We start from the raw sequence: 67,758 nt of genomic DNA, 5'->3' as shown, positions 1-67,758 counted from the left end.
TCAAGTGTAAGGCTCTGAAGGACGTTCGACCATACCTCAGCAGGGAGACCAAGCTTCCCAGGCCTAGTAGGGTCAGGCAAGGGGGCTTGGCCGGAGTTCGAGTGTAAGGCTCGGCAGGACTTTCGACCTTACCTCGACAGGGAGAGCAAACTTCCCAGGCCTAGTAGGAGAGTCAGGCAAGGGGGCTTGGCCGGAGTTCGAGTGTAAAGCTCGGCAGGACGTTCGACCTTACCTCGGCAGGGAGACCAAGCTTCCCAAGCCTAGTAGGAGAGACAAGAAAGGGAGTTTGTCCGGAGATCGAGTGTAAGGCTCGGAAGGACGTTCGACCTTACCTCGGCAGGGAGACCAAGCTTCCCAAGTTTAGTAGGGTCAGGCAAGGGGGCTTGGCCGGAGTTCGAGTGTAAGGCTCGGCAGGACGTTCGACCTTACCTCGACAGGGAGACCAAGCTTCCCAGGCCTAGTAGGAGAGTCAGGCAAGGGGGCTTGGCCGGAGTTCGAGTGTAAAGCTCGGCAGGACGTTCGACCTTACCTCCGCAGGGAGACCAATCTTCCCAAGCCTAGTAGGAGAGTCAGGCAAGGGGGCTTGGCCGGAGTTCGAGTGTAAAGCTCGGCAGGACGTTCGACCTTACCTCGGCAGGGAGACCAATCTTCCCAAGCCTACTAGAAGAGTCAGGCAAGGGAGCTAGGCCGGAGTTCGAGTGTAAGGTTCGGCAGGACGTTCGGCCTTCGCTCGGCAGGGAGACCAATTTTCCCAAGCCTAGTAGGAGAGTCAGTCAAGGGGGCTTGGCCGGAGTTCGAGTGTAAGGCTCGGCAGGACGTTCGACCTTACCTCGGCAGGGAGACCAAGCTTCCCAAGCCAAGTAGGACAGTCAGGCAAGGGAGCTAGGCCGGAGTTCGAGTGTAAGGCTCGGCAGGACGTTCGACCTTACCTCGGCAGGGAGACCAAGCTTCCCAAGCCTAGTAGGAGACTCAGGCAAGGGGGCTTTGCCGGAGTTCGAGTGTAAGGCTCGGCAGGACGTTCGACCTTACCTCGGCAGGGAGACCAAGCTTCCCAACTCTAATAGGGTCAGGCAAGGGGGCTTGGCCGGCGTTCGAGTGTAAGGCACGGCAGGACGTTCGACTTCTACCTCGGCAGGGAGACCAAGCTTCCCAAGCCTAGTAGGAGAGTCAGGCAAGGGGGCTTGGCCGGATTTCGAGTGCAAGGCTCGGCAGGACAGTCGACCTTACCTCAGCAGGGAGACCAAGCTTCCCAACTCTAATAGGGTCAGGCAAGGGGGCTTGGCCGGCGTTCAAGTGTAAGGCTCGGAAGGACGTTCGACCTTACCTCGGCAGGGAGACCAAGCTTCCCAAGCCTAGTAGGAGAGTCAGGCAAGGGGGCTTGGCCGGAGTTCGAGTGTAAGGCTCGGCAGGACGTTCGACCTTACCTCAGCAGGGAGACCAAGCTTCCCAAGCGGAGTAGGAGAGTCAGGCAAGGGAGCTAGGCTGGAGTTCGAGTGTAAGGCTCGGCAGGACGTTCGACCATACCTCGGCAGGGAGACCAAGACTCCCAAGCCTAGTTGGAGAGTCAGGCAAGGGGGCTTGGCCGGAGTTCGAGTGTACGGCTCGGCAGGACGTTCGACCTTACCTCAGCAGGGAGACCACGCTTCCCAAGTCTAATAGGGTCAGGCAAGGGGGCTTGACCGGAGTTCGAGTGTAAGGCTCGGCAGGACGTTCGACCTTACCTCGGCAGGGAGACCAAGCTTCCCAAGCCTAGCACTAGAGTCAAGCATGGGGGCATGGCCGGAGTTCGAGTGTAAAGCTCAGCAGGACGTTCGACCTTACCTCGGCAGGGAGACCAAGCTTCCCAAGCCTAGTAGGGCCAGGCAAGGGGGCTTGGCCGGAGTTCGAGTGTAAGTCTCGGCAGGACGTTCGACCTGAGCTCGGCATGGAGACCAAGCTTCCCAAGCCTAGTAGGAGAGTCAGGCAAGGGGGCTTGGCCGGAGTTCGAGTGTCAGGCTCGGCAGGACGTTCGACCTTACCTCGGCAGGGAGACCAAGCTTCCCAAGCCTAGTAGGAGAGTCAGGCAAGGGAGTTGGGCCGGAGTTCGAGTGTAAGGCTCGGCAGGACGTTCGACCTTACCTCGGCAGTGAGACCAAGCTTCCCAAACCAAGTAGGAGAGTCAGGCAAGGGAGCTAGGCCGGAGTTCGAGTGTAAGGCTCGGCAGGACGTTCGACCTTACCTCGGCAGGGAGACCAAGCTTCCCAAGCCTAGTAGGGTCAGGCAAGGGGGCTTGGCCGGCGTTCGAGTGTAAGGCTCGGCAGGACGTTCGACCATACCTCGGCAGGGAGACCAAGACTCCCAAGCCTAGTTGGAGAGTCAGGCAAGGGGGCTTGGCCGGAGTTCGAGTGTACGGCTCGGCAGGACGTTCGACCTTACCTCGGCAGGGAGACCAAGCTTCCCAAGCCTAGCACTAGAGTCAAGCATGGGGGCATGGCCGGAGTTCGAGTGTAAAGCTCAGCAGGACGTTCGACCTTACCTCGGCAGGGAGACCAAGCTTCCCAAGCCTAGTAGGGCCAGGCAAGGGGGCTTGGCCGGAGTTCGAGTGTAAGTCTCGGCAGGACGTTCGACCTGAGCTCGGCATGGAGACCAAGCTTCCCAAGCCTAGTAGGAGAGTCAGGCAAGGGGGCTTGGCCGGAGTTCGAGTGTCAGGCTCGGCAGGACGTTCGACCTTACCTCGGCAGGGAGACCAAGCTTCCCAAGCCTAGTAGGAGAGTCAGGCAAGGGAGTTTGGCCGGAGTTCGAGTGTAAGGCTCGGCAGGACGTTCGACCTTACCTCGGCAGTGAGACCAAGCTTCCCAAACCAAGTAGGAGAGTCAGGCAAGGGAGCTAGGCCGGAGTTCGAGTGTAAGGCTCGGCAGGACGTTCGACCTTACCTCGGCAGGGAGACCAAGCTTCCCAAGCCTAGTAGGGTCAGGCAAGGGGGCTTGGCCGGCGTTCGAGTGTAAGGCTCGGCAGGACGTTTGACCATACCTCGGCAGGGAGACCAAGACTCCCAAGCCTAGTTGGAGAGTCAGGCAAGGGGGCTTGGCCGGAGTTCGAGTGTACGGCTCGGCAGGACGTTCGACCTTACCTCAGCAGGGAGACCACGCTTCCCAAGTCTAATAGGGTCAGGCAAGGGGGCTTGACCGGAGTTCGAGTGTAAGGCTCGGAAGGACCTTCGACCTTACCTCGGCAGGGAGACCAAGCTTCCCAAGCCTAGTAGGAGAGTCAGGCAAGGGCGCTCGGCCGGAGTTCGAGTGTAAGGCTCAGCAGGACGTTCGACCTTACCTCGGCAGGGAGACCAAGCTTTCCAAGCCTAGTAGGAGAGTCAGGCAAGGGGGCCTGGCCGGAGTTCGAGTGTAAGGCTCGGCAGGACGTTCGACCTTACCTCGGCAGGGAGACCAAGTTTCCCAAGCCGAGTAGGACAGTCAGGCAAGGGGACTTGGCCGGAGTTCGAGTGTAAGGCTCGGCAGGACGTTCGACCTCACCTCGGCAGGGAGACCAAGCTTCCCAAGGCTAGTAGGAGAGTCAGGCAAGGGGGCTTGGCAGGAGTTCGAGTGCAAGGCTCGGCAGGACAGTCGACCTTACCTCAGCAGGGAGACCAAGCTTCCCGACTCTAATAGGGTCAGGCAAGGGAGTTTGTCCGGAGATCAAGTGTAAGGCTCGGAAGGACGTTCGACCATACATCAGCAGGGAGACCAAGCTTCCCAAGCCTAGTAGGGTCAGGCAAGGGGGCTTGGCCGGAGTTCGAGTGTAAGGCTCGGCAGGACTTTCGACCTTACCTCGACAGGGAGACCAAGCTTCCCAGGCCTAGTAGGAGAGTCAGGCAAGGGGGCTTGGCCGGAGTTCGAGTGTAAAGCTCGGCAGGACGTTCGACCTTACCTCGGCAGGGAGACCAAGCTTCCCAAGCCTAGTAGGAGAGACAGGAAAGGGAGTTTGTCCGGAGATCGAGTGTAAGGCTCGGCAGGACGTTCGACCTTACCTCAGCAGGGAGACCAAGCTTCCCAAGCCTAGTAGGGTCAGGCAAGGGGGCTTGGCCGGAGTGCGAGTGTAAGGCTCGGCAGGATGTTCGACCTTACCTCAGCAGGGAGACCAAGCTTCCCAAGTTTAGTAGAGTCAGGCAAGGGCGCTCGGCCGGAGTTCGAGTGTACGGCTCGGCAGGATGTTCGACATTACCTCGGCAGGGAGACCAAGCTTCCCAAGCCTAGTAGGAGACTCAGGCAAGGGGGCTTGGCTGGAGTTCGAGTGTAACGCACGGCAGGACGTTCGACCTTACCTCAGCAGGGAGACCAATCTTCCCAAGGCTAGTAGGAGAGTCAGGCAAGGGGGCTTGGGCTGAGTTCGAGTGCAAGGCTCGGCAGGATGTTCGACGTTACCTCGGCAGGGAGACCAAGTTTCCCAAGCCTAGTAAAAGAGTCAGGGAAGGGGGCTTGGCCAGAGTTCGAGTTTAAGGCTCGGCAGGACGTTCGACCTTACCTCGGCAGGGAGATCAAGCTTCCCAAGCCTAGTAGGAGAGTCAGGCAAGGGGGCTTGGCCGGAGTTCGAATGTAAGGCTGAGCAGGACGATCGACCTTACCACAGCAGGGAGACCAAGCTTCCCAAGCCTAGAAGGAGAGTCAGGCAAGGGGGCTTGGCCGGAGTTCGAGTGTAAGGCTTGGCAGGACGTTCGACCTTACATCGACAGGGAGACCAAGCTTCCCAAGCCTAGTAGGAGAGTCCGGCAAGGGCGCTAGGCTGGAGTTCGAGTGTAATGCTCGGCAGGACGTTCGACCTTACCTCGGCAGGGAGACCAAGCTTTCCAAGGCTAGTAGGAGGGTCAGGCAAGGGAGTTTGTCCGGAGATCAAGTGTAAGGCTCGGAAGGACGTTCGACCTTACCTCGGCAGGGAGACCAAGCTTCCCAACTCTAATAGGGTCAGGCAAGGGGGCTTGGCCGGCGTTCGAGTGTAAGGCACGGCAGGACGTTCGACCGTACCTCGGCAGGGAGACCAAGCTTCCCAAGCCTAGTAGGAGAGTCAGGCAAGGGAGTTTGGCCGGAGTTCGAGTGTAAGGCTCGGCAGGACGTTCGACCTTACCTCGGCAGGGAGACCAAGCTTCCCAAACCAAGTGGGAGAGTCAGGCAAGGGAGCTAGGCCGGAGTTCGAGTGTAAGGCTCGGCAGGACGTTCGACCTTACCTCGGCAGGGAGACCAAGCTTCCCAACTCTAATAGGGTCAGGCAAGGGGGCTTGGCCGGCGTTCGAGTGTAAGGCTCGGCAGGACGTTCGACCATACATCAGCAGGGAGACCAAGCTTCCCAAGCCTAGTAGGGTCAGGCAAGGGGGCTTGGCCGGAGTGCGAGTGTAAGGCTCGGCAGGATGTTCGACCTTACCTCAGCAGGGAGACCAAGCTTCCCAAGGTTAGTAGAGTCAGGCAAGTGCGCTCGGCCGGAGTTCGAGTGTACGGCTCGGCAGGATGTTCGACATTACCTCGGCAGGGAGACCAAGCTTCCCAAGCCTAGTAGGAGACTCAGGCAAGGGGGCTTGGCTGGAGTTCGAGTGTAACGCACGGCAGGACGTTCGACCTTACCTCAGCAGGGAGACCAATCTTCCCAAGGCTAGTAGGAGAGTCAGGCAAGGGGGCTTGGGCTGAGTTCGAGTGCAAGGCTCGGCAGGATGTTCGACCTTACCTCGGCAGGGAGACCAAGTTTCCCAAGCCTAGTAAAAGAGTCAGGGAAGGGGGCTTGGCCAGAGTTCGAGTTTAAGGCTCGGCAGGACGTTCGACCTTACCTCGGCAGGGAGATCAAGCTTCCCAAGCCTAGTAGGAGAGTCAGGCAAGGGGGCTTGGCCGGAGTTCGAATGTAAGGCTGAGCAGGACGATCGACCTTACCACAGCAGGGAGACCAAGCTTCCCAAGCCTAGAAGGAGAGTCAGGCAAGGGGGCTTGGCCGGAGTTCGAGTGTAAGGCTCGGCAGGACGTTCGACCTTACATCGGCAGGGAGACCAAGCTTCCCAAGCCTAGTAGGAGAGTCCGGCAAGGGCGCTAGGCTGGAGTTCGAGTGTAAGGCTCGGCAGGACGTTCGACATTACCTCGGCAGGGAGACCAAGCTTTCCAAGCCTAGTAGGAGAGTCAGGCAAGGGAGTTTGTCCGGAGATCAAGTGTAAGGCTCGGAAGGACGTTCGACCTTACCTCGGCAGGAAGACCAAGCTTCCCAAGCCTAGTAGGGTCAGGCAAGGGGGCTTGGCCGGAGTTCGAGTGTAAGTCTCGGCAGGACGTTTGACCTTACCTCAGCAGGGAGACCAAGCTTCCCAAGCCTAGTAGGAGAGTCAGGCAAGGGAGTTTGTCCGGAGTTCGAGTGTAAAGCTCGGCAGGACGTTCGACCTTACCTCGGCAGGGAGACCAATCTTCCCAAGCCTAGTAGGAGAGTCAGGCAAGGGGGCTTGGCCAGAGTTCAAGTGTAAGGCTTGGCAGGACGTTCGACCTCACCTCGGCAGGGAGACCAAGCTTCCCAAGGCTAGTAGGAGAGTCAGGCAAGGGGGCTTGGCAGGAGTTCGAGTGCAAGGCTCGGCAGGACGTTCGACCTTACCTCAGCAGGGAGACCAAGCTTCCCGACTCTAATAGGGTCAGGCAAGGGAGTTTGTCCGGAGATCAAGTGTAAGGCTCGGAAGGACGTTCGACCATACATCAGCAGGGAGACCAAGCTTCCCAAGCCTAGTAGGGTCAGGCAAGGGGGCTTGGCCGGAGTTCGAGTGTAAGGCTCGGCAGGACGTTCGACCTTACCTCGGCAGTGAGACCAAGCTTCCCAAACCAAGTAGGAGAGTCAGGCAAGGGAGCTAGGCCGGAGTTCGAGTGTAAGGCTCGGCAGGACGTTCGACCTTACCTCGGCAGGGAGACCAAGCTTCCCAAGCCTAGTAGGGTCAGGCAAGGGGGCTTGGCCGGCGTTCGAGTGTAAGGCTCGGCAGGACGTTTGACCATACCTCGGCAGGGAGACCAAGACTCCCAAGCCTAGTTGGAGAGTCAGGCAAGGGGGCTTGGCCGGAGTTCGAGTGTACGGCTCGGCAGGACGTTCGACCTTACCTCAGCAGGGAGACCACGCTTCCCAAGTCTAATAGGGTCAGGCAAGGGGGCTTGACCGGAGTTCGAGTGTAAGGCTCGGAAGGACCTTCGACCTTACCTCGGCAGGGAGACCAAGCTTCCCAAGCCTAGTAGGAGAGTCAGGCAAGGGCGCTCGGCCGGAGTTCGAGTGTAAGGCTCAGCAGGACGTTCGACCTTACCTCGGCAGGGAGACCAAGCTTTCCAAGCCTAGTAGGAGAGTCAGGCAAGGGGGCCTGGCCGGAGTTCGAGTGTAAGGCTCGGCAGGACGTTCGACCTTACCTCGGCAGGGAGACCAAGTTTCCCAAGCCGAGTAGGACAGTCAGGCAAGGGGACTTGGCCGGAGTTCGAGTGTAAGGCTCGGCAGGACGTTCGACCTTACCTCGCCAGGGAGACCAAGCTTCCCAAGCCTAGTAGGAGAGTCAGGCAAGGGGGCTTGGCCGGAGTTCAAGTGTAAGGCTCGGCAGGACGATCGACCTTACCTTAGCAGGGAGACCAAGCTTCCCAAGCCTAGTAGGGTCAGGCAAGGGGGCTTGGCCGGAGTTCAAGTGTAGGGCCCGGCAGGACGTTCGACCTTACCTCGCCAGGGAGACCAAGCTTCCCAAGCCTAGTAGGAGAGTCAGGCAAGGGGGCTTGGCCGGAGTGCGAGTGTAAGGCTCGGCAGGACGTTCGACCTTACCTCAGCAGGGAGACCAAGCTTCCCAAGGTTAGTAGAGTCAGGCAAGGGCGCTTGGCCGGAGTTCGAGTGTACGGCTCGGCAGGACCTTCGACCTTACATCGGCAGGGAGACCAAGCTTCCCAAGCCTAGTAGGAGAGTCCGGCAAGGGCGCTAGGCTGGAGTTCGAGTGTAATGCTCGGCAGGACGTTCGACCTTACCTCGGCAGGGAGACCAAGCTTTCCAAGGCTAGTAGGAGAGTCAGGCAAGGGAGTTTGTCCGGAGATCAAGTGTAAGGCTCGGAAGGACGTTCGACCTTACCTCGGCAGGGAGACCAAGCTTCCCAACTCTAATAGGGTCAGGCAAGGGGGCTTGGCCGGCGTTCGAGTGTAAGGCACGGCAGGACGTTCGACCGTACCTCGGCAGGGAGACCAAGCTTCCCAAGCCTAGTAGGAGAGTCAGGCAAGGGAGTTTGGCCGGAGTTCGAGTGTAAGGCTCGGCAGGACGTTCGACCTTACCTCGGCAGGGAGACCAAGCTTCCCAAACCAAGTCGGAGAGTCAGGCAAGGGAGCTAGGCCGGAGTTCGAGTGTAAGGCTCGGCAGGACGTTCGACCTTACCTCGGCAGGGAGACCAAGCTTCCCAACTCTAATAGGGTCAGGCAAGGGGGCTTGGCCGGCGTTCGAGTGTAAGGCTCGGCAGGACGTTCGACCATACATCAGCAGGGAGACCAAGCTTCCCAAGCCTAGTAGGGTCAGGCAAGGGGGCTTGGCCGGAGTTCGAGTGTAAGGCTCGGCAGGACTTTCGACCTTACCTCGACAGGGAGACCAAGCTTCCCAGGCCTAGTAGGAGAGTCAGGCAAGGGGGCTTGGCCGGAGCGCGAGTGTAAGGCTCGGCAGGACGTTCGACCTTACCTCGGCAGGGAGACCAAGTTTCCCAAGCCGAGTAGGACAGTCAGGCAAGGGGACTTGGCCGGAGTTCGAGTGTAAGGCTCGGCAGGACGATCGACCTTACCTCAGCAGGGAGACCAAGCTTCCCAAGCCTAGTAGGGTCAGGCAAGGGGGCTTGGCCGGAGTTCAAGTGTAGGGCCCGGCAGGACGTTCGACCTTACCTCGGCAGGGAGACCAAGCTTCCCAAGCCTAGTAGGAGAGTCAGGCAAGGGGGCTTGGCCGGAGTGCGAGTGTAAGGCTCGGCAGGATGTTCGACCTTACCTCAGCAGGGAGACCAAGCTTCCCAAGGTTAGTAGAGTCAGGCAAGGGCGCTTGGCCGGAGTTCGAGTGTACGGCTCGGCAGGTTGTTCGACATTACCTCGGCAGGGAGACCAAGCTTCCCAAGCCTAGTAGGAGACTCAGGCAAGGGGGCTTGGCTGGAGTTCGAGTGTAACGCACGGCAGGACTTTCGACCTTACCTCGACAGGGAGACCAAGCTTCCCAGGCCTAGTAGGAGAGTCAGGCAAGGGGGCTTGGGCTGAGTTCGAGTGCAAGGCTCGGCAGGATGTTCGACCTTACCTCGGCAGGGAGACCAAGTTTCCCAAGCCTAGTAAAAGAGTCAGGGAAGGGGGCTTGGCCAGAGTTCGAGTTTAAGGCTCGGCAGGACGTTCGACCTTACCTCGGCAGGGAGATCAAGCTTCCCAAGCCTAGTAGGAGAGTCAGGCAAGGGGGCTTGGCCGGAGTTCGAATGTAAGGCTGAGCAGGATGATCGACCTTACCACAGCAGGGAGACCAAGCTTCCCAAGCCTAGAAGGAGAGTCAGGCAAGGGGGCTTGGCCGGAGTTCGAGTGTAAGGCTCGGCAGGACGTTCGACCTTACATCGGCAGGGAGACCAAGCTTCCCAAGCCTAGTAGGAGAGTCCGGCAAGGGCCCTAGGCTGGAGTTCGAGTGTAATGCTCGGCAGGACGTTCGACCTTACCTCGGCAGGGAGACCAAGCTTTCCAAGCCTAGTAGGAGAGTCAGGCAAGGGAGTTTGTCCGGAGATCAAGTGTAAGGCTCGGAAGGACGTTCGACCATACATCAGCAGGGAGACCAAGCTTCCCAAGCCTAGTAGGGTCAGGCAAGGGGGCTTGGCCGGAGTTCGAGTGTAAGGCTCGGCAGGACGTTCGACCTTACCTCAGCAGGGAGACCAAGCTTCCCAAGCCTAGTAGGAGAGTCAGGCAAGGGAGTTTGTCCGGAGTTCGAGTGTAAAGCTCGGCAGGACGTTCGACCTTACCTCGGCAGGGAGACCAATCTTCCCAAGCCTAGTAGGAGAGTCAGGCAAGGGGGCTTGGCCAGAGTTCTAGTGTAAGGCTTGGCAGGACGTTCGACCTCACCTCGGCAGGGAGACCAAGCTTCCCAAGGCTAGTAGGAGAGTCAGGCAAGGGGGCTTGGCAGGAGTTCGAGTGCAAGGCTCGGCAGGACAGTCGACCTTACCTCAGCAGGGAGACCAAGCTTCCCGACTCTAATAGGGTCAGGCAAGGGAGTTTGTCCGGAGATCAAGTGTAAGGCTCGGAAGGACGTTCGACCATACATCAGCAGGGAGACCAAGCTTCCCAAGCCTAGTAGGGTCAGGCAAGGGGGCTTGGCCGGAGTTCGAGTGTAAGGCTCGGCAGGACTTTCGACCTTACCTCGACAGGGAGACCAAGCTTCCCAGGCCTAGTAGGAGAGTCAGGCAAGGGGGCTTGGCCGGAGTTCGAGTGTAAAGCTCGGCAGGACGTTCGACCTTACCTCGGCAGGGAGACCAAGCTTCCCAAGCCTAGTAGGAGAGACAGGAAAGGGAGTTTGTCCGGAGATCGAGTGTAAGGCTCGGCAGGACGTTCGACCTTACCTCAGCAGGGAGACCAAGCTTCCCAAGCCTAGTAGGGTCAGGCAAGGGGGCTTGGCCGGAGTGCGAGTGTAAGGCTCGGCAGGATGTTCGACCTTACCTCAGCAGGGAGACCAAGCTTCCCAAGGTTAGTAGAGTCAGGCAAGGGCGCTCGGCCGGAGTTCGAGCGTACGGCTCGGCAGGATGTTCGACATTACCTCGGCAGGGAGACCAAGCTTCCCAAGCCTAGTAGGAGACTCAGGCAAGGGGGCTTGGCTGGAGTTCGAGTGTAACGCACGGCAGGACGTTCGACCTTACCTCAGCAGGGAGACCAATCTTCCCAAGGCTAGTAGGAGAGTCAGGCAAGGGGGCTTGGGCTGAGTTCGAGTGCAAGGCTCGGCAGGATGTTCGACCTTACCTCGGCAGGGAGACCAAGTTTCCCAAGCCTAGTAAAAGAGTCAGGGAAAGGGGCTTGGCCAGAGTTCGAGTTTAAGGCTCGGCAGGACGTTCGACCTTACCTCGGCAGGGAGATCAAGCTTCCCAAGCCTAGTAGGAGAGTCAGGCAAGGGGGCTTGGCCGGAGTTCGAATGTAAGGCTGAGCAGGACGATCGACCTTACCACAGCAGGGAGACCAAGCTTCCCAAGCCTAGAAGGAGAGTCAGGCAAGGGGGCTTGGCCGGAGTTCGAGTGTAAGGCTCGGCAGGACGTTCGACCTTACCTCGGCAGGGAGACCAAGGTTCCCAAGCCTAGTAGGAGAGTCCGGCAAGGGCGCTAGGCTGGAGTTCGAGTGTAAGGCTCGGCAGGACATTCGACATTACCTCGGCAGGGAGACCAAGCTTTCCAAGCCTAGTAGGAGAGTCAGGCAAGGGAGTTTGTCCGGAGATCAAGTGTAAGGCTCGGAAGGACGTTCGACCTTACCTCGGCAGGAAGACCAAGCTTCCCAAGCCTAGTAGGGTCAGGCAAGAGGGCTTGGCCGGAGTTCGAGTGTAAGTCTCGGCAGGACGTTTGACCTTACCTCAGCAGGGAGACCAAGCTTCCCAAGCCTAGTACGAGAGTCAGGCAAGGGAGTTTGTCCGGAGTTCGAGTGTAAAGCTCGGCAGGACGTTCGACCTTACCTCGGCAGGGAGACCAATCTTCCCAAGCCTAGTAGGAGAGTCAGGCAAGGGGGCTTGGCCAGAGTTCAAGTGTAAGGCTTGGCAGGACGTTCGACCTCACCTCGGCAGGGAGACCAAGCTTCCCAAGGCTAGTAGGAGAGTCAGGCAAGGGGGCTTGGCAGGAGTTCGAGTGCAAGGCTCGGCAGGACGTTCGACCTTACCTCAGCAGGGAGACCAAGCTTCCCGACTCTAATAGGGTCAGGCAAGGGAGTTTGTCCGGAGATCAAGTGTAAGGCTCGGAAGGACGTTCGACCATACATCAGCAGGGAGACCAAGCTTCCCAAGCCTAGTAGGGTCAGGCAAGGGGGCTTGGCCGGAGTTCGAGTGTAAGGCTCGGCAGGACTTTCGACCTTGCCTCGACAGGGAGACCAAGCTTCCCAGGCCTAGTAGGAGAGTCAGGCAAGGGGGCTTGGCCGGAGTTCGAGTGTAAAGCTCGGCAGGACGTTCGACCTTACCTCGGCAGGGAGACCAAGCTTCCCAAGCCTAGTAGGAGAGACAGGAAAGGGAGTTTGTCCGGAGATCGAGTGTAAGGCTCGGCAGGACGTTCGACCTTACCTCGGCAGGGAGACCAAGCTTCCCAAGCCTAGTAGGGTCAGGCAAGGGGGCTTGGCCGGAGTTCGAGTGTAAGGCTCGGCAGGACGTTCGACCTTACCTCGACAGGGAGACCAAGCTTCCCAGGCCTAGTAGGAGAGTCAGGCAAGGGGGCTTGGCCGGAGTTCTAGTGTAAAGCTCGGCAGGACGTTCGACCTTACCTCGGCAGGGAGACCAAGCTTCCCAAGCCTAGTAGGAGAGTCAGGCAAGGGAGTTTGGCCGGAGTTCGAGTGTAAGGCTCGGCAGGACGTTCGACCTTACCTCGGCAGGGAGACCAAGCTTTCCAAACCAAGTAGGAGAGTCAGGCAAGGGAGCTAGGCCGGAGTTCGAGTGTAATGCTCGGCAGGACAGTCGACCTTACCTCAGCAGGGAGACCAAGCTTCCCAACTCTAATAGGGTCAGGCAAGGGGGCTTGGCCGGCGTTCAAGTGTAAGGCTCGGTAGGACGTTCGACCTTACCTCGGCAGGGAGACCAAGCTTCCCAAGCCTAGTAGGAGAGTCAGGCAAGGGGGCTTGGCCGGAGTTCGAGTGTAAGGCTTGGCAGGACGTTCGACCTTACCTCGGCAGGGAGACCAAGCTTCCCAAGCCGAGTAGGAGAGTCAGGCAAGGGAGCTAGGCCGGAGTTCGAGTGTAAGGCTCGGCAGGACGTTCGACCATACCTCGGCAGGGAGACCGCGCTTCCCAAGTCTAATAGGGTCAGGCAAGGGGGCTTGACCGGAGTTCGAGTGTAAGGCTCGGCAGGACGTTCGACCTTACCTCGGCAGGGAGACCAAGCTTCCCAAGCCTAGCACGAGAGTCAAGCATGGGGGCTTGGCCGGAGTTCGAGTGTAAAGCTCAGCAGGACGTTCGACCTTACCTCGGCAGGGAGACCAAGCTTCTCAAGCCGAGTAGGGTCAGGCAAGGGGGCTTGGCCGGAGTTCGAGTGTAAGGCTCGGCAGGACGTTCGTCCTTACCTCGACAGGGAGACCAAGCTTCCCAAGCCTAGTAGGAGAGTCAGGCAAGGGGGCTTGGCCGGAGTTCGAGTGTAATGCTCGGCAGGACGTTCGACCTTACCTCGGCAGGGAGACCAAGCTTCCCAAGCCTAGTAGGAGAGTCAGGCAAGGGAGTATGTCCGGAGATCGAGTGTAAGGCTCGGCAGGACGTTCGACCTGAGCTCGGCATGGAGACCAAGCTTCCCAAGCCTAGTAGGGTCAGGCAAGGGGGCTTGGCCGGAGTTCGAGTGTAAGGCTCGGCAGGACATTCGACCTTACCTCGACAGGGAGACCAAGCTTCCCAGGCCTAGTAGGAGAGTCAGGCAAGGGGGCTTGGCCGGAGTTCGAGTGTAAAGCTCGGCAGGACGTTCGACCTTACCTCGGCAGGGAGACCAAGCTTCCCAAGCCTAGTAGGAGAGTCAGGCAAGGGGGCTTGGCCGGAGTTCGAGTGTAAAGCTCGGCAGGACGTTCGACCTTACCTCGGCAGGGAGACCAAGCTTCCCAAGCCTAGTAGGAGAGTCAGGAAAGGGAGTTTGGCCGGAGTTCGAGTGTAAGGCTCGGCAGGACGTTCGACCTTACCTCGGCAGAGAGACCAAGCTTCCCAAACCAAGTAGGAGAGTCAGGCAAGGGGGCTAGGCCGGAGTTCGAGTGTAAGGCTCAGCAGGACGTTCGACCTTACCTCGGCCGGGAGACCAATTTTCCCAAGGCTAGTAGGAGAGTCAGGCAAGGGGGCTTGGCCGGAGTTCAAGTGTAAAGCTCGGCAGGACGTTCGACCTTACCTCGGCAGGGAGACCAAGCTTCCCAAGCCTAGTAGGAGAGTCAGGAAAGGGAGTTTGGCCGGAGTTCGAGTGTAAGGCTCGGCAGGACGTTCGACCTTACCTCGGCAGGGAGACCAAGCTTCCCAAACCAAGTAGGAGAGTCAGGCAAGGGGGCTAGGCCGGAGTTCGAGTGTAAGCCTTGGCAGGACGTTCGACCTTACCTCGGCAGGGAGACCAAGCTTCCCAAACCAAGTAGGAGAGTCAGGCAAGGGGGCATGGCCGGAGTTCAAGTGTAAGGCTTAGCAGGACGTTCGACCTCACCTTGGCAGGGAGACCAATCTTCCCAAGCCTAGTAGGAGAGTCAGGCAAGGGGGCTTGGCCAGAGTTCGAGTGTAAGCCTTGGCAGGACGTTCGACTTCTACCTCGGCAGGGAGACCAAGCTTCCCAAGCCTAGTAGGAGAGTCAGGCAAGGGAGCTAGGCCGGAGTTCGAGTGTGAGGCTCGGCAGGACGTTCGACCTTAGCTCGGCAGGGAGACCAATTTTCCCAAGCCTAGTAGGAGAGTCAGGCAAGGGGACTTGGCCGGAGTTCGAGTGTAAGGCTCGGCAGGACGTTCGACCTTACCTCGGCAGGGAGACCAAGCTTCCCAACTCTAATAGGGTCAGGCAAGGGGGCTTGGCCGGCGTTCGAGTGTAAGGCTCGGCAGGACGTTCGACCTTACCTTGGCAGGGAGACCAAGCTTCCCAAACCAAGTAGGAGAGTCAGGCAAGGGGGCTAGGCCGGAGTTCGAGTGTAAGGCTCGGCAGGACGTTCGACCTTACCTCGGCAGGGAGACCAAGCTTCCCAACTCTAATAGGGTCAGGCAAGGGGGCTTGGCCGGCGTTCGAGTGTAAGGCTCGGCAGGACGTTCGACCGTACCTCGGCAGGGAGACCAAGCTTCCCAAGCCTAGTAGGAGAGTCAGGCAAGGGGGCTTGGCCGGATTTCGAGTGCAAGGCTCGGCAGGACGGTCGACCTTACCTCAGCAGGGAGACCAAGCTTCCCAACTCTAATAGGGTCACGCAAGGGGGCTTGGCCGGAGTTCGAGTGTAAGGCTCGGCAGGACGTTCGACCTTACCTCGGCAGGGAGACCAAGCTTCCCAAGTCTAATAGGGTCAGGCAAGGGGACTTGGCCGGAGTTAGAGTGTAAGGCTCGGCAGGACGTTCGACCTTACCTCGGCCGGGAGACCAAGCTTCCCAAGCCTAGTAGGAGAGTCAGGCAAGGGAGTTTGGCCGGAGTTCGAGTGTAAGGCTCGGCAGGACGTTCGACCTTACCTCAGCAGGGAGACCAAGCTTCCCAAGCCTCGTAGGGTCAGGCAAGGGGGCTTGGCCGGAGTTCGAGTGTAAGGCTCGGCAGGACGTTCGACCTTACCTCGACAGGGAGACCAAGCTTCCCAGGCCTAGTAGGAGAGTCAGGCAAGGGAGTTTGGCCGGAGTTCGAGTGTAAGGCTCGGCAGGACGTTCGACCTTACCTCAGCAGGAAGACCAAGCTTCCCAAGCCTCGTAGGGTCAGGCAAGGGGGCTTGGCCGGAGTTCGAGTGTAAGGCTCGGCAGGACGTTCGACCTTACCTCGGCAGGGAGACCAAGCTTCCCAAGCCTAGTAGGGTCAGGCAAGGGGGCTTGGCCGGAGTTCGAGTGTAAAGCTCAGCAGGACGTTCGACCTTACCTCGGCAGGGAGACCAAGCTTTCCAAGCCTAGTAGGAGAGTCAGGCAAGGGAATTTGTCCGGAGATCAAGTGTAAGGCTCGGAAGGACGTTCGACCTTACCTCGGCAGGGAGACCAAGCTTCCCAAGCCTAGTAGAGTCAGGCAAGGGGGCTTGGCCGGAGTTCGAGTGTAAGGCTCGGCAGGACGTTCGACCTTACCTCGACAGGGAGACCAAGCTTCCCAGGCCTAGTAGGAGAGTCAGGCAAGGGGGCTTGGCCGGAGTTCGAGTGTAAGGCTCAATCGGACGTTCGACCTCACCTCGGCAGGGAGACCAAGCTTCCCAAGCCTAGTAGGAGAGTCAGGCAAGGGGGCTTGGCCGGAGTTCGAGTGTAAGGCTCGGCAGGACGTTCGACCTTACCTCGGCAGGGAGACCAAGCTTCCGAGGCCTAGTAGGAGAGTCAGGCAAGGGGACTTGGCCTGAGTTCGAGTGTAAGGCTTGGCAGGACGTTCGACCTTACCTCGGCAGGGAGACCAAGCTTCCCAAGCCTAGTAGGGTCAGGCAAAGGGGCTTGGCCGGAGTTCGTGTGTAAGGCTCGGCTGGACGTTCGACCTTAGCTCGGCAGGGAGACCAAGTTTCCCAAGCCTAGTGGGGTCAGGCAAGGGGGCTCGGCCGGAGTTCGAGTGTAAGCCTTGGCAGGACGTTCGACTTCTACCTCGGCAGGGAGACCAAGCTTCCCAAGCCTAGTAGGAGAGTCAGGCAAGTGGGCTTGGGCGGAGTTCGAGTGAAAGGCTCGGCAGGACGTTCGACCTTACGTCGGCAGGGAGACCAAGCTTCCCAAGCCTCGTAGGGTCAGGCAAGGGGGCTTGGCCGGAGTTCGAGTGTAAGGCTCGGCAGGACGTTCGACCTTACCTCGACAGGGAGACCAAGCTTCCCAGGCCTAGTAGGAGAGTCAGGCAAGGGAGTTTGGCCGGAATTCGAGTGTAAGGCTCGGCAGGACGTTCGACCTTACCTCAGCAGGGAGACCAAGCTTCCCAAGTCTAATAGGGTCAGGAAAGGGGGCTTGGCCGGAGTTCGAGTGTAAGGCTCGGCAGGACGTTCGACCTTACCTCGGCAGGGAGACCAAGCTTCCCAAGCCTAGTAGGGTCAGGCAAGTGGGGTTGGCCGGAGTTCGAGTGTAAGGCTCGGCAGGACGTTCGACCTTACCTCGGCAGGGAGACCAAGCTTCCCAAGCCTAGCACGAGAGTCAAGCATGGGGGCTTGGCCGGAGTTCGAGTGTAAAGCTCAGCAGGACGTTCGACCTTACCTCGGCAGGGAGACCAAGCTTTCCAAGCCTAGTAGGAGAGTCAGGCAAGGGGGCTTGGCCGGAGTTCGAGTGTAAGGCTCGGCAGGACGTTCGACCTTACCTCGGCAGGGAGACCAAGCTTCCCAAGCCTAGTAGGGTCAGGCAAGGGGGGTTGGCCGGAGTTCGAGTGTAAGGCTCGGCAGGACGTTCGACGTTACCTCGGCAGGGAGACCAAGCTTCCCAGGCCTAGTAGGAGAGTCAGGCAAGGGGGCTTGGCCGGAGTTCGAGTGTAAAGCTCGGCAGGACGTTCGACCTTACCTCGGCAGGGAGACCAAGCTTCCCAAGCCTAGTAGGAGAGACAGGAAAGGGAGTTTGTCCGGAGATCGAGTGTAAGGCTCGGAAGGACGTTCGACCTTACCTCGGCAGGGAGACCAAGCTTCCCAAGCCTAGTAGGGTCAGGCAAGGGGGCTTGGCCGGAGTTCGAGTGTAAGGCTCGGCAGGACGTTCGACCTTACCTCGACAGGGAGACCAAGCTTCCCAGGCCTAGTAGGAGAGTCAGGCAAGGGGGCTTGGCCGGAGTTCGAGTGTAAGGCTCGGCAGGACGTTCGACCTTACCTCAGCAGGGAGACCAAGCTTCCCAAGCCTCGTAGGGTCAGGCAAGGGGGCTTGGCCGCAGTTCGAGTGTAAGGCTCGGCAGGACGTTCGACCTTACCTCGGCAGGGAGACCAAGCTTCCCAAGCCTAGTAGGGTCAGGCAAGGGGGGTTGGCCGGAGTTCGAGTGTAAGGCTCGGCAGGACGTTCGACCTTACCTCGGCAGGGAGACCAAGCTTCCCAGGCCTAGTAGGAGAGTCAGGCAAGGGGGCTTGGCCGGAGTTCGAGTGTAAAGCTCGGCAGGACGTTCGACCTTACCTCGGCAGGGAGACCAAGCTTCCCAAGCCTAGTAGGAGAGACAGGAAAGGGAGTTTGTCCGGAGATCGAGTGTAAGGCTCGGAAGGACGTTCGACCTTACCTCGGCAGGGAGACCAAGCTTCCCAAGCCTAGTAGGGTCAGGCAAGGGGGCTTGGCCGGAGTTCGAGTGTAAGGCTCGGCAGGACGTTCGACCTTACCTCGGCAGGGAGACCAAGCTTCCCAAGCCTAGTAGGGTCAGGCAAAGGGGCTTGGCCGGAGTTCGTGTGTAAGGCTCGGCTGGACGTTCGACCTTAGCTCGGCAGGGAGACCAAGTTTCCCAAGCCTAGTGGGGTCAGGCAAGGGGGCTCGGCCGGAGTTCGAGTGTAAGCCTTGGCAGGACGTTCGACTTCTACCTCGGCAGGGAGACCAAGCTTCCCAAGCCTAGTAGGAGAGTCAGGCAAGTGGGCTTGGGCGGAGTTCGAGTGAAAGGCTCGGCAGGACGTTCGACCTTACGTCGGCAGGGAGACCAAGCTTCCCAAGCCTCGTAGGGTCAGGCAAGGGGGCTTGGCCGGAGTTCGAGTGTAAGGCTCGGCAGGACGTTCGACCTTACCTCGACAGGGAGACCAAGCTTCCCAGGCCTAGTAGGAGAGTCAGGCAAGGGAGTTTGGCCGGAATTCGAGTGTAAGGCTCGGCAGGACGTTCGACCTTACCTCAGCAGGGAGACCAAGCTTCCCAAGTCTAATAGGGTCAGGAAAGGGGGCTTGGCCGGAGTTCGAGTGTAAGGCTCGGCAGGACGTTCGACCTTACCTCGGCAGGGAGACCAAGCTTCCCAAGCCTAGTAGGGTCAGGCAAGTGGGGTTGGCCGGAGTTCGAGTGTAAGGCTCGGCAGGACGTTCGACCTTACCTCGGCAGGGAGACCAAGCTTCCCAAGCCTAGCACGAGAGTCAAGCATGGGGGCTTGGCCGGAGTTCGAGTGTAAAGCTCAGCAGGACGTTCGACCTTACCTCGGCAGGGAGACCAAGCTTTCCAAGCCTAGTAGGAGAGTCAGGCAAGGGGGCTTGGCCGGAGTTCGAGTGTAAGGCTCGGCAGGACGTTCGACCTTACCTCGGCAGGGAGACCAAGCTTCCCAAGCCTAGTAGGGTCAGGCAAGGGGGGTTGGCCGGAGTTCGAGTGTAAGGCTCGGCAGGACGTTCGACGTTACCTCGGCAGGGAGACCAAGCTTCCCAGGCCTAGTAGGAGAGTCAGGCAAGGGGGCTTGGCCGGAGTTCGAGTGTAAAGCTCGGCAGGACGTTCGACCTTACCTCGGCAGGGAGACCAAGCTTCCCAAGCCTAGTAGGAGAGACAGGAAAGGGAGTTTGTCCGGAGATCGAGTGTAAGGCTCGGAAGGACGTTCGACCTTACCTCGGCAGGGAGACCAAGCTTCCCAAGCCTAGTAGGGTCAGGCAAGGGGGCTTGGCCGGAGTTCGAGTGTAAGGCTCGGCAGGACGTTCGACCTTACCTCGACAGGGAGACCAAGCTTCCCAGGCCTAGTAGGAGAGTCAGGCAAGGGGGCTTGGCCGGAGTTCGAGTGTAAGGCTCGGCAGGACGTTCGACCTTACCTCAGCAGGGAGACCAAGCTTCCCAAGCCTCGTAGGGTCAGGCAAGGGGGCTTGGCCGCAGTTCGAGTGTAAGGCTCGGCAGGACGTTCGACCTTACCTCGGCAGGGAGACCAAGCTTCCCAAGCCTAGTAGGGTCAGGCAAGGGGGGTTGGCCGGAGTTCGAGTGTAAGGCTCGGCAGGACGTTCGACCTTACCTCGGCAGGGAGACCAAGCTTCCCAGGCCTAGTAGGAGAGTCAGGCAAGGGGGCTTGGCCGGAGTTCGAGTGTAAAGCTCGGCAGGACGTTCGACCTTACCTCGGCAGGGAGACCAAGCTTCCCAAGCCTAGTAGGAGAGACAGGAAAGGGAGTTTGTCCGGAGATCGAGTGTAAGGCTCGGAAGGACGTTCGACCTTACCTCGGCAGGGAGACCAAGCTTCCCAAGCCTAGTAGGGTCAGGCAAGGGGGCTTGGCCGGAGTTCGAGTGTAAGGCTCGGCAGGACGTTCGACCTTACCTCGACAGGGAGACCAAGCTTCCCAGGCCTAGTAGGAGAGTCAGGCAAGGGGGCTTGGCCGGAGTTCGAGTGTAAAGCTCGGCAGGACGTTCGACCTTACCTGGGCAAGGAGACCAATCTTCCCAAGCCTAGTAGGAGAGTCAGGAAAGGGGGCTTGGCAGGAGTTCGAGTGTAAGGCTCAGCAGGACGTTCGACCTTACCTCGGCAGGGAGACCAAGCTTCCCAAGCCTACTAGGAGAGTCAGGCAAGGGAGCTAGGCCGGAGTTCGAGTGTAAGGCTCGGCAGGACGTTCGACCTTACCTCGGCAGGGAGACCAAGACTCCCAAGCCTAGTTGGAGAGTCAGGCAAGGGGGCTTAGCCGGAGTTCGAGTGTACGGCGCGGCAGGACGTTCGACCTTACCTCAGCAGGGAGACCACGCTTCCCAAGTCTAATAGGGTCAGGCAAGGGGGCTTGACCGGAGTTCGAGTGTAAGGCTCGGCAGGACGTTCGACCTTACCTCGGCAGGGAGACCAAGCTTCCCAAGCCGAGCAGGAGAGTCAAGCATGGGGGCATGGCCGGAGTTCGAGTGTAAAGCTCAGCAGGACGTTCGACCTTACCTCGGCAGGGAGACCAAGCTTCCCAAGCCTAGTAGGGCCAGGCAAGGGGGCTTGGCCGGAGTTCGAGTGTAAGTCTCGGCAGGACGTTCGACCTGAGCTCGGCATGGAGACCAAGCTTCCCAAGCCTAGTAGGAGATTCAGGCAAGGGGACTTGGCCGGAGTTCGAGTGTCAGGTTCGGCAGGACGTTCGACCTTACCTCGGCAGGGAGACCAAGCTTCCCAAGCCTAGTAGGAGAGTCAGGCAAGGGAGTTTGGCCGGAGTTCGAGTGTAAGGCTCGGCAGGACGTTCGACCTTACCTCGGCAGGGAGACCAAGCTTCCCAAACCAAGTAGGAGAGTCAGGCAAGGGAGCTAGGCCGGAGTTCGAGTTTAATGCTCGGCAGGACAGTCGACCTTACCTCAGCAGGGAGACCAAGCTTCCCAACTCTAATAGGGTCAGGCAAGGGGGCTTGGCCGGCGTTCAAGTGTAAGGCTCGGTAGGACGTTCGACCTTACCTCGGCAGGGAGACCAAGCTTCCCAAGCCTAGTAGGAGAGTCAGGCAAGGGGGCTTGGCCGGAGTTCGAGTGTAAGGCTTGGCAGGACGTTCGACCTTACCTCGGCAGGGAGACCAAGCTTCCCAAGCCGAGTAGGAGAGTCAGGCAAGGGAGCTAGGCCGGAGTTCGAGTGTAAGGCTCGGCAGGACGTTCGACCATACCTCGGCAGGGAGACCGCCCTTCCCAAGTCTAATAGGGTCAGGCAAGGGGGCTTGACCGGAGTTCGAGTGTAAGGCTCGGCAGGACGTTCGACCTTACCTCGGCAGGGAGACCAAGCTTCCCAAGCCTAGCACGAGAGTCAAGCATGGGGGCTTGGCCGGAGTTCGAGTGTAAAGCTTGGTAGGACGTTCGACCTTACCTCGACAGGGAGACCAAGCTTCCCAAGCCTAGTAGGAGAGTCAGGCAAGGGGGCTTGGCCGGAGTTCGAGTGTAAAGCTCGGCAGGACGTTCGACCTTACCTCGGCAGGGAGACCAAGCTTCCCAAGCCTAGTAGGAGAGTCAGGCAAGGGAGTATGTCCGGAGATCGAGTGTAAGGCTCGGCAGGACGTTCGACCTGAGCTCGGCATGGAGACCAAGCTTCCCAAGCCTAGTAGGGTCAGGCAAGGGGGCTTGGCCGGAGTTCGAGTGTAAGGCTCGGCAGGACATTCGACCTTACCTCGACAGGGAGACCAAGCTTCCCAGGCCTAGTAGGAGAGTCAGGCAAGGGGGCTTGGCCGGAGTTCGAGTGTAAGGCTCGGCAGGACATTCGACCTTACCTCGACAGGGAGACCAAGCTTCCCAGGCCTAGTAGGAGAGTCAGGCAAGGGGGCTTGGCCGGAGTTCGAGGGTAAAGCTCGGCAGGACGTTCGACCTTACCTCGGCAGGGAGACCAAGCTTCCCAAGCCTAGTAGGAGAGTCAGGCAAGGGGGCTTGGCCAGAGTTCGAGTGTAAGGCTCGGCAGGACGATCGACCTTACCTCAGCAGGGAGACCAAGCTTCCCAAGCCTAGTAGGGTCAGGCAAGGGGGCTTGGCCGGAGTTCAAGTGTAGGGCCCGGCAGGACGTTCGACCTTACCTCAGCAGGGAGACCAAGCTTCCCAAGCCTAGTAGGAGAGTCAGGCAAGGGGGCTTGGCCGGAGTGCGAGTGTAAGGCTCGGCAGGACGTTCGACCTTACCTCAGCAGGGAGACCAAGCTTCCCAAGGTTAGTAGAGTCAGGCAAGGGCGCTTGGCCGGAGTTCGAGTGTACGGCTCGGCAGGATGTTCGACCTTACCTCGGCAGGGAGACCAAGCTTCCCAAGCCTAGTAGGAGACTCAGGCATGGGGGCTTGGCCGGAGTTCGAGTGTAACGCTCGGCAGGATGTTCGACCTTACCTCAGCAGGGAGACCAATCTTCCCAAGCCTAGTAGGAGAGTCAGGCAAGGGGGCTTGGGCTGAGTTCGAGTGCAAGGCTCGGCAGGATGTTCGACCTTACCTCGGCAGGGAGACCAAGTTTCCCAAGCCTAGTAAAAGAGTCAGGGAAGGGGGCTTGGCCAGAGTTCGAGTTTAAGGCTCGGCAGGACGTTCGACCTTACATCGGCAGGGAGACCAAGCTTCCCAAGCCTAGTAGGAGAGTCCAGCAAGGGCGCTAGCCTGGAGTTCGAGTGTAATGCTCGGCAGGACGTTCGACCTTACCTCGGCAGGGAGACCAAGCTTTCCAAGCCTAGTAGGAGAGTCAGGCAAGGGAGTTTGTCCGGAGATCAAGTGTAAGGCTCGGCAGGACGTTCGACCTTACCTCGGCAGGGAGACCAATCTTCCCAAGCCTAGTAGGAGAGTCAGGCAAGGGGACTTGGCCTGAGTTCGAGTGTAAGGCTTGGCAGGACGTTCGACCTTACCTCGGCAGGGCGACCAAGCTTCCCAAGCCTAGTAGGGTCAGGCAAAGGGGCTTGGCCGGAGTTCGTGTGTAAGGCTCGGCTGGACGTTCGACCTTAGCTCGGCAGGGAGACCAAGTTTCCCAAGCCTAGTGGGGTCAGGCAAGGGGGCTTGGCCGGAGTTCGAGTGTAAGCCATGGCAGGACGTTCGACTTCTACCTCGGCAGGGAGACCAAGCTTCCCAAGCCTAGTAGGAGAGTCAGGCAAGTGGGCTTGGGCGGAGTTCGAGTGAAAGGCTCGGCAGGACGTTCGACCTTACGTCGGCAGGGAGACCAAGCTTCCCAAGCCTCGTAGGGTCAGGCAAGGGGGCTTGGCCGGAGTTCGAGTGTAAGGCTCGGCAGGACGTTCGACCTTACCTCGACAGGGAGACCAAGCTTCCCAGGCCTAGTAGGAGAGTCAGGCAAGGGAGTTTGGCCGGAATTCGAGTGTAAGGCTCGGCAGGACTTTCGACCTTACCTCGACAGGGAGACCAAGCTTCCCAGGCCTAGTAGGAGAGTCAGGCAAGGGAGTTTGGCCGGAATTCGAGTGTAAGGCTCGGCAGGACGTTCGACCTTACCTCAGCAGGGAGACCAAGCTTCCCAAGTCTAATAGGGTCAGGAAAGGGGGCTTGGCCGGAGTTCGAGTGTAAGGCTCGGCAGGACGTTCGACCTTACCTCGGCAGGGAGACCAAGCTTCCCAAGCCTAGTAGGGTCAGGCAAGTGGGGTTGGCCGGAGTTCGAGTGTAAGGCTCGGCAGGACGTTCGACCTTACCTCGGCAGGGAGACCAAGCTTCCCAAGCCTAGCACGAGAGTCAAGCATGGGGGCTTGGCCGGAGTTCGAGTGTAAAGCTCAGCAGGACGTTCGACCTTACCTCGGCAGGGAGACCAAGCTTTCCAAGCCTAGTAGGAGAGTCAGGCAAGGGAATTTGTCCGGAGATCAAGTGTAAGGCTCGGAAGGACGTTCGACCTTACCTCGGCAGGGAGACCAAGCTTCCCAAGCCTAGTAGGGTCAGGCAAGGGGGCTTGGCCGGTGTTCGAGTGTAAGGCTCGGCAGGACGTTCGACCTTACCTCGACAGGGAGACCAAGCTTCCCAGGCCTAGTAGGAGAGTCAGGCAAGGGAGTTTGGCCGGAGTTCGAGTGTAAGGCTCGGCAGGACGTTTGACCTTACCTCAGCAGGGAGACCAAGCTTCCGAAGCCTCGTAGGGTCAGGCAAGGGGGCTTGGCCGCAGTTCGAGTGTAAGGCTCGGCAGTACGTTCGACCTTACCTCGGCAGGGAGACCAAGCTTCCCAAGCCTAGTAGGGTCAGGCAAGGGGGGTTGGCCGGAGTTCGAGTGTAAGGCTCGGCAGGACGTTCGACCTTACCTCGGCAGGGAGACCAAGCTTCCCAGGCCTAGTAGGAGACTCAGGCAAGGGGGCTTGGCCGGAGTTCGAGTGTAACGCACGGCAGGACTTTCGACCTTACCTCGGCAGGGAGACCAAGCTTCCCAAGCCTAGTAGGAGAGACAGGAAAGGGAGTTTGTCCGGAGATCGAGTGTAAGGCTCGGAAGGACGTTCGACCTTACCTCGGCAGGGAGACCAAGCTTCCCAAGCCTAGTAGGGTCAGGCAAGGGGGCTTGGCCGGAGTTCGAGTGTAAGGCTCGGCAGGACGTTCGACCTTACCTCGACAGGGAGACCAAGCTTCCCAGGCCTAGTAGGAGAGTCAGGCAAGGGGGCTTGGCCGGAGTTCGAGTGTAAAGCTCGGCAGGACGTTCGACCTTACCTGGGCAGGGAGACCAATCTTCCCAAGCCTAGTAGGAGAGTCAGGAAAGGGGGCTTGGCAGGAGTTCGAGTGTAAGGCTCAGCAGGACGTTCGACCTTACCTCGGCAGGGAGACCAAGCTTCCCAAGCCTACTAGGAGAGTCAGGCAAGGGAGCTAGGCCGGAGTTCGAGTGTAAGGCTCGGCAGGACGTTCGACCTTACCTCGGCAGGGAGACCAAGCTTCCCAAGCCTGGTAGGAGAGTCAGGCAAGGGGGCTTGGCCGGAGTTCGAGTGTAAGGCTCGGCAGGACGTTCGACCTTACCTCGGCCGGGAGACCAAGCTTCCCAAGCCGAGTAGGACAGTCAGGCAAGGGAGCTAGGCCGGAGTTCGAGTGTAAGGCTCGGCAGGACGTTCGACCTTACCTCGGCAGGGAGACCAAGACTCCCAAGCCTAGTTGGAGAGTCAGGCAAGGGGGCTTAGCCGGAGTTCGAGTGTACGGCGCGGCAGGACGTTCGACCTTACCTCAGCAGGGAGACCACGCTTCCCAAGTCTAATAGGGTCAGGCAAGGGGGCTTGACCGGAGTTCGAGTGTAAGGCTCGGCAGGACGTTCGACCTTACCTCGGCAGGGAGACCAAGCTTCCCAAGCCGAGCACGAGAGTCAAGCATGGGGGCATGGCCGGAGTTCGAGTGTAAAGCTCAGCAGGACGTTCGACCTTACCTCGGCAGGGAGACCAAGCTTCCCAAGCCTAGTAGGGCCAGGCAAGGGGGCTAGGCCGGAGTTCGAGTGTAAGTCTCGGCAGGACGTTCGACCTGAGCTCGGCATGGAGACCAAGCTTCCCAAGCCTAGTAGGAGATTCAGGCAAGGGGACTTGGCCGGAGTTCGAGTGTCAGGCTCGGCAGGACGTTCGACCTTACCTCGGCAGGGAGACCAAGCTTCCCAAGCCTAGTAGGAGAGTCAGGCAAGGGAGTTTGGTCGGAGTTCGAGTGTAAGGCTCGGCAGGACGTTCGACCTTACCTCGGCAGGGAGACCAAGCTTCCCAAACCAAGTAGGAGAGTCAGGCAAGGGAGCTAGGCCGGAGTTCGAGTTTAATGCTCGGCAGGACAGTCGACCTTACCTCAGCAGGGAGACCAAGCTTCCCAACTCTAATAGGGTCAGGCAAGGGGGCTTGGCCGGCGTTCAAGTGTAAGGCTCGGTAGGACGTTCGACCTTACCTCGGCAGGGAGACCAAGCTTCCCAAGCCTAGTAGGAGAGTCAGGCAAGGGGGCTTGGCCGGAGTTCGAGTGTAAGGCTTGGCAGGACGTTCGACCTTACCTCGGCAGGGAGACCAAGCTTCCCAAGCCGAGTAGGAGAGTCAGGCAAGGGAGCTAGACCGGAGCTCGAGTGTAAGGCTCGGCAGGACGTTCGACCATACCTCGGCAGGGAGACCGCCCTTCCCAAGTCTAATAGGGTCAGGCAAGGGGGCTTGACCGGAGTTCGAGTGTAAGGCTCGGCAGGACGTTCGACCTTACCTCGGCAGGGAGACCAAGCTTCCCAAGCCTAGCACGAGAGTCAAGCATGGGGGCTTGGCCGGAGTTCGAGTGTAAAGCTCAGCAGGACGTTCGACCTTACCTCGACAGGGAGACCAAGCTTCCCAAGCCTAGTAGGAGAGTCAGGCAAGGGGGCTTGGCCGGAGTTCGAGTGTAAAGCTCGGCAGGACGTTCGACCTTACCTCGGCAGGGAGACCAAGCTTCCCAAGCCTAGTAGGAGAGTCAGGCAAGGGAGTATGTCCGGAGATCGAGTGTAAGGCTCGGCAGGACGTTCGACCTGAGCTCGGCATGGAGACCAAGCTTCCCAAGCCTAGTAGGGTCAGGCAAGGGGGCTTGGCCGGAGTTCGAGTGTAAGGCTCGGCAGGACATTCGACCTTACCTCGACAGGGAGACCAAGCTTCCCAGGCCTAGTAGGAGAGTCAGGCAAGGGGGCTTGGCCGGAGTTCGAGTGTAAGGCTCGGCAGGACATTCGACCTTACCTCGACAGGGAGACCAAGATTCCCAGGCCTAGTAGGAGAGTCAGGCAAGGGGGCTTGGCCGGAGTTCAAGGGTAAAGCTCGGCAGGACGTTCGACCTTACCTCGGCAGGGAGACCAAGCTTCCCAAGCCTAGTAGGAGAGTCAGGCAAGGGGGCTTGGCCGGAGTTCGAGTGTAAGGCTCGGCAGGACGATCGACCTTACCTCAGCAGGGAGACCAAGCTTCCCAAGCCTAGTAGGGTCAGGCAAGGGGGCTTGGCCGGAGTTCAAGTGTAGGGCCCGGCAGGACGTTCGACCTTACCTCAGCAGGGAGACCAAGCTTCCCAAGCCTAGTAGGAGAGTCAGGCAAGGGGGCTTGGCCGGAGTGCGAGTGTAAGGCTCGGCAGGACGTTCGACCTTACCTCAGCAGGGAGACCAAGCTTCCCAAGGTTAGTAGAGTCAGGCAAGGGCGCTTGGCCGGAGTTCGAGTGTACGGCTCGGCAGGATGTTCGACCTTACCTCGGCAGGGAGACCAAGCTTCCCAAGCCTAGTAGGAGACTCAGGCATGGGGGCTTGGCCGGAGTTCGAGTGTAACGCTCGGCAGGATGTTCGACCTTACCTCAGCAGGGAGACCAATCTTCCCAAGCCTAGTAGGAGAGTCAGGCAAGGGGGCTTGGGCTGAGTTCGAGTGTCAGGCTCGGCAGGACGTTCGACCTTACCTCGGCAGGGAGACCAAGCTTCCCAAGCCTAGTAGGAGATTCAGGCAAGGGGACTTGGCCGGAGTTCGAGTGTCAGGCTCGGCAGGACGTTCGACCTTACCTCGGCAGGGAGACCAAGCTTCCCAAGCCTAGTAGGAGAGTCAGGCAAGGGAGTTTGGCCGGAGTTCGAGTGTAAGGCTCGGCAGGACGTTCGACCTTACCTCGGCAGGGAGACCAAGCTTCCCAAACCAAGTAGGAGAGTCAGGCAAGGGAGCTAGGCCGGAGTTCGAGTTTAATGCTCGGCAGGACAGTCGACCTTACCTCAGCAGGGAGACCAAGCTTCCCAACTCTAATAGGGTCAGGCAAGGGGGCTTGGCCGGCGTTCAAGTGTAAGGCTCGGTAGGACGTTCGACCTTACCTCGGCAGGGAGACCAAGCTTCCCAAGCCTAGTAGGAGAGTCAGGCAAGGGGGCTTGGCCGGAGTTCGAGTGTAAGGCTTGGCAGGACGTTCGACCTTACCTCGGCAGGGAGACCAAGCTTCCCAAGCCGAGTAGGAGAGTCAGGCAAGGGAGCTAGACCGGAGCTCGAGTGTAAGGCTCGGCAGGACGTTCGACCATACCTCGGCAGGGAGACCGCCCTTCCCAAGTCTAATAGGGTCAGGCAAGGGGGCTTGACCGGAGTTCGAGTGTAAGGCTCGGCAGGACGTTCGACCTTACCTCGGCAGCGAGACCAAGCTTCCCAAGCCTAGCACGAGAGTCAAGCATGGGGGCTTGGCCGGAGTTCGAGTGTAAAGCTCAGCAGGACGTTCGACCTTACCTCGACAGGGAGACCAAGCTTCCCAAGCCTAGTAGGAGAGTCAGGCAAGGGGGCTTGGCCGGAGTTCGAGTGTAAAGCTCGGCAGGACGTTCGACCTTACCTCGGCAGGGAGACCAAGCTTCCCAAGCCTAGTAGGAGAGTCAGGCAAGGGAGTATGTCCGGAGATCGAGTGTAAGGCTCGGCAGGACGTTCGACCTGAGCTCGGCATGGAGACCAAGCTTCCCAAGCCTAGTAGGGTCAGGCAAGGGGGCTTGGCCGGAGTTCGAGTGTAAGGCTCGGCAGGACATTCGACCTTACCTCGACAGGGAGACCAAGCTTCCCAGGCCTAGTAGGAGAGTCAGGCAAGGGGGCTTGGCCGGAGTTCGAGTGTAAGGCTCGGCAGGACATTCGACCTTACCTCGACAGGGAGACCAAGATTCCCAGGCCTAGTAGGAGAGTCAGGCAAGGGGGCTTGGCCGGAGTTCGAGGGTAAAGCTCGGCAGGACGTTCGACCTTACCTCGGCAGGGAGACCAAGCTTCCCAAGCCTAGTAGGAGAGTCAGGCAAGGGGGCTTGGCCGGAGTTCGAGTGTAAGGCTCGGCAGGACGATCGACCTTACCTCAGCAGGGAGACCAAGCTTCCCAAGCCTAGTAGGGTCAGGCAAGGGGGCTTGGCCGGAGTTCAAGTGTAGGGCCCGGCAGGATGTTCGACCTTACCTCAGCAGGGAGACCAAGCTTCCCAAGCCTAGTAGGAGAGTCAGGCAAGGGGGCTTGGCCGGAGTGCGAGTGTAAGGCTCGGCAGGACGTTCGACCTTACCTCAGCAGGGAGACCAAGCTTCCCAAGGTTAGTAGAGTCAGGCAAGGGCGCTTGGCCGGAGTTCGAGTGTACGGCTCGGCAGGATGTTCGACCTTACCTCGGCAGGGAGACCAAGCTTCCCAAGCCTAGTAGGAGACTCAGGCATGGGGGCTTGGCCGGAGTTCGAGTGTAACGCTCGGCAGGATGTTCGACCTTACCTCAGCAGGGAGACCAATCTTCCCAAGCCTAGTAGGAGAGTCAGGCAAGGGGGCTTGGGCTGAGTTCGAGTGCAAGGCTCGGCAGGATGTTCGACCTTACCTCGGCAGGGAGACCAAGTTTCCCAAGCCTAGTAAAAGAGTCAGGGAAGGGGGCTTGGCCAGAGTTCGAGTTTAAGGCTCGGCAGGACGTTCGACCTTACCTCAGCAGGGAGACCAAGCTTCCCAAGCCTAGTAGGAGAGTCAGGCAAGGGGGCTTGGTCGGAGTTCGAATGTAAGGCTCAGCAGGACGATCGACCTTACCACAGCAGGGAGACCAAGCTTCCCAAGCCTAGTAGGAGAGTCAGGCAAGGGGGCTTGGCCGGAGTTCGAGTGTAAGGCTCGGCAGGACGTTCGACCTTACATCGGCAGGGAGACCAAGCTTCCCAAGCCTAGTAGGAGAGTCAGGCAAGGGGGCTTGGCCAGAGTTCAAGTGTAAGGCTTGGCAGGACGTTCGACCTCACCTCGGCAGGGAGACCAAGCTTCCCAAGGCTAGTAGGAGAGTCAGGCAAGGGGGCTTGGCAGGAGTTCGAGTGCAAGGCTCGGCAGGACAGTCGACCTTACCTCAGCAGGGAGACCAAGCTTCCCAAGCCTAGTAGGGTCAGGCAAGGGGGCTTGGCCGGAGTTCGAGTGTAAGGCTCGGCAGGACGATCGACCTTACCTCAGCAGGGAGACCAAGCTTCCCAAGCCTAGTAGGGTCAGGCAAGGGGGCTTGGCCGGAGTTCAAGTGTAGGGCCCGGCAGGATGTTCGACCTTACCTCAGCAGGGAGACCAAGCTTCCCAAGCCTAGTAGGAGAGTCAGGCAAGGGGGCTTGGCCGGAGTGCGAGTGTAAGGCTCGGCAGGACGTTCGACCTTACCTCAGCAGGGAGACCAAGCTTCCCAAGGTTAGTAGAGTCAGGCAAGGGCGCTTGGCCGGAGTTCGAGTGTACGGCTCGGCAGGATGTTCGACCTTACCTCGGCAGGGAGACCAAGCTTCCCAAGCCTAGTAGGAGACTCAGGCATGGGGGCTTGGCCGGAGTTCGAGTGTAACGCTCGGCAGGATGTTCGACCTTACCTCAGCAGGGAGACCAATCTTCCCAAGCCTAGTAGGAGAGTCAGGCAAGGGGGCTTGGGCTGAGTTCGAGTGCAAGGCTCGGCAGGATGTTCGACCTTACCTCGGCAGGGAGACCAAGTTTCCCAAGCCTAGTAAAAGAGTCAGGGAAGGGGGCTTGGCCAGAGTTCGAGTTTAAGGCTCGGCAGGACGTTCGACCTTACCTCAGCAGGGAGACCAAGCTTCCCAAGCCTAGTAGGAGAGTCAGGCAAGGGGGCTTGGTCGGAGTTCGAATGTAAGGCTCAGCAGGACGATCGACCTTACCACAGCAGGGAGACCAAGCTTCCCAAGCCTAGTAGGAGAGTCAGGCAAGGGGGCTTGGCCGGAGTTCGAGTGTAAGGCTCGGCAGGACGTTCGACCTTACATCGGCAGGGAGACCAAGCTTCCCAAGCCTAGTAGGAGAGTCAGGCAAGGGGGCTTGGCCAGAGTTCAAGTGTAAGGCTTGGCAGGACGTTCGACCTCACCTCGGCAGGGAGACCAAGCTTCCCAAGGCTAGTAGGAGAGTCAGGCAAGGGGGCTTGGCAGGAGTTCGAGTGCAAGGCTCGGCAGGACAGTCGACCTTACCTCAGCAGGGAGACCAAGCTTCCCAACTCTAATAGGGTCAGGCAAGGGAGTTTGTCCGGAGTTCGAGTGTAAAGCTCGGCAGGACGTTCGACCTTACCTCGGCAGGGAGACCAATCTTCCCAAGCCTAGTAGGAGAGCCAGGCAAGGGGGCTTGGCAGGAGTTCCAGTGCAAGGCTCGGCAGGACAGTCAACCTTACCTCAGCAGGGAGACCAAGCTTCCCAACTCTAATAGGGTCAGGCAAGGGAGTTTGTCCGGAGATCAAGTGTAAGGCTCTGAAGGACGTTCGACCATACCTCAGCAGGGAGACCAAGCTTCCCAAGCCTAGTAGGGTCAGGCAAGGGGGCTTGGCGGGAGTTCGAGTGTAAGGCTCGGCAGGACTTTCGACCTTACCTCGACAGGGAGACCAAGCTTCCCAAGCCTAGAAGGAGAGTCAGGCAAGGGAGTTTGTCCGGAGTTCGAGTGTAAAGCTCGGCAGGAAGTTCGACCTTACCTCGGCAGGGAGACCAATCTTCCCAAGCCTAGTAGGAGAGTCAGGCAAGGGGGCTTGGCCAGAGTTTAAGTGTAAGGCTTGGCAGGACGTTCGACCTCACCTCGGCAGGGAGACCAAGCTTCCCAAGGCTAGTAGGAGAGTCAGGCAAGGGGGCTTGGCAGGAGTTCGAGTGCAAGGCTCGGCAGGACAGTCGACCTTACCTCAGCAGGGAGACCAAGCTTCCCAACTCTAATAGGGTCAGGCAAGGGAGTTTGTCCGGAGTTCGAGTGTAAAGCTCGGCAGGACGTTCGACCTTACCTCGGCAGGGAGACCAATCTTCCCAAGCCTAGTAGGAGAGTCAGGCAAGGGGGCTTGGCAGGAGTTCGAGTGCAAGGCTCGGCAGGACAGTCGACCTTACCTCAGCAGGGAGACCAAGCTTCCCAACTCTAATAGGGTCAGGCAAGGGAGTTTGTCCGGAGATCAAGTGTAAGGCTCTGAAGGACGTTCGACCATACCTCAGCAGGGAGACCAAGCTTCCCAAGCCTAGTAGGGTCAGGCAAGGGGGCTTGGCGGGAGTTCGAGTGTAAGGCTCGGCAGGACTTTCGACCTTACCTCGACAGGGAGACCAAGCTTCCCAGGCCTAGTAGGAGAGTCAGGCAAGGGGGCTTGGGCGGAGTTCGAGTGTAAAGCTCGGCAGGACGTTCGACCTTACCTCGGCAGGGAGACCAAGCTTCCCAAGCCTAGTAGGAGAGACAGGCAAGGGAGTTTGGCCGGAGTTCGAGTGTAAGGCTCGGAAGGACGTTCGACCTTACCTCGGCAGGGAGACCAAGCTTCCCAAGCCTAGTAGGGTCAGGCAAGGGGGCTTGGCCGGAGTTCGAGTGTAAGGCTCGGCAGGACGTTCGACCTTACCGCGACAGGGAGACCAAGCTTCCCAGGCCTAGTAGGAGAGTCAGGCAAGGGGGCTTGGCCGGAGTTCGAGTGTAATGCTCGGCAGGACGTTCGACCTTACCTCGGCAGGGAGAGCAATCTTCCCAAGCCTAGTAGGAGAGTCAGGAAAGGGGGCTTGGCAGGAGTTCGAGTGTAAGGCTCAGCAGGACGTTCGACCTTACCTCGGCAGGGAGACCAATTTTCCCAAGCCTAGTAGGAGAGTCAGTCAAGGGGGCTTGGCCGGAGTTCGAGTGTAAGGCTCGGCCGGACGTTCGACCTTACCTCGGCAGGGAGACCAAGCTTCCCAAGCCAAGTAGGACAGTCAGGCAAGGGAGCTAGGCCGGAGTTCGAGTGTAAGGCTCGGCAGGACGTTCGACCTTACCTCGGCAGGGAGACCAAGCTTCCCAAGCCTAGTAGGAGAGTCAGGCAAGGGGGATTTGCCGGAGTACGAGTGTAAGGCTCGGCAGGATGTTTGACCTTACCTCAGCAGGGAGACCAAGCTTCCCAAGCCAAGCAGGAGAGTCAGGCGAGGGGGCTTGGCTGGAGTTCGATTGTAAAGCTCGGCAGGACGTTCTACCTTACCTCGGCAGGGAGACCAAGCTTCCCAAGCCTAGTAGGGCCAGGTAAGGGGGCTTGGCCGGAGTTCGAGTGTAAGTCTCGGCAGGACGTTCGACCGGAGCTCGGCATGGAGACCAAGCTTCCCAAGCCTAATAGGAGACTCAGGCAAGGGGGCTTGGCCGGAGTTCGAGTGTAAGGCTCGGCAGGACGTTCTACCTTACCTCGGCAGGGAGACCAAGCTTCCCAAGCCTAGTAGGAGAGTCAGGCAAGGGAGTTTGGCCGGAGTTCGAGTGTAAGGCTCGGCAGGACTTTCGACCTTACCTCGGCAGGGAGACCAAGCTTCCCAAACCAAGTAGGAGAGTCAGGCAAGGGAGCTAGGCCGGAGTTCGAGTGTAAGGCTCGGCAGGACGTTCGACCTTACCTCGGCAGGGAGACCAAGCTTCCCAAGCCTAGTAGGAGAGTCAGGCAAGGGGGCTTGGCCGGCGTTCGAGTGTAAGGCACGGCAGGATGTTCGACTTCTACCTCGGCAGGGAGACCAAGCTTCCCAAGCCTAGTAGGAGAGTCAGGCAAGGGGGCTTGGCCGGATTTCGAGTGCAAGGCTCGGCAGGACAGTCGACCTTACCTCAGCAGGGAGACCAAGCTTCCCAACTCTAATAGGGTCAGGCAAGGGGGCTTGGCCGGCGTTCAAGTGTAAGGCTCGGTAGGACGTTCGACCTTACCTCGGCAGGGAGACCAAGCTTCCCAAGCCTGGTAGGAGAGTCAGGCAAGGGGGCTTGGCCGGAGTTCGAGTGTAAGGCTCGGCAGGACGTTCGACCTTACCTCAGCAGGGAGACCAAGCTTCCCAAGCCAAGTAGGAGAGTCAGGCAAGGGAGCTAGCCCCGGAGTTCGAGTGTAAGGCTCGGCAGGACGTTCGACCACACCTCGGCAGGGAGACCAAGACTCCCAAGCCTAGTTGGAGAGTCAGGCAAGGGGGCTTGGCCGGAGTTCGAGTGTACGGCTCGGCAGGACGTTCGACCTTGCCTCTGCAGGGAGACCACGCTTCCCAAGTCTAATAGGGTCAGGCAAGGGGGCTTGACCGGAGTTCGAGTGTAAGGCTCGGCAGGACGTTCGACCTTCCCTCGGCAGGGAGACCAAGCTTCCCAAGCCTAGCACGAGAGTCAAGCATGGGGGCATGGCCGGAGTTCGAGTGTAAAGCTCAGCAGGACGTTCGACCTTACCTCAGCAGGGAGACCAAGCTTCCCAAGCCTAGTAGGGCCAGGCAAGGGGGCTTGGCCGGAGTTCGAGTGTAAGTCTCGGCAGGACGTTCGACCTGAGCTCGGCATGGAGACCAAGCTTCCCAAGCCTAGTAGGAGAGTCAGGCAAGTGGGCTTGGCCGGAGTTCGAGTGTCAGGCTCGGCAGGACGTTCGACCTTACCTCGGCAGGGAGACCAAGCTTCCCAAGCCGAGTAGGAGACTCAGGCAAGGGAGTTTGGCCGGAGTTCGAGTGTAAGGCTCGGCAGGACGTTCTACCTTACCTCGGCAGGGAGACCAAGCTTCCCAAGCCTAGTAGGAGAGTCAGGCAGGGGAGTTTGGCCGGAGTTCGAGTGTAAGGCTCGGCAGGACGTTCGACCTTACCTCGGCAGGGAGACCAAGCTTCCCAAACCAAGTAGGAGAGTCAGGCAAGGGGGCTAGGCCGGAGTTCGAGTGTAAGCCTTGGCAGGACGTTCGACCTTACCTCGGCAGGGAGACCAAGCTTCCCAAACCAAGTAGGAGAGTCAGGCAAGGGGGCATGGCCGGAGTTCAAGTGTAAGGCTTAGCAGGACGTTCGACCTCACCTTGGCAGGGAGACCAATCTTCCCAAGCCTAGTAGGAGAGTCAGGCAAGGGGGCTTGGCCAGAGTTCGAGTGTAAGCCTTGGCAGGACGTTCGACTTCTACCTCGGCAGGGAGACCAAGCTTCCCAAGCCTAGTAGGAGAGTCAGGCAAGGGAGCTAGGCCGGAGTTCGAGTGTGAGGCTCGGCAGGACGTTCGACCTTAGCTCGGCAGGGAGACCAATTTTCCCAAGCCTAGTAGGAGAGTCAGGCAAGGGGACTTGGCCGGAGTTCGAGTGTAAGGCTCGGCAGGACGTTCGACCTTACCTCGGCAGGGAGACCAAGCTTCCCAACTCTAATAGGGTCAGGCAAGGGGGCTTGGCCGGCGTTCGAGTGTAAGGCTCGGCAGGACGTTCGACCTTACCTTGGCAGGGAGACCAAGCTTCCCAAACCAAGTAGGAGAGTCAGGCAAGGGGGCTAGGCCGGAGTTCGAGTGTAAGGCTCGGCAGGACGTTCGACCTTACCTCGGCAGGGAGACCAAGCTTCCCAACTCTAATAGGGTCAGGCAAGGGGGCTTGGCCGGCGTTCGAGTGTAAGGCTCGGCAGGACGTTCGACCGTACCTCGGCAGGGAGACCAAGCTTCCCAAGCCTAGTAGGAGAGTCAGGCAAGGGGGCTTGGCCGGATTTCGAGTGCAAGGCTCGGCAGGACGGTCGACCTTACCTCAGCAGGGAGACCAAGCTTCCCAACTCTAATAGGGTCACGCAAGGGGGCTTGGCCGGAGTTCGAGTGTAAGGCTCGGCAGGACGTTCGACCTTACCTCGGCAGGGAGACCAAGCTTCCCAAGTCTAATAGGGTCAGGCAAGGGGACTTGGCCGGAGTTAGAGTGTAAGGCTCGGCAGGACGTTCGACCTTACCTCGGCCGGGAGACCAAGCTTCCCAAGCCTAGTAGGAGAGTCAGGCAAGGGAGTTTGGCCGGAGTTCGAGTGTAAGGCTCGGCAGGACGTTCGACCTTACCTCAGCAGGGAGACCAAGCTTCCCAAGCCTCGTAGGGTCAGGCAAGGGGGCTTGGCCGGAGTTCGAGTGTAAGGCTCGGCAGGACGTTCGACCTTACCTCGACAGGGAGACCAAGCTTCCCAGGCCTAGTAGGAGAGTCAGGCAAGGGAGTTTGGCCGGAGTTCGAGTGTAAGGCTCGGCAGGACGTTCGACCTTACCTCAGCAGGAAGACCAAGCTTCCCAAGCCTCGTAGGGTCAGGCAAGGGGGCTTGGCCGGAGTTCGAGTGTAAGGCTCGGCAGGACGTTCGACCTTACCTCGGCAGGGAGACCAAGCTTCCCAAGCCTAGTAGGGTCAGGCAAGGGGGCTTGGCCGGAGTTCGAGTGTAAAGCTCAGCAGGACGTTCGACCTTACCTCGGCAGGGAGACCAAGCTTTCCAAGCCTAGTAGGAGAGTCAGGCAAGGGAATTTGTCCGGAGATCAAGTGTAAGGCTCGGAAGGACGTTCGACCTTACCTCGGCAGGGAGACCAAGCTTCCCAAGCCTAGTAGAGTCAGGCAAGGGGGCTTGGCCGGAGTTCGAGTGTAAGGCTCGGCAGGACGTTCGACCTTACCTCGACAGGGAGACCAAGCTTCCCAGGCCTAGTAGGAGAGTCAGGCAAGGGGGCTTGGCCGGAGTTCGAGTGTAAGGCTCAATCGGACGTTCGACCTCACCTCGGCAGGGAGACCAAGCTTCCCAAGCCTAGTAGGAGAGTCAGGCAAGGGGGCTTGGCCGGAGTTCGAGTGTAAGGCTCGGCAGGACGTTCGACCTTACCTCGGCAGGGAGACCAAGCTTCCGAGGCCTAGTAGGAGAGTCAGGCAAGGGGACTTGGCCTGAGTTCGAGTGTAAGGCTTGGCAGGACGTTCGACCTTACCTCGGCAGGGAGACCAAGCTTCCCAAGCCTAGTAGGGTCAGGCAAAGGGGCTTGGCCGGAGTTCGTGTGTAAGGCTCGGCTGGACGTTCGACCTTAGCTCGGCAGGGAGACCAAGTTTCCCAAGCCTAGTGGGGTCAGGCAAGGGGGCTCGGCCGGAGTTCGAGTGTAAGCCTTGGCAGGACGTTCGACTTCTACCTCGGCAGGGAGACCAAGCTTCCCAAGCCTAGTAGGAGAGTCAGGCAAGTGGGCTTGGGCGGAGTTCGAGTGAAAGGCTCGGCAGGACGTTCGACCTTACGTCGGCAGGGAGACCAAGCTTCCCAAGCCTCGTAGGGTCAGGCAAGGGGGCTTGGCCGGAGTTCGAGTGTAAGGCTCGGCAGGACGTTCGACCTTACCTCGACAGGGAGACCAAGCTTCCCAGGCCTAGTAGGAGAGTCAGGCAAGGGAGTTTGGCCGGAATTCGAGTGTAAGGCTCGGCAGGACGTTCGACCTTACCTCAGCAGGGAGACCAAGCTTCCCAAGTCTAATAGGGTCAGGAAAGGGGGCTTGGCCGGAGTTCGAGTGTAAGGCTCGGCAGGACGTTCGACCTTACCTCGGCAGGGAGACCAAGCTTCCCAAGCCTAGTAGGGTCAGGCAAGTGGGGTTGGCCGGAGTTCGAGTGTAAGGCTCGGCAGGACGTTCGACCTTACCTCGGCAGGGAGACCAAGCTTCCCAAGCCTAGCACGAGAGTCAAGCATGGGGGCTTGGCCGGAGTTCGAGTGTAAAGCTCAGCAGGACGTTCGACCTTACCTCGGCAGGGAGACCAAGCTTTCCAAGCCTAGTAGGAGAGTCAGGCAAGGGGGCTTGGCCGGAGTTCGAGTGTAAGGCTCGGCAGGACGTTCGACCTTACCTCGGCAGGGAGACCAAGCTTCCCAAGCCTAGTAGGGTCAGGCAAGGGGGGTTGGCCGGAGTTCGAGTGTAAGGCTCGGCAGGACGTTCGACGTTACCTCGGCAGGGAGACCAAGCTTCCCAGGCCTAGTAGGAGAGTCAGGCAAGGGGGCTTGGCCGGAGTTCGAGTGTAAAGCTCGGCAGGACGTTCGACCTTACCTCGGCAGGGAGACCAAGCTTCCCAAGCCTAGTAGGAGAGACAGGAAAGGGAGTTTGTCCGGAGATCGAGTGTAAGGCTCGGAAGGACGTTCGACCTTACCTCGGCAGGGAGACCAAGCTTCCCAAGCCTAGTAGGGTCAGGCAAGGGGGCTTGGCCGGAGTTCGAGTGTAAGGCTCGGCAGGACGTTCGACCTTACCTCGACAGGGAGACCAAGCTTCCCAGGCCTAGTAGGAGAGTCAGGCAAGGGGGCTTGGCCGGAGTTCGAGTGTAAGGCTCGGCAGGACGTTCGACCTTACCTCAGCAGGGAGACCAAGCTTCCCAAGCCTCGTAGGGTCAGGCAAGGGGGCTTGGCCGCAGTTCGAGTGTAAGGCTCGGCAGGACGTTCGACCTTACCTCGGCAGGGAGACCAAGCTTCCCAAGCCTAGTAGGGTCAGGCAAGGGGGGTTGGCCGGAGTTCGAGTGTAAGGCTCGGCAGGACGTTCGACCTTACCTCGGCAGGGAGACCAAGCTTCCCAGGCCTAGTAGGAGAGTCAGGCAAGGGGGCTTGGCCGGAGTTCGAGTGTAAAGCTCGGCAGGACGTTCGACCTTACCTCGGCAGGGAGACCAAGCTTCCCAAGCCTAGTAGGAGAGACAGGAAAGGGAGTTTGTCCGGAGATCGAGTGTAAGGCTCGGAAGGACGTTCGACCTTACCTCGGCAGGGAGACCAAGCTTCCCAAGCCTAGTAGGGTCAGGCAAGGGGGCTTGGCCGGAGTTCGAGTGTAAGGCTCGGCAGGACGTTCGACCTTACCTCGACAGGGAGACCAAGCTTCCCAGGCCTAGTAGGAGAGTCAGGCAAGGGGGCTTGGCCGGAGTTCGAGTGTAAAGCTCGGCAGGACGTTCGACCTTACCTGGGCAAGGAGACCAATCTTCCCAAGCCTAGTAGGAGAGTCAGGAAAGGGGGCTTGGCAGGAGTTCGAGTGTAAGGCTCAGCAGGACGTTCGACCTTACCTCGGCAGGGAGACCAAGCTTCCCAAGCCTACTAGGAGAGTCAGGCAAGGGAGCTAGGCCGGAGTTCGAGTGTAAGGCTCGGCAGGACGTTCGACCTTACCTCGGCAGGGAGACCAAGACTCCCAAGCCTAGTTGGAGAGTCAGGCAAGGGGGCTTAGCCGGAGTTCGAGTGTACGGCGCGGCAGGACGTTCGACCTTACCTCAGCAGGGAGACCACGCTTCCCAAGTCTAATAGGGTCAGGCAAGGGGGCTTGACCGGAGTTCGAGTGTAAGGCTCGGCAGGACGTTCGACCTTACCTCGGCAGGGAGACCAAGCTTCCCAAGCCGAGCAGGAGAGTCAAGCATGGGGGCATGGCCGGAGTTCGAGTGTAAAGCTCAGCAGGACGTTCGACCTTACCTCGGCAGGGAGACCAAGCTTCCCAAGCCTAGTAGGGCCAGGCAAGGGGGCTTGGCCGGAGTTCGAGTGTAAGTCTCGGCAGGACGTTCGACCTGAGCTCGGCATGGAGACCAAGCTTCCCAAGCCTAGTAGGAGATTCAGGCAAGGGGACTTGGCCGGAGTTCGAGTGTCAGGCTCGGCAGGACGTTCGACCTTACCTCGGCAGGGAGACCAAGCTTCCCAAGCCTAGTAGGAGAGTCAGGCAAGGGAGTTTGGCCGGAGTTCGAGTGTAAGGCTCGGCAGGACGTTCGACCTTACCTCGGCAGGGAGACCAAGCTTCCCAAACCAAGTAGGAGAGTCAGGCAAGGGAGCTAGGCCGGAGTTCGAGTTTAATGCTCGGCAGGACAGTCGACCTTACCTCAGCAGGGAGACCAAGCTTCCCAACTCTAATAGGGTCAGGCAAGGGGGCTTGGCCGGCGTTCAAGTGTAAGGCTCGGTAGGACGTTCGACCTTACCTCGGCAGGGAGACCAAGCTTCCCAAGCCTAGTAGGAGAGTCAGGCAAGGGGGCTTGGCCGGAGTTCGAGTGTAAGGCTTGGCAGGACGTTCGACCTTACCTCGGCAGGGAGACCAAGCTTCCCAAGCCGAGTAGGAGAGTCAGGCAAGGGAGCTAGGCCGGAGTTCGAGTGTAAGGCTCGGCAGGACGTTCGACCATACCTCGGCAGGGAGACCGCCCTTCCCAAGTCTAATAGGGTCAGGCAAGGGGGCTTGACCGGAGTTCGAGTGTAAGGCTCGGCAGGACGTTCGACCTTACCTCGGCAGGGAGACCAAGCTTCCCAAGCCTAGCACGAGAGTCAAGCATGGGGGCTTGGCCGGAGTTCGAGTGTAAAGCTTGGTAGGACGTTCGACCTTACCTCGACAGGGAGACCAAGCTTCCCAAGCCTAGTAGGAGAGTCAGGCAAGGGGGCTTGGCCGGAGTTCGAGTGTAAAGCTCGGCAGGACGTTCGACCTTACCTCGGCAGGGAGACCAAGCTTCCCAAGCCTAGTAGGAGAGTCAGGCAATGGAGTATGTCCGGAGATCGAGTGTAAGGCTCGGCAGGACGTTCGACCTGAGCTCGGCATGGAGACCAAGCTTCCCAAGCCTAGTAGGGTCAGGCAAGGGGGCTTGGCCGGAGTTCGAGTGTAAGGCTCGGCAGGACATTCGACCTTACCTCGACAGGGAGACCAAGCTTCCCAGGCCTAGTAGGAGAGTCAGGCAAGGGGGCTTGGCCGGAGTTCGAGTGTAAGGCTCGGCAGGACATTCGACCTTACCTCGACAGGGAGACCAAGCTTCCCAGGCCTAGTAGGAGAGTCAGGCAAGGGGGCTTGGCCGGAGTTCGAGGGTAAAGCTCGGCAGGACGTTCGACCTTACCTCGGCAGGGAGACCAAGCTTCCCAAGCCTAGTAGGAGAGTCAGGCAAGGGGGCTTGGCCAGAGTTCGAGTGTAAGGCTCGGCAGGACGATCGACCTTACCTCAGCAGGGAGACCAAGCTTCCCAAGCCTAGTAGGGTCAGGCAAGGGGGCTTGGCCGGAGTTCAAGTGTAGGGCCCGGCAGGACGTTCGACCTTACCTCAGCAGGGAGACCAAGCTTCCCAAGCCTAGTAGGAGAGTCAGGCAAGGGGGCTTGGCCGGAGTGCGAGTGTAAGGCTCGGCAGGACGTTCGACCTTACCTCAGCAGGGAGACCAAGCTTCCCAAGGTTAGTAGAGTCAGGCAAGGGCGCTTGGCCGGAGTTCGAGTGTACGGCTCGGCAGGATGTTCGACCTTACCTCGGCAGGGAGACCAAGCTTCCCAAGCCTAGTAGGAGAGTCAGGCAAGGGGGCTTGGCCGGAGTTCGAGTGTAACGCTCGGCAGGATGTTCGACCTTACCTCAGCAGGGAGACCAATCTTCCCAAGCCTAGTAGGAGAGTCAGGCAAGGGGGCTTGGGCTGAGTTCGAGTGCAAGGCTCGGCAGGATGTTCGACCTTACCTCGGCAGGGAGACCAAGTTTCCCAAGCCTAGTAAAAGAGTCAGGGAAGGGGGCTTGGCCAGAGTTCGAGTTTAAGGCTCGGCAGGACGTTCGACCTTACATCGGCAGGGAGACCAAGCTTCCCAAGCCTAGTAGGAGAGTCCAGCAAGGGCGCTAGCCTGGAGTTCGAGTGTAATGCTCGGCAGGACGTTCGACCTTACCTCGGCAGGGAGACCAAGCTTTCCAAGCCTAGTAGGAGAGTCAGGCAAGGGAGTTTGTCCGGAGATCAAGTGTAAGGCTCGGCAGGACGTTCGACCTTACCTCGGCAGGGAGACCAATCTTCCCAAGCCTAGTAGGAGAGTCAGGCAAGGGGACTTGGCCTGAGTTCGAGTGTAAGGCTTGGCAGGACGTTCGACCTTACCTCGGCAGGGCGACCAAGCTTCCCAAGCCTAGTAGGGTCAGGCAAAGGGGCTTGGCCGGAGTTCGTGTGTAAGGCTCGGCTGGACGTTCGACCTTAGCTCGGCAGGGAGACCAAGTTTCCCAAGCCTAGTGGGGTCAGGCAAGGGGGCTTGGCCGGAGTTCGAGTGTAAGCCATGGCAGGACGTTCGACTTCTACCTCGGCAGGGAGACCAAGCTTCCCAAGCCTAGTAGGAGAGTCAGGCAAGTGGGCTTGGGCGGAGTTCGAGTGAAAGGCTCGGCAGGACGTTCGACCTTACGTCGGCAGGGAGACCAAGCTTCCCAAGCCTCGTAGGGTCAGGCAAGGGGGCTTGGCCGGAGTTCGAGTGTAAGGCTCGGCAGGACGTTCGACCTTACCTCGACAGGGAGACCAAGCTTCCCAGGCCTAGTAGGAGAGTCAGGCAAGGGAGTTTGGCCGGAATTCGAGTGTAAGGCTCGGCAGGACTTTCGACCTTACCTCGACAGGGAGACCAAGCTTCCCAGGCCTAGTAGGAGAGTCAGGCAAGGGAGTTTGGCCGGAATTCGAGTGTAAGGCTCGGCAGGACGTTCGACCTTACCTCAGCAGGGAGACCAAGCTTCCCAAGTCTAATAGGGTCAGGAAAGGGGGCTTGGCCGGAGTTCGAGTGTAAGGCTCGGCAGGACGTTCGACCTTACCTCGGCAGGGAGACCAAGCTTCCCAAGCCTAGTAGGGTCAGGCAAGTGGGGTTGGCCGGAGTTCGAGTGTAAGGCTCGGCAGGACGTTCGACCTTACCTCGGCAGGGAGACCAAGCTTCCCAAGCCTAGCACGAGAGTCAAGCATGGGGGCTTGGCCGGAGTTCGAGTGTAAAGCTCAGCAGGACGTTCGACCTTACCTCGGCAGGGAGACCAAGCTTTCCAAGCCTAGTAGGAGAGTCAGGCAAGGGAATTTGTCCGGAGATCAAGTGTAAGGCTCGGAAGGACGTTCGACCTTACCTCGGCAGGGAGACCAAGCTTCCCAAGCCTAGTAGGGTCAGGCAAGGGGGCTTGGCCGGTGTTCGAGTGTAAGGCTCGGCAGGACGTTCGACCTTACCTCGACAGGGAGACCAAGCTTCCCAGGCCTAGTAGGAGAGTCAGGCAAGGGAGTTTGGCCGGAGTTCGAGTGTAAGGCTCGGCAGGACGTTTGACCTTACCTCAGCAGGGAGACCAAGCTTCCGAAGCCTCGTAGGGTCAGGCAAGGGGGCTTGGCCGCAGTTCGAGTGTAAGGCTCGGCAGTACGTTCGACCTTACCTCGGCAGGGAGACCAAGCTTCCCAAGCCTAGTAGGGTCAGGCAAGGGGGGTTGGCCGGAGTTCGAGTGTAAGGCTCGGCAGGACGTTCGACCTTACCTCGGCAGGGAGACCAAGCTTCCCAGGCCTAGTAGGAGACTCAGGCAAGGGGGCTTGGCCGGAGTTCGAGTGTAACGCACGGCAGGACTTTCGACCTTACCTCGGCAGGGAGACCAAGCTTCCCAAGCCTAGTAGGAGAGACAGGAAAGGGAGTTTGTCCGGAGATCGAGTGTAAGGCTCGGAAGGACGTTCGACCTTACCTCGGCAGGGAGACCAAGCTTCCCAAGCCTAGTAGGGTCAGGCAAGGGGGCTTGGCCGGAGTTCGAGTGTAAGGCTCGGCAGGACGTTCGACCTTACCTCGACAGGGAGACCAAGCTTCCCAGGCCTAGTAGGAGAGTCAGGCAAGGGGGCTTGGCCGGAGTTCGAGTGTAAAGCTCGGCAGGACGTTCGACCTTACCTGGGCAGGGAGACCAATCTTCCCAAGCCTAGTAGGAGAGTCAGGAAAGGGGGCTTGGCAGGAGTTCGAGTGTAAGGCTCAGCAGGACGTTCGACCTTACCTCGGCAGGGAGACCAAGCTTCCCAAGCCTACTAGGAGAGTCAGGCAAGGGAGCTAGGCCGGAGTTCGAGTGTAAGGCTCGGCAGGACGTTCGACCTTACCTCGGCAGGGAGACCAAGCTTCCCAAGCCTGGTAGGAGAGTCAGGCAAGGGGGCTTGGCCGGAGTTCGAGTGTAAGGCTCGGCAGGACGTTCGACCTTACCTCGGCCGGGAGACCAAGCTTCCCAAGCCGAGTAGGACAGTCAGGCAAGGGAGCTAGGCCGGAGTTCGAGTGTAAGGCTCGGCAGGACGTTCGACCTTACCTCGGCAGGGAGACCAAGACTCCCAAGCCTAGTTGGAGAGTCAGGCAAGGGGGCTTAGCCGGAGTTCGAGTGTACGGCGCGGCAGGACGTTCGACCTTACCTCAGCAGGGAGACCACGCTTCCCAAGTCTAATAGGGTCAGGCAAGGGGGCTTGACCGGAGTTCGAGTGTAAGGCTCGGCAGGACGTTCGACCTTACCTCGGCAGGGAGACCAAGCTTCCCAAGCCGAGCAGGAGAGTCAAGCATGGGGGCATGGCCGGAGTTCGAGTGTAAAGCTCAGCAGGACGTTCGACCTTACCTCGGCAGGGAGACCAAGCTTCCCAAGCCTAGTAGGGCCAGGCAAGGGGGCTAGGCCGGAGTTCGAGTGTAAGTCTCGGCAGGACGTTCGACCTGAGCTCGGCATGGAGACCAAGCTTCCCAAGCCTAGTAGGAGATTCAGGCAAGGGGACTTGGCCGGAGTTCGAGTGTCAGGCTCGGCAGGACGTTCGACCTTACCTCGGCAGGGAGACCAAGCTTCCCAAGCCTAGTAGGAGAGTCAGGCAAGGGAGTTTGGTCGGAGTTCGAGTGTAAGGCTCGGCAGGACGTTCGACCTTACCTCGGCAGGGAGACCAAGCTTCCCAAACCAAGTAGGAGAGTCAGGCAAGGGAGCTAGGCCGGAGTTCGAGTTTAATGCTCGGCAGGACAGTCGACCTTACCTCAGCAGGGAGACCAAGCTTCCCAACTCTAATAGGGTCAGGCAAGGGGGCTTGGCCGGCGTTCAAGTGTAAGGCTCGGTAGGACGTTCGACCTTACCTCGGCAGGGAGACCAAGCTTCCCAAGCCTAGTAGGAGAGTCAGGCAAGGGGGCTTGGCCGGAGTTCGAGTGTAAGGCTTGGCAGGACGTTCGACCTTACCTCGGCAGGGAGACCAAGCTTCCCAAGCCGAGTAGGAGAGTCAGGCAAGGGAGCTAGACCGGAGCTCGAGTGTAAGGCTCGGCAGGACGTTCGACCATACCTCGGCAGGGAGACCGCCCTTCCCAAGTCTAATAGGGTCAGGCAAGGGGGCTTGACCGGAGTTCGAGTGTAAGGCTCGGCAGGACGTTCGACCTTACCTCGGCAGGGAGACCAAGCTTCCCAAGCCTAGCACGAGAGTCAAGCATGGGGGCTTGGCCGGAGTTCGAGTGTAAAGCTCAGCAGGACGTTCGACCTTACCTCGACAGGGAGACCAAGCTTCCCAAGCCTAGTAGGAGAGTCAGGCAAGGGGGCTTGGCCGGAGTTCGAGTGTAAAGCTCGGCAGGACGTTCGACCTTACCTCGGCAGGGAGACCAAGCTTCCCAAGCCTAGTAGGAGAGTCAGGCAAGGGAGTATGTCCGGAGATCGAGTGTAAGGCTCGGCAGGACGTTCGACCTGAGCTCGGCATGGAGACCAAGCTTCCCAAGCCTAGTAGGGTCAGGCAAGGGGGCTTGGCCGGAGTTCGAGTGTAAGGCTCGGCAGGACATTCGACCTTACCTCGACAGGGAGACCAAGCTTCCCAGGCCTAGTAGGAGAGTCAGGCAAGGGGGCTTGGCCGGAGTTCGAGTGTAAGGCTCGGCAGGACATTCGACCTTACCTCGACAGGGAGACCAAGATTCCCAGGCCTAGTAGGAGAGTCAGGCAAGGGGGCTTGGCCGGAGTTCAAGGGTAAAGCTCGGCAGGACGTTCGACCTTACCTCGGCAGGGAGACCAAGCTTCCCAAGCCTAGTAGGAGAGTCAGGCAAGGGGGCTTGGCCGGAGTTCGAGTGTAAGGCTCGGCAGGACGATCGACCTTACCTCAGCAGGGAGACCAAGCTTCCCAAGCCTAGTAGGGTCAGGCAAGGGGGCTTGGCCGGAGTTCAAGTGTAGGGCCCGGCAGGACGTTCGACCTTACCTCAGCAGGGAGACCAAGCTTCCCAAGCCTAGTAGGAGAGTCAGGCAAGGGGGCTTGGCCGGAGTGCGAGTGTAAGGCTCGGCAGGACGTTCGACCTTACCTCAGCAGGGAGACCAAGCTTCCCAAGGTTAGTAGAGTCAGGCAAGGGCGCTTGGCCGGAGTTCGAGTGTACGGCTCGGCAGGATGTTCGACCTTACCTCGGCAGGGAGACCAAGCTTCCCAAGGTTAGTAGAGTCAGGCAAGGGAGCTAGGCCGGCGTTCGAGTGTAAGGCACGGCAGGATGTTCGACTTCTACCTCGGCAGGGAGACCAAGCTTCCCAAGCCTAGTAGGAGAGTCAGGCAAGGGGGCTTGGCCGGATTTCGAGTGCAAGGCTCGGCAGGACAGTCGACCTTACCTCAGCAGGGAGACCAAGCTTCCCAACTCTAATAGGGTCAGGCAAGGGGGCTTGGCCGGCGTTCAAGTGTAAGGCTCGGTAGGACGTTCGACCTTACCTCGGCAGGGAGACCAAGCTTCCCAAGCCTGGTAGGAGAGTCAGGCAAGGGGGCTTGGCCGGAGTTCGAGTGTAAGGCTCGGCAGGACGTTCGACCTTACCTCAGCAGGGAGACCAAGCTTCCCAAGCCAAGTAGGAGAGTCAGGCAAGGGAGCTAGCCCCGGAGTTCGAGTGTAAGGCTCGGCAGGACGTTCGACCACACCTCGGCAGGGAGACCAAGACTCCCAAGCCTAGTTGGAGAGTCAGGCAAGGGGGCTTGGCCGGAGTTCGAGTGTACGGCTCGGCAGGACGTTCGACCTTGCCTCTGCAGGGAGACCACGCTTCCCAAGTCTAATAGGGTCAGGCAAGGGGGCTTGACCGGAGTTCGAGTGTAAGGCTCGGCAGGACGTTCGACCTTCCCTCGGCAGGGAGACCAAGCTTCCCAAGCCTAGCACGAGAGTCAAGCATGGGGGCATGGCCGGAGTTCGAGTGTAAAGCTCAGCAGGACGTTCGACCTTACCTCAGCAGGGAGACCAAGCTTCCCAAGCCTAGTAGGGCCAGGCAAGGGGGCTTGGCCGGAGTTCGAGTGTAAGTCTCGGCAGGACGTTCGACCTGAGCTCGGCATGGAGACCAAGCTTCCCAAGCCTAGTAGGAGAGTCAGGCAAGTGGGCTTGGCCGGAGTTCGAGTGTCAGGCTCGGCAGGACGTTCGACCTTACCTCGGCAGGGAGACCAAGCTTCCCAAGCCGAGTAGGAGACTCAGGCAAGGGAGTTTGGCCGGAGTTCGAGTGTAAGGCTCGGCAGGACGTTCTACCTTACCTCGGCAGGGAGACCAAGCTTCCCAAGCCTAGTAGGAGAGTCAGGCAGGGGAGTTTGGCCGGAGTTCGAGTGTAAGGCTCGGCAGGACGTTCGACCTTACCTCGGCAGGGAGACCAAGCTTCCCAAACCAAGTAGGAGAGTCAGGCAAGGGAGCTAGGCCGGAGTTCGAGTGTAAGGCTCGGCAGGACGTTCGACCTTACCTCGGCAGGGAGACCAAGCTTCCCAACTCTAATAGGGTCAGGCAAGGGGGCTTGGCCGGCGTTCGAGTGTAAGGCACGGCAGGACGTTCGACTTCTACCTCGGCAGGGAGACCAAGCTTCCAAAGCCTAGTAGGAGAGTCAGGCAAGGGGGCTTGGCCGGATTTCGAGTGCAAGGCTCGGCAGGACAGTCGACCTTACCTCAGCAGGGAGACCAAGCTTCCCAACTCTAATAGGGTCAGGCAAGGGGGCTTGGCCGGCGTTCAAGTGTAAGGCTCGGTAGGACGTTCGACCTTACCTCGGCAGGGAGACCAAGCTTCCCAAGCCTGGTAGGAGAGTCAGGCAAGGGGGCTTGGCCGGAGTTCGAGTGTAAGGCTCGGCAGGACGTTCGACCTTACCTCAGCAGGGAGACCAAGCTTCCCAAGCCGAGTAGGAGAGTCAGGCAAGGGAGCTAGCCCCGGAGTTCGAGTGTAAGGCTCGGCAGGACGTTCGACCACACCTCGGCAGGGAGACCAAGACTCCCAAGCCTAGTTGGAGAGTCAGGCAAGGGGGCTTGGCCGGAGTTCGAGTGTACGGCTCGGCAGGACGTTCGACCTTGCCTCAGCAGGGAGACCACGCTTCCCAAGTCTAATAGGGTCAGGCAAGGGGGCTTGACCGGAGTTCGAGTGTAAGGCTCGGCAGGACGTTCGACCTTACCTCGGCAGGGAGACCAAGCTTCCCAAGCCTAGCACGAGAGTCAAGCATGGGGGCATGGCCGGAGTTCGAGTGTAAAGCTCAGCAGGACGTTCGACCTTACCTCAGCAGGGAGACCAAGCTTCCCAAGCCTAGTAGGGCCAGGCAAGGGGGCTTGGCCGGAGTTCGAGTGTAAGTCTCGGCAGGACGTTCGACCTGAGCTCGGCATGGGGACCAAGCTTCCCAAGCTTAGTAGGAGAGTCAGGCAAGTGGGCTTGGCCGGAGTTCGAGTGTCAGGCTCGGCAGGACGTTCGACATTACCTCGGCAGGGAGACCAAGCTTCCCAAGCCGAGTAGGAGAGTCAGGCAAGGGAGTTTGGCCGGAGTTCGAGTGTAAGGCTCGGCAGGACGTTCGACCTTACCTCGGCAGGGAGACCAAGCTTCCCAAACCAAGTAGGAGAGTCAGGCAAGGGAGCTAGGCCGGAGTTCGAGTGTAAGGCTCGGCAGGGCGTTCGACCTTACCTCGGCAGGGAGACCAAGCTTCCCAACTCTAATAGGGTCAGGCAAGGGGGCTTGGCCGGCGTTCGAGTGTAAGGCTCGGCAGGACGTTCGACCATACCTCGGCAGGGAGACCAAGACACCCAAGCCTAGTTGGAGAGTCAGGCAAGGGGGCTTGGCCGGAGTTCGAGTGTACGGCTCGGCAGGACGTTCGACCTTACCTCAGCTGGGAGACCACGCTTCCCAAGTCTAATAGGGTCAGGCAAGGGGGCTTGACCGGAGTTCGAGTATAAGGCTCGGAAGGACCTTTGACCTTACATCGGCAGGGAGACCAAGATTCCCAAGCCTAGTAGGAGAGTCAGGCAAGGGCGCTTGGCCGGAGTTCGAGTGTAAGGCTCAGCAGGACGTTCGACCTTACCTCGGCAGGGAGACCAAGCTTTCCAAGCCTAGTAGGAGAGTCAGGCAAGGGGGCTTGGCCGGAGTTGGAGTGTAAGGCTCGGCAGGACGTTCGACCTTTACCACGGAAGGGAGACCAAGTTTCCCAAGCCGAGTAGGACAGTCAGGCAAGGGGACTTGGCCGGAGTTCGAGTGTAAGGCTCGGCAGGACGTTCGACCTTACCTCGCCAGGGAGACCAAGCTTCCCAAGCCTAGTAGGAGAGTCAGGCAAGGGGGCTTGGCCGGAGTTCGAGTGTAAGGCTCGGCAGGGCGATCGACCTCACTTCAGCAGGGAGACCAAGCTTCCCAAGCCTAGTAGGGTCAGGCAAGGGGGCTTGGCCGGAGTTCAAGTGTAGGGCCCGGCAGGACGTTCGACCTTACCTCGGCAGGGAGACCAAGCTTCCCAAGCCTAGTAGGAGAGTCAGGCAAGGGGGTTTGGCCGGAGTGCGAGTGTAAGGCTCGGCAGGACGTTCGACCTTACCTCAGCAGGGAGACCAAGCTTCCCAAGGTTAGTAGAGTCAGGCAAGGGCGCTTGGCCGGAGTTCGAGTGTACGGCTCGGCAGGATGTTCGACCTTACCTCGGCAGGGAGACCAAGTTTCCCAAGCCTAGTAGGAGAGTCAGGCAAGGGGGCTTGGCCAGAGTTCGAGTTTAAGGCTCGGCAGGACGTTCGACCTTACCTCGGCAGGGAGATCAAGCTTCCCAAGCCTAGTAGGAGAGTCAGGCAAGGGGGCTTGGCCGGAGTTCGAATGTAAGGCTGAGCAGGACGATCGACCTTACCTCAGCAGGGAGACCAAGCTTCCCAAGCCTAGTAGGAGGGTCAGGCAAGGGGGCTTGGCCGGAGTTCGAGTGTAAGGCTCGGCAGGACGTTCGACCTTACATCGGCAGGGAGACCAAGCTTCCCAAGCCTAGTAGGAGAGTCCGGCAAGGGCGCTAGGCTGGAGTTCGAGTGTAAGGCTCGGCAGGACGTTCGACCTTACCTCGGCAGGGAGACCAAGCTTTCCAAGCCTAGTAGGAGAGTCAGGCAAGGGAGTTTGTCCGGAGATCAAGTGTAAGGCTCGGAAGGACGTTCGACCTTCCCTCGGCAGGGAGACCAAGCTTCCCAAGCCTAGTAGGGTCAGGCAAGGGGGCTTGGCCGGAGTTCGAGTGTAAGGCTCGGCAGGACGTTTGACCTTACCTCAGCAGGGAGACCAAGCTTCCCAAGCCTAGTAGGAGAGTCAGGCAAGGGAGTTTGTCCGGAGTTCGAGTGTAAAGCTCGGCAGGACGTTCGACCTTACCTCGGCAGGGAGACCAATCTTCCCAAGCCTAGTAGGAGAGTCAGGCAAGGGGGCTTGGCCAGAGTTCAAGTGTAAGGCTTGGCAGGACGTTCGACCTCACCTCGGCAGGGAGACCAAGCTTCCCAAGGCTGGTAGGAGAGTCAGGCAAGGGGGCTTGGCAGGAGTTCGAGTGCAAGCCTCGGCAGGACAGTCGACCTTACCTCAGCAGGGAGACCAAGCTTCCCAACTCTAATAGGGTCAGGCAAGGGAGTTTGTCCGGAGATCAAGTGTAAGGCTCGGAAGGACGTTCGACCATACCTCAGCAGGGAGACCAAGCTTCCCAAGCCTAGTAGGGTCAGGCAGGGGGGCTTGGCCGGAGTTCGAGTGTAAGGCTCGGCAGGACTTTCGACCTTACCTCGACAGGGAGACCAAGCTTCCCAGGCCTAGTAGGAGAGTCAGGCAAGGGGGCTTGGCCAGAGTTCAAGTGTAAGGCTCAGCAGGACGTTCGACCTTACCTCGGCAGGGAGACCAAGCTTCCCAAGCCTACTAGGAGAGTCAGGCAAGGGAGCTAGGCCGGAGTTCGAGTGTAAGGCTCGGCAGGACGTTCGACCTTAGCTCGGCAGGGAGACCAATTTTCCCAAGCCTAGTAGGAGAGTCAGTCAAGGGGGCTTGGCAGGAGTTCGAGTGTAAGGCTCGGCAGGACGTTCGACCTTACCTCGGCCGGGAGACCAAGCTTCCCAAGCCTAGTAGGGCCAGGTAAGGGGGCTTGGCCGGAGTTCGAGTGTAAGGCTCGGCAGGACGTTCGACCTTACCTCGGCATGGAGACCAAGCTTCCCAAGCCTAGTAGGAGAGTCAGGCAAGGGGGCTTGGCCGGAGTTCGAGTGTAAGGCTCGGCAGGACGTTCGACCTTACCTCGGCAGGGAGACCAAGCTTCCCAAGCCTAGTAGGAGAGTCAGGCAAGGGAGTTTGGCCGGAGTTCGAGTGTAAGGCTCGGCAGGACGTTCGACCTTACCTCGGCAGGGAGACCAAGCTTCCCAAACCAAGTAGGAGAGTCCGGCAAGGGAGCTAGGCCGGAGTTCGAGTGTAAGGCTCGGCAGGACGTTCGACCTTACCTCGGCAGGGAGACCAAGCTTCCCAAGCCTAGTAGGAGAGTCAGGCAAGGGGGCTTTGCCGGAGTACGTGTGTAAGGCTCGGCAGGACGTTTGACCTTACCTCAGCAGGGAGACCAAGCTTCCCAAGCCTAGCAGGAGAGTCAGGCAAGGGGGCATGGCTGGAGTTCGATTGTAAAGCTCGGCAGGACGTTCTACCTTACCTCGGCAGGGAGACCAAGCTTCCCAAGCCTAGTAGGGCCAGGTAAGGGGGCTTGGCCGGAGTTCGAGTGTAAGGCTCGGCAGGACGTTCGACCTTACCTCGGCATGGAGACCAAGCTTCCCAAGCCTAGTAGGAGAGTCAGGCAAGGGGGCTTGGCCGGAGTTCGAGTGTAAGGCTCGGCAGGACGTTCGACCTTACCTCGGCAGGGAGACCAAGCTTCCCAAGCCTAGTAGGAGAGTCAGGCAAGGGAGTTTGGCCGGAGTTCGAGTGTAAGGCTCGGCAGGACGTTCGACCTTACCTCGGCAGGGAGACCAAGCTTCCCAAACCAAGTAGGAGAGTCCGGCAAGGGAGCTAGGCCGGAGTTCGAGTGTAAGGCTCGGCAGGACGTTCGACCTTACCTCGGCAGGGAGACCAAGCTTCCCATCTCTAATAGGATCAGGCAAGGGGGCTTGGCTGGCGTTCGAGTGTAAGGCACGGCAGGACGTTCGACCGTACCTCGGCAGGGAGACCAAGCTTCCCAAGCCTAGTAGGAGAGTCAGGCAAGGGGGCTTGGCCGGATTTCGAGTGCAAGGCTCGGCAGGACAGTCGACCTTACCTCAGCAGGGAGACCAAGCTTCCCAACTCTAATAGGGTCAGGCAAGGGAGTTTGTCCGGAGATCAAGTGTAAGGCTCGGAAGGACGTTCGACCATACCTCAGCAGGGAGACCAAGCTTCCCAAGCCTAGTAGGGTCAGGCAGGGGGGCTTGGCCGGAGTTCGAGTGTAAGGCTCGGCAGGACTTTCGACCTTACCTCGACAGGGAGACCAAGCTTCCCAGGCCTAGTAGGAGAGTCAGGCAAGGGGGCTTGGCCAGAGTTCAAGTGTAAGGCTCAGCAGGACGTTCGACCTTACCTCGGCAGGGAGACCAAGCTTCCCAAGCCTACTAGGAGAGTCAGGCAAGGGAGCTAGGCCGGAGTTCGAGTGTAAGGCTCGGCAGGACGTTCGACCTTAGCTCGGCAGGGAGACCAATTTTCCCAAGCCTAGTAGGAGAGTCAGTCAAGGGGGCTTGGCAGGAGTTCGAGTGTAAGGCTCGGCAGGACGTTCGACCTTACCTCGGCAGGGAGACCAAGCTTCCCAAGCCTAGTAGGGCCAGGTAAGGGGGCTTGGCCGGAGTTCGAGTGTAAGGCTCGGCAGGACGTTCGACCTTACCTCGGCATGGAGACCAAGCTTCCCAAGCCTAGTAGGAGAGTCAGGCAAGGGGGCTTGGCCGGAGTTCGAGTGTAAGGCTCGGCAGGACGTTCGACCTTACCTCGGCAGGGAGACCAAGCTTCCCAAGCCTAGTAGGAGAGTCAGGCAAGGGAGTTTGGCCGGAGTTCGAGTGTAAGGCTCGGCAGGACGTTCGACCTTACCTCGGCAGGGAGACCAAGCTTCCCAAACCAAGTAGGAGAGTCCGGCAAGGGAGCTAGGCCGGAGTTCGAGTGTAAGGCTCGGCAGGACGTTCGACCTTACCTCGGCAGGGAGACCAAGCTTCCCAAGCCTAGTAGGAGAGTCAGGCAAGGGGGCTTTGCCGGAGTACGTGTGTAAGGCTCGGCAGGACGTTTGACCTTACCTCAGCAGGGAGACCAAGCTTCCCAAGCCTAGCAGGAGAGTCAGGCAAGGGGGCATGGCTGGAGTTCGATTGTAAAGCTCGGCAGGACGTTCTACCTTACCTCGGCAGGGAGACCAAGCTTCCCAAGCCTAGTAGGGCCAGGTAAGGGGGCTTGGCCGGAGTTCGAGTGTAAGGCTCGGCAGGACGTTCGACCTTACCTCGGCATGGAGACCAAGCTTCCCAAGCCTAGTAGGAGAGTCAGGCAAGGGGGCTTGGCCGGAGTTCGAGTGTAAGGCTCGGCAGGACGTTCGACCTTACCTCGGCAGGGAGACCAAGCTTCCCAAGCCTAGTAGGAGAGTCAGGCAAGGGAGTTTGGCCGGAGTTCGAGTGTAAGGCTCGGCAGGACGTTCGACCTTACCTCGGCAGGGAGACCAAGCTTCCCAAACCAAGTAGGAGAGTCCGGCAAGGGAGCTAGGCCGGAGTTCGAGTGTAAGGCTCGGCAGGACGTTCGACCTTACCTCGGCAGGGAGACCAAGCTTCCCATCTCTAATAGGATCAGGCAAGGGGGCTTGGCTGGCGTTCGAGTGTAAGGCACGGCAGGACGTTCGACCGTACCTCGGCAGGGAGACCAAGCTTCCCAAGCCTAGTAGGAGAGTCAGGCAAGGGGGCTTGGCCGGATTTCGAGTGCAAGGCTCGGCAGGACAGTCGACCTTACCTCAGCAGGGAGACCAAGCTTCCCAACTCTAATAGGGTCAGGCAAGGGAGTTTGTCCGGAGATCAAGTGTAAGGCTCGGAAGGACGTTCGACCATACCTCAGCAGGGAGACCAAGCTTCCCAAGCCTAGTAGGGTCAGGCAGGGGGGCTTGGCCGGAGTTCGAGTGTAAGGCTCGGCAGGACTTTCGACCTTACCTCGACAGGGAGACCAAGCTTCCCAGGCCTAGTAGGAGAGTCAGGCAAGGGGGCTTGGCCAGAGTTCAAGTGTAAGGCTCAGCAGGACGTTCGACCTTACCTCGGCAGGGAGACCAAGCTTCCCAAGCCTACTAGGAGAGTCAGGCAAGGGAGCTAGGCCGGAGTTCGAGTGTAAGGCTCGGCAGGACGTTCGACCTTAGCTCGGCAGGGAGACCAATTTTCCCAAGCCTAGTAGGAGAGTCAGTCAAGGGGGCTTGGCAGGAGTTCGAGTGTAAGGCTCGGCAGGACGTTCGACCTTACCTCGGCAGGGAGACCCAGCTTCCCAAGCCAAGTAGGACAGTCAGGCAAGGGAGCTAGGCCGGAGTTCGAGTGTAAGGCTCGGCAGGACGTTCGACCTTACCTCGGCAGGGAGACCAAGCTTCCCAAGCCTAGTAGGAGAGTCAGGCAAGGGGGCTTTGCCGGAGTACGTGTGTAAGGCTCGGCAGGACGTTTGACCTTACCTCAGCAGGGAGACCAAGCTTCCCAAGCCTAGCAGGAGAGTCAGGCAAGGGGGCATGGCTGGAGTTCGATTGTAAAGCTCGGCAGGACGTTCTACCTTACCTCGGCAGGGAGACCAAGCTTCCCAAGCCTAGTAGGGCCAGGTAAGGGGGCTTGGCCGGAGTTCGAGTGTAAGGCTCGGCAGGACGTTCGACCTTACCTCGGCATGGAGACCAAGCTTCCCAAGCCTAGTAGGAGAGTCAGGCAAGGGGGCTTGGCCGGAGTTCGAGTGTAAGGCTCGGCAGGACGTTCGACCTTACCTCGGCAGGGAGACCAAGCTTCCCAAGCCTAGTAGGAGAGTCAGGCAAGGGAGTTTGGCCGGAGTTCGAGTGTAAGGCTCGGCAGGACGTTCGACCTTACCTCGGCAGGGAGACCAAGCTTCCCAAACCAAGTAGGAGAGTCCGGCAAGGGAGCTAGGCCGGAGTTCGAGTGTAAGGCTCGGCAGGACGTTCGACCTTACCTCGGCAGGGAGACCAAGCTTCCCATCTCTAATAGGATCAGGCAAGGGGGCTTGGCTGGCGTTCGAGTGTAAGGCACGGCAGGACGTTCGACCGTACCTCGGCAGGGAGACCAAGCTTCCCAAGCCTAGTAGGAGAGTCAGGCAAGGGGGCTTGGCCGGATTTCGAGTGCAAGGCTCGGCAGGACAGTCGACCTTACCTCAGCAGGGAGACCAAGCTTCCCAACTCTAATAGGGTCAGGCAAGGGGGCTTGGCCGGCGTTCAAGTGTAAGGCTCGGTAGGACGTTCGACCTTACCTCGGCAGGGAGACCAAGCTTCCCAAGCCTGGTAGGAGAGTCAGGCAAGGGGGCTTGGCCGGAGTTCGAGTGTAAGGCTCGGCAGGACGTTCAACCTTACCTCGGTAGGGAGACCAAGCTTCCCAAGCCGAGTAGGAGAGTCAGGCAAGGGAGCTAGCCCGGAGTTCGAGTGTAAGGCTCGGCAGGACGTTCGACCATACCTCGGCAGGGAGACCAAGACTCCCAAGCCTAGTTGGAGAGTCAGGCAAGGGGGCTTAGCCGGAGTTCGAGTGTACGGCTCGGCAGGACGTTCGACCTTACCTCAGCAGGGAGACCACGCTTCCCAAGTCTAATAGGGTCAGGCAAGGGGGCTTGACCGGAGTTCGAGTGTAAGGCTCGGCAGGACGTTCGACCTTACCTCGGCAGGGAGACCAAGCTTCCCAAGCCGAGCACGAGAGTCAAGCATGGGGGCATGGCCGGAGTTCGAGTGTAAAGCTCAGCAGGACGTTCGACCTTACCTCGGCAGGGAGACCAAGCTTCCCAAGCCTAGTAGGGCCAGGCAAGGGGGCTTGGCCGGAGTTCGAGTGTAAGTCTCGGCAGGACGTTCGACCTGAGCTCAGCATGGAGACCAAGCTTCCCAAGCCTAGTAGGAGAGTCAGGCAAGGGGACTTGGCCGGAGTTCGAGTGTCAGGCTCGGCAGGACGTTCGACCTTACCTCGGCAGGGAGACCAAGCTTCCCAAGCCTAGTAGGAGAGTCAGGCAAGGGAGTTTGGCCGGAGTTCGAGTGTAAGGCTCGGCAGGACGTTCGACCTTACCTCGGCAGGGAGACCAAGCTTCCCAAACCAAGTAGGAGAGTCAGGCAAGGGAGCTAGGCCGGAGTTCGAGTGTAAGGCTCGGCAGGACATTCGACCTTACCTCGGCAGGGAGACCAAGCTTCCCAACTCTAATAGGGTCTGGCAAGGGGGCTTGGCCGGCGTTCGAGTGTAAGGCACGGTAGGACGTTCGACCTTACAACGGCAGGGAGACCAAGCTTCCCAAGCCTAGTAGGAGAGTCAGGCAAGGGGGCTTGGCCGGAGTTCGAGTGTAAGGCTCGGCAGGACGTTCGACCTTACCTCGGCAGGGAGACCAAGCTTCCCAAGCCGAGTAGGAGAGTCAGGCAAGGGGGCTTGGCCGGAGTTCGAGTGTAAGGCTCGGCAGGACGTTCGACCTTACCTCGGCCGGGAGACCAAGCTTCCCAAGCCTCGTAGGGTCAGGCAAGGGGGCTTGGCCGGAGTTCGAGTGTAAGGCTCGGCAGGACGTTCGACCTTAGCTCGGCAGGGAGACCAAGCTTCCCAAGCCGAGTAGGAGAGTCAGGCAAGGGAGCTAGGCCGGAGTTCGAGTGTAAGGCTCGGCAGGACGTTCGACCATACCTCGGCAGGGAGACCAAGACTCCCAAGCCTAGTTGGAGAGTCAGGCAAGTGGGCTTGGCCGGAGTTCGAGTGTACGGCTCGGCAGGACGTTCGACCTTACCTCAGCAGGGAGACCACGCTTCCCAAGTCTAATAGGGTCAGGCAAGGGGGCTTGACCAGGGTTCGAGTGTAAGGCTCGGCAGGACGTTCGACCTTACCTCGGCAGGGAGACCAAGCTCCCCAAGCATAGCACGAGAGTCAAGCATGGGGGCTTGGCCGGAGTTCACGTGTAAAGCTCAGCAGGACGTTTGACCTTACCTCGGCAGGGAGACCAAGCTTTCCAAGCCTAGTAGGAGAGTCAGGCAAGGGAGCTAGGCCGGAGTTCGAGTGTAAGGCTCGGCAGGACGTTCGACTTCTACCTCGGCAGGGAGACCAAGCTTCCCAAGCCTAGTAGGAGAGTTAGGCAAGGGGGCTTGGCCGGAGTTCGAGTGAAAGTCTCGGCAGGACGTTCGACCTTACCTCGGCAGGGAGACCAAGCTTCCCAAGCCTAGTAGGATAGTCAGGCAAGGGGGCTTGGCCGGAGTTCGAGTGTAAGGCTCGGCAGGACGTTCGACCTTACCTCGGCAGGGAGACCAAGACTCCCAAGCCTAGTTGGAGAGTCAGGCAAGGGGGATTGGCCGGAGTTCGAGTGTACGGCTCGGCAGGACGTTCGACCTTACCTCAGCAGGGAGACCAAGCTTCCCAAGCATAGTAGGAGAGTCAGGCAAGGGGGCTTGGCCGCAGTTCGAGTGTAAGGCTCGGCAGGACGTTCGACCTTACCTCGGCAGGGAGACCATGTTTTCCAAGCCTAGTAGGAGAGTCAGACAAGGGGGCTTGGCCGGAGTTCGAGTGTAAAGCTCGGCAGGACGTTCGACCTTACATCGGCAGGGAGACCAAGCTTCCCAAGCCTACTAGTAGAGTCCGGCAAGGGGGCTTGGCCGGTGTTCGAATGTAAGGCTCGGCAGGGCGTTCGACCTTACCTCAGCAGGGAGACCAAGCTTCCCAAGCCTAGTAGAGTCAGGCAAGGCGGCTTGGCCGGCGTTCGAGTGTAAGGCTCGGAAGGACCTTCGACCTTACCTAGGCAGGGAGACCAAGCTTCCCAAGCCTAGTAGGAGAGTCAGGCAAGGGGGCTTGGCCGGAGTTCGAGTGTAAAGCTCGGCAGGACGTTCGACCTTACCTCAGCAGGGAGACCAAGCTTCCCAAGGCTAGTAGGGTCAGGCAAGGGCGCTTGGCCGGAGTTCGAGTGTACGGCTCGGCAGGATGTTCGACCTTACCTCGGCAGGGAGACCAAGCTTCCCAAGCCTAGTAGGAGAGTCAGGCAAGGGGGCTTAGCCGGAGTTCGAGTGTAAGGCTCGGCAGAACGTTCGACCTTACCTCGGCGGGGAAACCGAGCTTCCCAAGCCTAGTAGGAGAGTCAGGCAAGGGGGCTTGTCTGGAGTTCGAGTGTAAGGCTCAGCAGGACGTTCTACCTTACCTCGGCAGGGAGACCAAGCTTCCCAAGCCTAGTAGGGCCAGGTAAGGGGGCTTGGCCGGAGTTCGAGTGTAAGGCTCGGCAGGACGTTCGACCTTACCTCGGCATGGAGACCAAGCTTCCCAAGCCTAGTAGGAGAGTCAGGCAAGGGGGCTTGGCCGGAGTTCGAGTGTAAGGCTCGGCAGGACGTTCGACCTTACCTCGGCAGGGAGACCAAGCTTTCCAAGCCTAGTAGGAGAGTCAGGCAAGGGAGTTTGGCCGGAGTTCGAGTGTAAGGCTCGGCAGGACGTTCGACCTTACCTCGGCAGGGAGACCAAGCTTCCCAAACCAAGTAGGAGAGTCCGGCAAGGGAGCTAGGCCGGAGTTCGAGTGTAAGGCTCGGCAGGACGTTCGACCTTACCTCGGCAGGGAGACCAAGCTTCCCATCTCTAATAGGATCAGGCAAGGGGGCTTGGCCGGCGTTCGAGTGTAAGGCACGGCAGGACGTTCGACCGTACCTCGGCAGGGAGACCAAGCTTCCCAAGCCTAGTAGGAGAGTCAGGCAAGGGGGCTTGGCCGGATTTCGAGTGCAAGGCTCGGCAGGACAGTCGACCTTACCTCAGCAGGGAGACCAAGCTTCCCAACTCTAATAGGGTCAGGCAAGGGGGCTTGGCCGGCGTTCAAGTGTAAGGCTCGGTAGGACGTTCGACCTTACCTCGGCAGGGAGACCAAGCTTCCCAAGCCTGGTAGGAGAGTCAGGCAAGGGGGCTTGGCCGGAGTTCGAGTGTAAGGCTCGGAAGGACGTTCAACCTTACCTCGGCAGGGAGACCAAGCTTCCCAAGCCGAGTAGGAGAGTCAGGCAAGGGAGCTAGCCCGGAGTTCGAGTGTAAGGCTCGGCAGGACGTTCGACCTTACCTCGGCAGGGAGACCAAGCTTCCCAAGCCGAGCACGAGAGTCAAGCATGGGGGCATGGCCGGAGTTCGAGTGTAAAGCTCAGCAGGACGTTCGACCTTACCTCGGCAGGGAGACCAAGCTTCCCAAGCCTAGTAGGGCCAGGCAAGGGGGCTTGGCCGGAGTTCGAGTGTAAGTCTCGGCAGGACGTTCGACCTGAGCTCAGCATGGAGACCAAGCTTCCCAAGCCTAGTAGGAGAGTCAGGCAAGGGGACTTGGCCGGAGTTCGAGTGTCAGGCTCGGAAGGACGTTCGACCTTACCTCGGCAGGGAGACCAAGCTTCCCAAGCCTAGTAGGAGAGTCAGGCAAGGGAGTTTGGCCGGAGTTCGAGTGTAAGGCTCGGCAGGACGTTCGACCTTACCTCGGCAGGGAGACCAAGCTTCCCAAACCAAGTAGGAGAGTCAGGCAAGGGAGCTAGACCGGAGTTCGAGTGTAAGGCTCGGCAGGACATTCGACCTTACCTCGGCAGGGAGACCAAGCTTCCCAACTCTAATAGGGTCTGGCAAGGGGGCTTGGCCGGCGTTCGAGTGTAAGGCACGGTAGGACGTTCGACCTTACCTCGGCAGGGAGACCAAGCTTCCCAAGCCTAGTAGGAGAGTCAGGCAAGGGGGCTTGGCCGGAGTTCGAGTGTAAGGCTTGGCAGGACGTTCGACCTTACCTCGGCAGGGAGACCAAGCTTCCCAAGCCGAGCAGGAGAGTCAGGCAAGGGGGCTTGGCCGGAGTTCGAGTGTAAGGCTCGGCAGGACGTTCGACCTTACCTCGGCCGGGAGACCAAGCTTCCCAAGCCTCGTAGGGTCAGGCAAGGGGGCTTGGCCGGAGTTCGAGTGTAAGGCTCGGCAGGACGTTCGACCTTAGCTCGGCAGGGAGACCAAGCTTCCCAAGCCGAGTAGGAGAGTCAGGCAAGGGAGCTAGGCCGGAGTTCGAGTGTAAGGCTCGGCAGGACGTTCGACCATACCTCGGCAGGGAGACCAAGACTCCCAAGCCTAGTTGGAGAGTCAGGCAAGTGGGCTTGGCCGGAGTTCGAGTGTACGGCTCGGCAGGACGTTCGACCTTACCTCAGCAGGGAGACCACGCTTCCCAAGTCTAATAGGGTCAGGCAAGGGGGCTTGACCAGGGTTCGAGTGTAAGGCTCGGCAGGACGTTCGACCTTACCTCGGCAGGGAGACCAAGCTTCCCAAGGCTAGCCCGAGAGTCAGGCAATGGGGCTTGGCCGGAGTTCGAGTGTAAGGCTCGGCAGGACGTTCGACCTGAGCTCGGCATGGAGACCAAGCTTCCCAAGCCTAGTAGGAGAATCAGGCAAGGGGGCTTGGCCAGAGTTCGAGCATAAGGCTCGGCAGGACATTCGACCTTACCTCGGCACGGAGACCAAGCTTCCCAAGCCAAGTAGGAGAGTCAGGCAAGGGGGCTTGGCCAGAGTTCGAGTGTAAGGCTCGGCAGGACGTTCGACCTTACCTCGGCAGGGAGACCAAGCTTCCCAAGTCTAGTGGGGCCCGGCAAGGGGGCTTGGGCGGAGTTCGAGTGTAAGGCTCGGCTGGACGTTCGACCTTACCTCGGCAGGGAGACCAAGCTTCCCAAGCCTTGTAGGATAGTCAGGCAAGGGGGCTTGGCCGGAGTTTGAGTGTAAGGCTCGGCAGGACGTTCGACCTTACCTCGGTCGGGAGACCAAGCTTCCCAAACCTAGAAGGAGAGTCAGGCAAGGGGGCTTGGCCGCAGTTCGAGTGTAAGGCTCGGCAGGACGTTCGACCTTACCTCCGCAGGGAGATCAAGCTTCCCAAGCCTAGTAGGAGAGTCAGGCAAGGGGGCTTGGCCGGAGTTCGAATGTAAGGCTCGGCAGGACGTTCGACCTTACCTCGGCAGGGAGATCAAGCTTCCCAAGCCTAGTAGGAGAGTCAGGCAAGGGGGCTTGGCCGGAATTCGAGTGTAAGGCTCGGCAGGACGATCGACCTTACCACAGCAGGGCGACCAAGCTTCCCAAGCCTAGTAGGAGAGTCAGGCAAGGGGGCTTGGGCGGAGTTCGAGTGTAAGGCTCGGCAGGACGTTCGACCTTACCTCGGCAGGGAAACCAAGCTTCCCAAGCCTATTAGGAGAGTCAGGCAAGGGGGCTTGGCCGGAGTTCGAGTGCACGGCTCGGCGGGGCGTTCGACCTTACCTCAGCAGGGAGAACAAGCTTCCCAAGCCTAGTAGAGTCAGGCGAGGCGGCTCGGCCGGCGTTCGAGTGTAAGGCTCGGAAGGACCTTCGACCTTACCTCGGCAGGGAGACCAAGCTTCCCAAGCCTAGTAGGAGAGTCAGGCAAGGGCGCTTGGCCGGAGTTCGAGTGTAAGGCTCGGCAGGACGTTCTACCTTACCTCGGCAGGGAGACCAAGCTTCCCAAGCCTAGTAGGAGAGTCAGGCAAGGGAGTTTGGCCGGAGTTCGAGTGTAAGGCTCGGCAGGACGTTCGACCTTACCTCGGCAGGGAGACCAAGCTTCCCAAACCAAGTAGGAGAGTCAGGCAAGGGAGCTAGGCCGGAGTTCGAGTGTAAGGCTCGGCAGGACGTTCGACCTTACCTCGGCAGGGAGACCAAGCTTCCCAACTCTAATAGGGTCAGGCAAGGGGGCTTGGCCGGCGTTCGAGTGTAAGGCACGGCAGGACGTTCGACTTCTACCTCGGCAGGGAGACCAAGCTTCCAAAGCCTAGTAGGAGAGTCAGGCAAGGGGGCTTGGCCGGATTTCGAGTGCAAGGCTCGGCAGGACAGTCGACCTTACCTCAGCAGGGAGACCAAGCTTCCCAACTCTAATAGGGTCAGGCAAGGGGGCTTGGCCGGCGTTCAAGTGTAAGGCTCGGTAGGACGTTCGACCTTACCTCGGCAGGGAGACCAAGCTTCCCAAGCCTGGTAGGAGAGTCAGGCAAGGGGGCTTGGCCGGAGTTCGAGTGTAAGGCTCGGCAGGACGTTCGACCTTACCTCAGCAGGGAGACCAAGCTTCCCAAGCCGAGTAGGAGAGTCAGGCAAGGGAGCTAGCCCCGGAGTTCGAGTGTAAGGCTCGGCAGGACGTTCGACCACACCTCGGCAGGGAGACCAAGACCCCCAAGCCTAGTTGGAGAGTCAGGCAAGGGGGCTTGGCCGGAGTTCGAGTGTACGGCTCGGCAGGACGTTCGACCTTGCCTCAGCAGGGAGACCACGCTTCCCAAGTCTAATAGGGTCAGGCAAGGGGGCTTGGCCAGAGTTCGAGTGTAAGGCTCGGCAGGACGTTCGACCTTACCTCGGCAGGGAGACCAAGCTTCCCAAGCCTAGCACGAGAGTCAAGCATGGGGGCATGGCCGGAGTTCGAGTGTAAAGCTCAGCAGGACGTTCGACCTTACCTCAGCAGGGAGACCAAGCTTCCCAAGCCTAGTAGGGCCAGGCAAGGGGGCTTGGCCGGAGTTCGAGTGTAAGTCTCGGCAGGACGTTCGACCTGAGCTCGGCATGGAGACCAAGCTTCCCAAGCCTAGTAGGAGAGTCAGGCAAGTGGGCTTGGCCGGAGTTCGAGTGTCAGGCTCGGCAGGACGTTCGACATTACCTCGGCAGGGAGACCAAGCTTCCCAAGCCGAGTAGGAGAGTCAGGCAAGGGAGTTTGGCCGGAGTTCGAGTGTAAGGCTCGGCAGGACGTTCGACCTTACCTCGGCAGGGAGACCAAGCTTCCCAAACCAAGTAGGAGAGTCAGGCAAGGGAGCTAGGCCGGAGTTCGAGTGTAAGGCTCGGCAGGGCGTTCGACCTTACCTCGGCAGGGAGACCAAGCTTCCCAACTCTAATAGGGTCAGGCAAGGGGGCTTGGCCGGCGTTCGAGTGTAAGGCTCGGCAGGACGTTCGACCATACCTCGGCAGGGAGACCAAGACACCCAAGCCTAGTTGGAGAGTCAGGCAAGGGGGCTTGGCCGGAGTTCGAGTGTACGGCTCGGCAGGACGTTCGACCTTACCTCAGCTGGGAGACCACGCTTCCCAAGTCTAATAGGGTCAGGCAAGGGGGCTTGACCGGAGTTCGAGTATAAGGCTCGGAAGGACCTTCGACCTTACATCGGCAGGGAGACCAAGATTCCCAAGCCTAGTAGGAGAGTCAGGCAAGGGCGCTTGGCCGGAGTTCGAGTGTAAGGCTCAGCAGGACGTTCGACCTTACCTCGGCAGGGAGACCAAGCTTTCCAAGCCTAGTAGGAGAGTCAGGCAAGGGGGCTTGGGCGGAGTTCGAGTGTAAGGCTCGGCAGGACGTTCGACCTTTACCTCGGCAGGGAGACCAAGTTTCCCAAGCCGAGTAGGACAGTCAGGCAAGGGGACTTGGCCGGAGTTCGAGTGTAAGGCTCGGCAGGACGTTCGACCTTACCTCGCCAGGGAGACCAAGCTTCCCAAGCCTAGTAGGAGAGTCAGGCAAGGGGGCTTGGCCGGAGTTCGAGTGTAAGGCTCGGCAGGACGATCGACCTTACTTCAGCAGGGAGACCAAGCTTCCCAAATCTAGTAAGGTCAGGCAAGGGGGTTTGGCCGGAGTTCAAGTGTAGGGCCCGGCAGGACGTTCGACCTTACCTCGGCAGGGAGACCAAGCTTCCCAAGCCTAGTAGGAGAGTCAGGCAAGGGGGCTTGGCCGGAGTGCGAGTGTAAGGCTCGGCAGGACGTTCGACCTTACCTCAGCAGGGAGACCAAGCTTCCCAAGGTTAGTAGAGTCAGGCAAGGGCGCTTGGCCGGAGTTCGAGTGTACGGCTCGGCAGGATGTTCGACATTACCTCGGCAGGGAGACCAAGCTTCCCAAGCCTAGTAGGAGACTCAGGCAAGGGGGCTTGGCCGGAGTTCGAGTGTAAGGCTCGGCAGGACGATCGACCTTACCACAGCAGGGCGACCAAGCTTCCCAAGCCTAGTAGGAGAGTCAGGCAAGGGGGCTTGGCCGGAGTTCGAGTGTAAGGCTCGGCAGGACGTTCGACCTTACCTCGGCAGGGAAACCAAGGTTCCCAATCCTATTAGGAGAGTCAGGCAAGGGGGCTTGGCCGGAGTTCGAGTGCACGGCTCGGCGGGGCGTTCGACCTTACCTCAGCAGGGAGAACAAGCTTCCCAGGCCTAGTAGAGTCAGGCGAGGCGGCTCGGCCGGCGTTCGAGTGTAAGGCTCGGAAGGACCTTCGACCTTACCTCGGCAGGGAGACCAAGCTTCCCAAGCCTAGTAGGAGAGTCAGGCAAGGGCGCTTGGCCGGAGTTCGAGTGTAAGGCTCGGCAGGACGTTCGACCTTACCTCGGCAGGGAGACCAAGCTTCCCAAGCCGAGTAGGAGAGTCAGGCAAGGGAGTTTGGCCGGAGTTCGAGTGTAAGGCTCGGCAGGACGTTCGACCTTACCTCGGCAGGGAGACCAAGCTTCCCAAACCAAGTAGGAGAGTCAGGCAAGGGAGCTAGGCCGGAGTTCGAGTGTAAGGCTCGGCAGGACGTTCGACCTTACCTCGGCAGGGAGACCAAGCTTCCCAACTCTAATAGGATCAGGCAAGGGGGCTTGGCCGGCGTTCGAGTGTAAGGCACGGCAGGACGTTCGACCGTACCTCGGCAGGGAGACCAAGCTTCCCAAGCCTAGTAGGAGAGTCAGGCAAGGGGGCTTGGCCGGATTTCGAGTGCAAGGCTCGGCAGGACAGTCGACCTTACCTCAGCAGGGAGACCAAGCTTCCCAACTCTAATACGGTCAGGCAAGGGGGCTTGGCCGGCGTTCAAGTGTAGGGCTCGGTAGGACGTTCGACCTTACCTCGGCAGGGAGACCAAGCTTCCCAAGCCTGGTAGGAGAGTCAGGCAAGGGGGCTTGGCCGGAGTTCGAGTGTAAGTCTCGGCAGGACGTTCGACCTGAGCTCAGCATGGAGACCAAGCTTCCCAAGCCTAGTAGGAGAGTCAGGCAAGGGGACTTGGCCGGAGTTCGAGTGTCAGGCTCGGCAGGACGTTCGACCTTACCTCGGCAGGGAGACCAAGCTTCCCAAGCCTAGTAGGAGAGTCAGGCAAGGGAGTTTGGCCGGAGTTCGAGTGTAAGGCACGGCAGGACGTTCGACCTTACCTCGGCAGGGAGACCAAGCTTCCCAAACCAAGTAGGAGAGTCAGGCAAGGGAGCTAGGCCGGAGTTCGAGTGTAAGGCTCGGCAGGACATTCGACCTTACCTCGGCAGGGAGACCAAGCTTCCCAACTCTAATAGGGTCTGGCAAGGGGGCTTGGCCGGCGTTCGAGTGTAAGGCACGGCAGGACGTTCGACCGTACCTCGGCAGGGAGACCAAGCTTCCCAAGCCTAGTAGGAGAGTGAGGCAAGGGGGCTTGGCCGGATTTCGAATGCAAGGCTCGGCAGGACAGTCGACCTTACCTCAGCAGGGAGACCAAGCTTCCCAACTCTAATAGGGTCTGGCAAGGGGGCTTGGACGGCGTTCAAGTGTAAGGCTCGGTAGGACGTTCGACCTTACCTCGGCAGGGAGACCAAGCTTCCCAAGCCTAGTAGGAGAGTCAGGCAAGGGGGCTTGGCCGGAGTTCGAGTGTAAGGCTTGGCAGGACGTTCGACCTTACCTCGGCAGGGAGACCAAGCTTCCCAAGCCGAGTAGGAGAGTCAGGCAAGGGGGCTTGGCCGGAGTTCGAGTGTAAGGCTCGGCAGGACGTTCGACCTTACCTCGGCAGGGAGACCAAGCTTCCCAAGCCTCGTAGGGTCAGGCAAGGGGGCTTGGCCGGAGTTCGAGTGTAAGGCTCGGCAGGACGTTCGACCTTAGCTCGGCAGGGAGACCAAGCTTCCCAAGCCGAGTAGGAGAGTCAGGCAAGGGAGCTAGGCCGGAGTTCGAGTGTAAGGCTCGGCAGGACGTTCAACCATACCTCGGCAGGGAGACCAAGACTCCCAAGCCTAGTTGGAGAGTCAGGCAAGTGGGCTTGGCCGGAGTTCGAGTGTACGGCTCGGCAGGACGTTCGACCTTACCTCAGCAGGGAGACCACGCTTCCCAAGTCTAATAGGGTCAGGCACGGGGGCTTGACCAGGGTTCGAGTGTAAGGCTCGGCAGGACGTTCGACCTTACCTCGGCAGGGAGACCAAGCTCCCCAAGCATAGCACGAGAGTCAAGCATGGGGGCTTGGCCGGAGTTCGCGTGTAAAGCTCAGCAGGACGTTTGACCTTACCTCGGCAGGGAGACCAAGCTTTCCAAGCCTTGTAGGAGAGTCAGGCAAGGGAGCTAGGCCGGAGTTCGAGTGAAAGTCTCGGCAGGACGTTCGACCTTACCTCGGCAGGGAGACCAAGCTTCCCAATCCTAGTAGGAGAGTCAGGCAAGGGGGCTTGGCCGGAGTTCGAGTATAAGGCTCGGCAGGACGTTCGACCTTACCTCGGCAGGGAGACCAAGACTCCCAAGCCTAGTTGGAGAGTCAGGCAAGGGGGATTGGCCGGAGTTCGAGTGTACGGCTCGGCAGGACGTTCGACCTTACCTCAGCAGGGAGACCAAGCTTCCCAAGCCTAGTAGGAGAGTCAGGCAAGGGGGCTTGGCCGCAGTTCGAGTGTAAGGCTCGGCAGGACGTTCGACCTTACCTCGGCAGGGAGACCATGTTTTCCAAGCCTAGTAGGAGAGTCAGACAAGGGGGCTTGGCCGGAGTTCGAGTGTAAAGCTCGGCAGGACGTTCGACCTTACATCGGCAGGGAGACCAAGCTTCCCAAGCCTACTAGTAGAGTCCGGCAAGGGGGCTTGGCCGGTGTTCGAATGTAAGGCTCGGCAGGGCGTTCGACCTTACCTCAGCAGGGAGACCAAGCTTCCCAAGCCTAGTAGAGTCAGGCAAGGCGGCTTGGCCGGCGTTCGAGTGTAAGGCTCGGAAGGACCTTCGACCTTACCTCGGCAGGGAGACCAAGCTTCCCAAGCCTAGTAGGAGAGTCAGGCAAGGGGGCTTGGCCGGAGTTCGAGTGTAAAGCTCGGCAGGACGTTCGACCTTACCTCAGCAGGGAGACCAAGCTTCCCACGGCTAGTAGGGTCAGGCAAGGGCGCTCGGCCGGAGTTCGAGTGTACGGCTCGGCAGGATGTTCGACCTTACCTCGGCAGGGAGACCAAGCTTCCCAAGCCTAGTAGGAGAGTAAGGCAAGGGGGCTTAGCCGGAGTTCGAGTGTAAGGCTCGGCAGAACGTTCGACCTTACCTCGGCGGGGAAACCGAGCTTCCCAAGCCTAGTAGGAGAGTCAGGCAAGGGGGCTTGGCCAGAGTTCGAGTGTAAGGCTCGGCAGGACGTTCGACCTTACCTCGGCAGGGAGACCAAGCTTCCCAAGCCTAGTAGGAGAGTCAGGCAAGGGGACTTGGCCGGAGTTCGAGTATAAGGCTAGGCAGGACATTCGACCTTACCTCGGCAGGGAGACCAAGCTTCCCAAGTCTAGTGGGGCCCGGCAAGGGGGCTTGGGCGGAGTTCGAGTGTAAGGCTCGACTGGACGTTCGACCTTACCTCGGCAGGGAGACCAAGACACCCAAGCCTAGTTGGAGAGTCAGGCAAGGGGGCTTGGCCGGAGTTCGAGTGTACGGCTCGGCAGGACGTTCGACCTTACCTCAGCTGGGAGACCACGCTTCCCAAGTCTAATAGGGTCAGGCAAGGGGGCTTGACCGGAGTTCGAGTATAAGGCTCGGAAGGACCTTCGACCTTACATCGGCAGGGAGACCAAGATTCCCAAGCCTAGTAGGAGAGTCAGGCAAGGGCGCTTGGCCGGAGTTCGAGTGTAAGGCTCAGCAGGACGTTCGACCTTACCTCGGCAGGGAGACCAAGCTTTCCAAGCCTAGTAGGAGAGTCAGGCAAGGGGGCTTGGGCGGAGTTCGAGTGTAAGGCTCGGCAGGACGTTCGACCTTTACCTCGGCAGGGAGACCAAGTTTCCCAAGCCGAGTAGGACAGTCAGGCAAGGGGACTTGGCCGGAGTTCGAGTGTAAGGCTCGGCAGGACGTTCGACCTTACCTCGCCAGGGAGACCAAGCTTCCCAAGCCTAGTAGGAGAGTCAGGCAAGGGGGCTTGGCCGGAGTTCGAGTGTAAGGCTCGGCAGGACGATCGACCTTACTTCAGCAGGGAGACCAAGCTTCCCAAATCTAGTAAGGTCAGGCAAGGGGGTTTGGCCGGAGTTCAAGTGTAGGGCCCGGCAGGACGTTCGACCTTACCTCGGCAGGGAGACCAAGCTTCCCAAGCCTAGTAGGAGAGTCAGGCAAGGGGGCTTG

This window comes from Vidua macroura, chromosome W (assembly GCF_024509145.1).
Source record: "Vidua macroura isolate BioBank_ID:100142 chromosome W, ASM2450914v1, whole genome shotgun sequence".
NCBI lineage: Eukaryota > Metazoa > Chordata > Aves > Passeriformes > Viduidae > Vidua > Vidua macroura.
This window is presented reverse-complemented; position numbering follows the sequence as displayed.